Source organism: Quercus lobata, chromosome 4 (assembly GCF_001633185.2).
Source record: "Quercus lobata isolate SW786 chromosome 4, ValleyOak3.0 Primary Assembly, whole genome shotgun sequence".
In the NCBI taxonomy this organism is placed as follows: Eukaryota; Viridiplantae; Streptophyta; class Magnoliopsida; order Fagales; family Fagaceae; genus Quercus; species Quercus lobata.
This window is the reverse complement of record NC_044907.1, coordinates 68,839,880-68,911,968: the sequence shown is the minus strand read 5'-3', so window position 1 is coordinate 68,911,968 and position 72,089 is coordinate 68,839,880. Positions and strand designations below refer to the sequence as shown.

Genomic DNA, 72,089 nt, shown 5'->3' with positions numbered 1-72,089 from the left:
CTTGAAGACAACTTAAGTTTGGACAAAATGTGAGACTTTGAAGGAATGCGTAACTAAATTGGATGTAGAGTGGATCAAGCAAAACCATATTAAATGAAGCACAAATAACAAGTTGGAACGAAGGTCAGATGTTCGCAATGATTGTGGCTTGAATGTTGAGCATAGTGCATATCATTCTTGTGGAGCTACTAATCATAGACATGGTATGAAAAATTACGTTTGAAGACATCAGAGATGCATACCTGAAAGAAAGAAGAAAAAAAAGCTATGAATAGGAGATGAAATAGGAGTAACGCAGCTTAAAGATGATAAAGATACATGACTAAAAATTGGTTTTTAGAGGAGATCAATTAGTGTGGCTTGTGATACTCAATCAAGATGTTTGTGGATGTGTGACCAAAAGGAAATTTGAGCTTGAGGACTAGGTTTAGAAGAAAGACGCCTTTCTTCAAAACGCAGCTTCGTCTTTATATGTCTTCGGCGACGAAATAAGGATATATTGTGACGAAAAATTTTGTCACCATAGCCCACTTTTGTTGTAGTGGACGCATTCCTTGAATGTTGTTGAAATCACAAAAATCATTTTGTCATGAAATATAATATTTGAGAAATACATTTATGAAATTTTTAGGATGCTATCCGCAACAGGGATAAATCAAGACCGAGCCAATAAGTGTGGCTCACGACAAGGGTGAGAGAGGAAGAACCATCTACCATCTGCTCTCGGTGGTTTGACACTTGGCACACATTGGTGAATATTGGACTGTAATTGTGGTAGGCATACTAATGGAAGAGAGAATCTAGACATTATTCACCAAAAAAAGACAAAAGAAGACTATGATGAGCCCTACAAAATGGCTGGCAGCAATGGCAAGAAAAGAATCCCCAGATGTAACTATTAGAGATATGGATTAATAGAGACCACATAAACATAGATTTGATATCATATTATAAAAGATAAAATATACCTCTAACACCATGTTGATTAGAAAAAAGGTAAGTCACAGTTTTAATACGTTTGAAACAGAAGGAGGGATTTTGTCATAGAATTAGCGTGGTTCAACCTTAGAGCATATGTTTGCAGTAAATGAAAAATCCTTTATGGATAATTTTTTACTAATAAGCTCTAGATTTTACAACAAATTAATTGAAGTATATTTATAGTACATAGGCTAAATCTTAGAGAAACCCTAAACTAACTCAATTATATAATATTTGCACTACAAGTTGAATTTTAATCACTTCACTTGCATTCCAAGAACAATTATGATTATTTACCTTGCACTCTAAGTAGGATTAAATACAATGAACATATACTAAAGTTATATAATAACTTTCAACCTTGACTAGGATTGGACCTTGATATCTCAAACATATTTATTAAAAATTGTTCTCACATATGACCAAGCTCCAAGTGTCATCTTTTTGAGTTTTCTTAAATTAAAATACTTGTGTGACATTCACTTGAAATACTCTTTAGTTACCAAGTAGATCTCAAGTATAGTTTAGGTAGGTTTCCGCTAATTTTAGTTATTGAAACCCATGGTTTGAAAGTGAGAATATTTCTTTTTAAAAGTCTTAATGAATTAATTTTATATATTTGTTAAACAGGCTTAGGTATGATCTTAGGTCTCCATACTTTCATTGTTGTGAAATGTTGTGTGAAGAGAGAATATGTTCTTCATGGTAGTGTTTGTTATACACACCCTATTACGCACACCCACATTTTTGAATTAGTATCATGAGTTAAAAACATAATTTTAGTTTTGAAATTGTGTCTTTGGCTCACAATTTCAGTTCAAAAAATGAGTGTGTAACAGTTTTTACTATTTTCCTCACTTTCATCAAGCTCCTATATGTTAAATAGGCTTAGGTATGATCTTAGGTTTCCTCACTTCCATTGTCGTGAAATGTTGTGTGAAGAGAGAATGCATTCTTTACGTGTTTGTTATACACACACAATTACACATATTTATTGAATTGATATCATGAGTTAAAAACACCATTTTAGTTTTGAAATTGTCTTTAACTTAAGGTTTCAGTAATAAAAAAAAAAAAAAAAAAGATTGTGTAACAGTTTTTATTCATTGGTAAAATCAACTTAGTGGGAACATGAGTCATCTTTTTGTTAAATGGAATAGTGTAGGTGGAGCTATGAGCCTAATCAAAGAATCAACTTCGGTGGGAGCATGCATTTTAGAACCACAACACAAGCCCACAACCGTTAGTGTGTGGGTCAGTTTTTTCTTTTCTATATTTTTTGTAAGCATATTTAATTATAAAGAAGAAGTCATTCAAAAGCAATGAGTCAAAGTCTCAAACGAGGATTAAATTCCCCCAAACGATTGGCACAACCAAAAGCCCAAAAAGCAAAGTAAAACAAAGAATTCCCCCAAAAAGCGATCGATTCCTGAGTTCTAATGGAACCCACCTTTTAGATTCGTTATCTCGTGTGTAACGGGAATCAATACTTTTGCTTTTCCCTTATACTCGCAAAGATTTGTACGATATTTTTTACTAATTCTCAACTTTTTTTAAAGTCATTTATAAGCAGGAGATTTAAACTCTAACTGTTTGTATCATCTAATTGATTTTGGATTAAAGTTGATGGAAATGATAGAGTTTTAATTTGTGTCATTCGCTCCTGATGATTATTTTTTAACATTAAGCAAAAACAATTTGTTTATAAGTAGGCCGGTGATTGAACCCTAAATCTCTTATTTGAGAACAAAAGACTTTAATAATTGAGTTAACTAAAAATAATTATAGTTGTATTATTATCTAAACTTCAAAACTAACAATGTTCTATTAACTTTTAGTACTACCCAATTTCTATTGCATGCTTAAGATTCCATCAAATTTAAATAATATAAAAAAAAAAACTCAAAGATGTATTGATATCTAAACTTCAAAACTAACAATGTTCTATTAACTTTTAGTACTACCCAATTTCTATTGCATGCTTAAGATTCCATCAAATTTAATATAAAAGTAAATAAATAAAAAATTCAAAAGTGTGATTGAAACTTAAATTTCCATAAAATTTTATAGAAATCTTAACTGTAATGATTAAAGGTCTGTTTGGATACTGCTTATTACTGAAAATTGAAAACTGAAAATATCGTAGCAAAATAATTTTTAAATGTGTAAATAGTACCGTGGGACCTAATTTTAAAGAAAATTTTATTGAAAAAAGTATTTGTGGGTCCTATAAACAGTGCATGAAACCCATTGAGTTAGACGCAAAGGCAGCTAAAAGTCTATCCAAACTCATGCTAAATACTTATTATTAATAGTCTAGAGGGTACTGTTTAGTTTTGAATTTCAAAGGACTATTGCAATTGCTTCATAGATTTTTTTTTTTTTAAATTAAAAAAAAAAAAAAACAAACACACAAAAGAGAGAAACTCATATTTTTATTGGGAGATTATGGAAGAAGACATTTTCTTGGGACTATATATTTGAACTTGATAGTTTACTAGGCAGGTCATGTTAAATTCCATAATTTGTATAGTCTGCTTTGTTCTAGAGATTCCAGCTGGCTGCAGTTCACCATGAGGACAAATTTTTCTAATTCCCAAAAAATGCAAGCCAGTTTGGATGGATATGACTTATGATCACCTCATAAGGTGATTTGGCCCATGAGCGAGGGCATCCTTAATAGGACCCACACCATTTTGAAAGCATATGTGCAATTTGATAAATTTGGTAAGAAATTATTTTTGACCCATTGATTTTATGAATATTATTATTGTTGGTCATTCTTAATCTATGAGGTTTTCTACTAAAACTAAATTCAAACTAAATACATTGGAAGGAAAATTCATCTAATTCATGCAACCAAAAAATGTCACCAGATTATAGTGAAATTGTCACCTACAAACCTGTTAGTTCTTAGGTGTTTTTCTTGTATTATTTATGTTTTATATATCAATTGGCTATAAAAGCTTCTAGAATTTCATGATACAACAATAGAAAATATTAATGCCATAGTGATGCAATAATATCACAATTTAACCTTCAAATTTTAATTGAACTAAAAATAGCCAAAAATAGATAATTACCAAGTATACGCATCATATAGAAAACCAAAAATATAAATTGGCACATAATATAAAAAAATAAGCCTAAATAAATTACAATGCTACATAAGTAAAACCGCATACATAAAATCTAAACAAAGTATTTAAGATGAACGTAATATTTTGAAAACTAACATACCACTCCGACAGAAAAACAAAGATATTGTGAGAAAATTATGGAAGTTTACTTTTTAAGTCCAATGGAAATGGGGATTTATATTGGACAAATGTGGAGACAAATAATATTTGCTCAATTCATTGAATTTGTCTCTTGCAATTCTAAATTGAAGTTAGTGTTATGCAGAAAATTAAAAAGTTTTTTTGATTCCTACATTTCCTATGACTTTTTAGATCCATCCATATCAATTCAAAGCATGTAAAGTTATAAATATATACAAATTCTTTGAATTTTATTCTTTCATTTTCCATGACTTTTTAAATCCATTCGTATCAATTCAAAGCATGTAAAGTTATAAATGTATACAAATTCTTTGAATTTTATTATTACATTGAAATAAATGCATTTTCCATTACTTAATAATTTGACATAAATGCTAAATTTAGATGAGGTGAAAGTCTAAATGAGAAGGATTTCATATAATGTGCCATTTGGTAGAATCTCATACTTTCTCACATGAGGTTTCACATCAATATATATATATATATATATATTGATGTGGAGATAAATAATATATGTCCAATTCATTGAATTCGATTATTGCAATTATGCATTTAAGTTAGTCTTATATAGAAAGTTGAATTTTTTTTTTGATTCCTAGATTTCCCATGACTTTTTAGATCCATTCGTTTCAATTTAAAGCATGTAAAGTTATAAATATATACAAATTCTTTGAATTTTATTCCTACATTTTTCATGATTTTTTAAATCCACCAATATCAATTCATAGCATATAAAGTCATAAATGTATACCAATTCTTTGAATTTTATTAATACATTGAAATAAATGCATTTGTCATTATATAATAGTTTGACATAAATGCTAAATAATGATGAGGTGAAAGCCTAAATGAGAAGAATATCATAAAATGTGTCATTTGACAGAACCTCATACTTTTCCACATGAGGTCTCACATCAATATATATATATATATATATATTTGTTTAATTCATATTTGGAGACAAATAATATTTTTTCAATTCATTGAATTCGACTCTTGCAATTATGCATTTAAGTTAGTCTTACGTAGAAAATTGAAAAGTTTTTTTGATTCCTACATTTCCCGTAACTTTTTAGATCCATTCGTTTCAATTCAAAGCATGCAAAGTTATAAATGTATACAAATTTTTTGAATTTTATTCCTACATTTCTCGTGACTTTTGAAATTCATCAGTATCAATTCAAAGCATATAAAGTCATAAATGTAAACAAATTCTTTGAATTTTATTAATACATTGAAATAAATGCATTTGACATTATATAATAATTTGATATAAATGCTAAATATTGATGAGGTGAAAGCTTAAATGAGAAGAAGGTCATATAATGTGTCATTTAGCAGAACCTCATACTTTCCCATATAAGGTCTCTACTTTTATATGTATATTGATAAATTGATTACACACAGCTAATTACACAGTCGTATAAGCATGCGGGATTTCGGTTATAATTGAATGCGATTTTACAATTTTAGATAAAATCATATTTTCAAAAGACGATTACATGTGTATAGGTACACGCTGTGATTATCATTGCTCTTGTATGAAATGGTCCAAGAAACTCAATATATTGGATATCAAAAAAAAGAAACTCAATATATTGTCAATCCAGCTAGAGCTAACTCTAATATTTATAAATGTAGCTGTCTAAATTTTTAAGGATTTCCTCTGTGGAGGTAAGCCGGTTAAACCATTTACTCACCTTGTGTTTGCTTTGCTCTATTGCTTATGCTTCTCTCTTCGCCAATTTTATATGCTCTTTATTTTACAACATGCTAATTCTCAGGCTACTGTATAACCTTCACGAGCTCTCCCTGTAGAATAAAAAAACAGAACATCAAATCTTACCACAATAATGATCCCAATTCCACTAGCTTTCTTCTGGCAGAGAAAAAACAAGGCTGCATGCTAGTCTTTTCTGCCAAATTCTGATTCCTTACGTTTTGTTTGGCTTATTCGTCCATTTACTTACATATGTGTGATGTATCTTTGTCATGTCCATCCTATTCTTACTTTTATAAAGGTTAGAAGCTCCCTGTAGAGACTAGAGAAACCATATAAGCGAGATCCAATAAATTTCACTAATTCTTTTTTTACATCATATAGAGCTAGCACATTGTAATTAATTAATACAATATCACTTTCATATGAAATCACTTCTAATATCATTTTTATTGTATATTAATCATAATGAGTCCTCAAAAATTATTTTTTAAAAAAATTTAAAAATTAACGAGGGTCGTGTTCTTTTTCTCTTGGAAGTATATATGTTGTATAAATTTATTCAATGAAATATGATAATAACAGGTCTAGAAAAAACTTGCTTCGTATAGGGTATTTATCTTAAACGCTCGTAATTTTGGGCCTTTGTTTAAGCATGCGTCTAATAGAATGAAGTATATCTTTCTCATGCAGAGATATATATTCGTTTTTAAATTCTCAGTTGGGAGGCTAGTGCAAGTCCCATTAGGATAGCAAGCAATATATATGTGTGCATGTGCATCACTGCTCTGGAGGCACTAACTGATTAGACCAAACAGTGATGAAATATATATAGGAAAATTATGAGTCAAAATCCATATATCTGATTTTGAGGATTAGTGGCCATCCCATTGATAGAGGTGGTCCACTAGGCTCCAGTATTTCAACTGATGCTGATGAACATGCATTGGCCCAAATAAATTACTCCACAACTTATCTTCTGTGTGATTGGAGAGGGAACTTGTACTCTTTCTTTAGGAGTTCATTTTTCTGTTCCAGTACGTACTAGTTGGTTTGGTACTTTGGTCATGGCTGACATGATGCATTGACACGTTTCTTCAACATACATGTTATGGATAAGGAATTGGCATCACTATATTGAATTTTGCACATTCCATTTGTGAATAACCTTTTGTAGAAAATGAGTAACTATTCAGTAGGTCAAGAACAGTACCTCTTCCTCTCACATATTAAAGGATCCCAACGGGATTCACTGTTCATGTAAAAAAGCAAGCACGGAAAGAAAAGAAGAAAATAGGATATTGTAAGGTTTCTGTTAATTACATCATTTTACTCTGGTCAGAAGACATACAAATTAAGTGCAAAGTACCTTACAAGTTTTACCATATATACTTCAACTTCAAAAACTGATTTCTCTACTTATAAACACAACATGAGAAAATAATATAAAAATTTATCTATTATGTAGGGCTGTCCAATAGACCCGCCTATCCAACCAATCTGAGCCATCCAACCAACCAATCCGAGCCCTCCGACCGACCTGACCTGACTGCCACATAATCCAACGATTCTAACGGGTCTCTACCATCAAAAACTAATGCGGTAGATCGACATGCGGGTCTCTCTTTCCAAAATCCGACTCTACCGAATCCAATTATGAAAACCCTAAAATTTGATGAGTTCTACCAAGTCCAATGACTTTTCTAGTGAAATCCATCGGAGATCCACTAATTCATGCTACAAATCTAATCAAACCCAGCAAAGATTTCACTAGATCTGATGAGATCTCCGTTGGATATATTAAGATATTTGTCATTGCTCCGCCTCTCTCCATTGTTACCAGAACCATTTGGATTTGACCATCACCTAATGAGAATCTGATTTGTTCGATCCAGCCTCCCTTACTGGTTAACGGTGGTCTTCACAACCTGACCCATGGACATCCCTACTATTATGTTATTAACCTAGTATACTAGGTGGCACCAATCATAATTATTGTTACATTCTTTAAGAATTTTATAAAAATTTTCTTATTTGTATTATTTAACGGGATTGACTATAAATTGATTCTCTCCTGTCAGTTGGTCTGCCTTTTTAATGCTTTATTAGACAAACTTACTATTGTAAATGTCATTAGGGTCTGAAATTGATGGCTTGCGTTAAGATTTCAAAAGTTTCTGCCGTTGCCATTTGAGAATGTCTACCCCCATGTGGTTCTTGCCAACACTTTTAGTACCAGATACCAGCAGTTGTATAACTTGTGCTATGTGTGGTTTGGTAACAACACTACCAAAAACTTTTGGCTGGCCATGAATGAGTATTTTTGTTTGGACTTTGGAGTACAGTCAAAACTATCATGGTTTGGTCCTTCATTCTGTATGTTTTGCTGCACCTTTTCAAGGTTATTTTTGCTTTTCGCGTAATTGCGCGCGCATTTAAAAAAGATGCATGTATCATGGAATTGCTCCATTTGAAAGAGGGAAAATTTGATTGACATTTGACCATTCAAAGTTAATTATGCATGAAACATGATTAGTTTTATTGTTAGTCACGTTTCCAACAGCCTACTCTCATTGCGTTCTGTCGTGGACCATGTGATACTAATGGGTCGCAGACTTGTGGGCTGATGGTTAGATACCGTGATTTCAAGTTATAGTTTCAATTTTTTTTAAATGATGTATAAATTAGTTTGTATGCAACAATTATTATCCTAGATTTATAGGAACAAACTTTTGATATCTTTCTGTGACTAATACTTCAATTCATCAGGCCATAATGGTCAAAAAGTTGCCAAATAAATGGTCAAATATGATGTAGAGACTTGAGAGTTTTGTGCCGTCCATGGTGGAAAATTAAAAAAAAAGCTAGGACCATAAACTTTTCTATAATTTCTTTGCCACAATTGTGATGTTGTAGAGTGTGATTGGTGGAGAAAAATGGTTGATAATAAACTACGACTCATAATCTATCACATCAGAATTGTGACAAAGAAATTGTTGAATAATTTGTAATCCTAGATATACATTAGAAAATTTTAGAGCTGCATTTTACTCAAAAAGACTTTTATTGCAGTTATGTACTTCTTGTGGACTTTGCTGCTTGCTGGATTGTCGTAACAAAAATAGTAAAATACTATAAGACAGCTAAGCAATTGATTTTATTTTCACATTGTTTTTTATAATTTGATGATTCATTTAAGCTCTAGATCGCTATTGGAAATACCAACTAACCATTTGAGCTATAAAACTTTTGAAGTCATGATTTTAATCTTAACTGGAAGGATCATGGCTCTTCTTTGTTCGACCCCATAAATTATTTAGTAGGCCATGTATTATCCCATATTCTTATTCAAATACAAGTTTTATATAGGGCTAACTCAACCCCTAAGCAATTTAGTCTATTGCTTAGGGCTCCCTAATTGAAAAAGGAACCATAATTTAGTCGTAAGTATAATGCTATATATATATATATATATATTTTTTTTTTTTTAAAAAAAAAAAAATAATTTGATCATTGGGGTGGGGAAATTTGAATCCCAGAGGTCTTCGTTGGTTAGTTGAGGTAAAAGACTCTTGACAAGTATAATACAATTAGATTAAATGATCAAATTCATTATTTCCTAATACTTTAAGTTTTTTGGACAATCAATAATTTATCAAATACTATACTTGTATAACAATTTAAAATAAAACATATTTCATTCTGTCCAGCTAAAATTGAAGAAATCTAAATGCATTTCTCTCAATCTCACTTAAGAGTTATGATATTAGGCCTAAAATTTTATTGACTATCCAGAATTCACTTCTCCATCTCACACTTTTACTCTTCTTTCCCAATTCCCATGCACTCTTAGTAGGAATGACTAGCAGTGTATATGGTACACTATTATGGACCATATGGTTGTTGCTTGTTTAGCATTTTTGTGTTATAGGTTATATTTGTTTAACATATATAATTGTGTATGGTATATTGTCATGAATTATTCTTTTATTTTGTATATATTTGTGGTACTTTTAGTTTATTGTCAATCTGTCATGGATTTTTTTTTTTTCATGTATATATTTGTGTTAATTTTTTTGTTACAAATGTTATATATTTTTTGAAACTTACTGTCATATTGTCATGGTTATTAATAGTAAACTATTAATTAGCCATGACATCTTGAAAAATATACTAGTCCAAAACCAACCAAAACGTACCTTGTACCCTACACCGAACCACACGATATGACATACATGACCACAAAATTGAGGCACGGTGCGGTTATGGTTTTGGCCAAATCGTATTGTAAAGTGCGGTGCTAAAAATAATAAAAAATTGTATTGAACCACACCACGAACACCTTTAATAGGCACTATATTTGGTTTAGTTTTAGTGTTTTTTTTTTTTTTTTTTTTTTTTTTTTTTTAAAGTAAGTATTTGTTCTAGCTTTTTTTTCCCCTTCAAAATATTTGGTTTGTTATGGAAAACTTAAACAGATTGAAAGTGTAAGCACGATATTAGATTTGAAGAAACAATTAATTTAAAGAATAAGATGCTTAAATATATTTTTTTTCTTATTTATTTCTATATAAATTCTCTTTATATCCAAATGAGGGAAATTATATGGTTCTTTTATTTCATTTCTTATTTGTATTTTATAACTTTTTTTTTAGTATAAATTGTGAATCAATTAGAATCTAGGATTCTTCTTTTCATTTCTTATTTGTATTTTATAAAAAAAATTTCAATATAATTTGTGAATCAATTGGAATCTTTCTTGTTTTTATTTTTATTTTTATGCAGACTAATTGTATTCGGATACATAGGCCTTACATCATACAACATGAAATCTTTACCCACAATATGGATTATGAGGGTATTGGTGTCCAATTGTTAAGAATTTTAGGAGAAATCAATGAAAAACATGAAATTGAAGTAGGCAGAGGCACAAACCAATCATTTTTTTTAGGATGATATATGCCCCTAGTTTGCTAATGGGTTCTAGGAAAATTAACTCAGGGATACAACTAAGAATGGATTCTACAAGAAGTAATATTGAAGAATCCTATGAATTTCTCTTTAATGGTATGCAAAATTTATATGTGCTTTAAAAAGCATTAAAAAGTTTAAATAATTGAACGTGGATGACCATTTAGAAACAACCAAGAGTTGCCGGCACACTTACCACCGTGTACCTTTGGTGCGGTAGTCACTCCACAAGTATAAATGCTTGTAGGGTGTGGAGGGGGAGGGGGGGAAGGGCGGGGGTTTAAGTCTCTAGGAGAGAGCTTCATACACATATAAACTTAGATTAGGCTAGAGTATAAATTTTATCTTGTAAAAAAAAAAAAAAAAAAAAAAGAGTTGCCCGGCACACTTGAAATGTCACTTTTCGTGATACATGCCCTATAAAGCCCTCTTAAACATTACATTGATTGTTACTAGCCCTTAAGAACACATAAGGCTCCATTTTTTTGATTAGCACTGTGAAATCTATTAAGCTCTTTTGAATCAGCGAACGCTGACATGAGACTCTAATCCAAAAACCATAGGCTCAATTTGTTTATTCTTGTACTTTTGATTGTATTCCTCTCTCTTTTGATACATTTTTTATTGGTTGGTTATAAGCTCTAACGTCAAATTCGATTCTTTCTCCTCACAAATGAACACGCTCGATGTTCCAACCTTGAGATTTGGATAAATGAAACAAATCATATAAGAGATATTTGTCCAGTACCACACTTGCTTCTTTGGATTTATCTCCTATTTCAAACCCCCCCCCCCCCATCTTTTAAGAGGGATTCTCTTGCCAAAAATAGGAAGAAGAACTCAGTTCCTCATCTTTAGATCAAATTGGATTGATAGCTTTGTGCTAATCTACGAATGACCTTCCAATACAGTGGCTTTGCGCAAGCGAAAATGAAGCTCTCTCAGGCAAACAGCTAAAAAGATAATATTTGATGTTAGCCTTGAGTTTAGCCTACTATATATACCCATGTTGGGTTTATTGTAATACACAATTTGTACTTCACTCTTATAATAAGGATGTAGCCTTTAAAATTTTCCTTAGTATGCATAGGTCGTTAGATTGAATCATATAACCCTTGTATTCTAGTGTTATTCTATCTTATATTTCCGCTTCTGCATTTATTTTAGCATTTTTAACAAAGGTAAAAATATGATATAGATTAAAATGATTAAATATTCAATGATAAAATATTGATAAATCTTATTTTTGGTAGCCAACAATAATCCAATCTAATTTTTTTGTGTACCTAAAATGTATGTGAGCTAAAAATGGGTGCCTAATACTTGTTGGAAAACTCGTTTGTATCACATACAAAGCATATGTAGTGGAAAAATCAACAAGATATACTTCTATTTGCCAAGATCACATGAAACATTGAATCTTAGTTAGAGATTTTCAAAATACATACATTACAATAAATTTCAAAAGGAATCACAGAAAATACTTGATATTGAGAACACTTTAACCTCCACCTCAATGGCCAAAAGGATCTCAAGAGAGTGTGCTCTCTTACTTGTCAATAACCCTTAAAGAAGAACATTTCTTCTTATTTTTCTACAAACATACAATTGTCTGAATGAAAGAGAACTTTTCTGTTTTAGTTTTTATGTACCTTAATGGTAGTAATAACATTTTCTTTTTCTTTTTTAATTAACCATTACTGACTAATAGTAACTAATATTTTTATAATTGGATTAGCTTTGGGCTAGGCCAATTAAGCTTTAGTTATGTGACTTGAGATGAGACCAAAAGGATATTATGGTTCATGTTGGATGAAAAAGTTTTCTTGTAGACTTACTCGATGGGTATACCACTTTGTGCACACCTTAATTTTTGTTCCATTGCCACGGACCACCCTGTGCAATTAATGCATTGGTAGCTAGGATGCTCCTCCACACAAATGAGTATACCCTTTAATCCACAGCTTCCATGAATGATGTACAGGGGCTAGCATCTTGCTTTAAGTTATTTGCCTATTAGAGAGTCCTACTCTTAAATTTTGAATGATTAGATGTTTCGAAACCCTAATCCACCCTCTTTGTTGGGCAATGTGAGTTGGTCTTATCTTCCTTCCCACATTTGAGTGTCCCTACTAAAATTTATTGCATGGTATACTGAGCTCATCAAAAAGATTCTTGGGTAGTCTAAATTCAGTCATTGTATAAGTTGGGATTACTTGTATGATTGCCTTTATAAAAACTTCCCTCCTTGCACATGACAACTATTTTTCTTTCCAATCTTGCAATTTCTTCCATACTCTTGTTATTGAAGAAGCAAATTTTTCTTATTTTCCCTTTCCCAATAATGGTGGAAATACTAGGATAGTTCTCAAATTTATGTGCTTCATTTACATTTCGTGTGTGTTTGGTTGGGGTGATCTGTGGGAGTATGGAAAATAAAGAAGGGAAAATGTGAGAGATTTTGGGTGAAGGGGTTGTTTGGTGGGAAGTGGAAAGGGGAAGAAAAAAATGGTGGGACGTGGGTGTTTTCTTTCTAAACCCACCATTTCTTCCATGAATTGGGGAGATAATAAGGGAGGGAGGGGGATTTAGATAGAAATTTACCCATTTGTCCGTCTCATCCCTCAATGTTAGTTTTTTTTTTTGGTTATAAAATACTAATTTTTTTATACAATAAGGATATGAGAGTTTTATACCAAAAAAAAAATACAAAAAAAAGATATGAGTGTAAATTTATATAAATTATAATTTTTCCTCTATTCTTCTCAATAGTAATACTACAGACACAAATTATTTTGCAATATTTTCACAAATTACATATGTGGCAAATTCTTACTAGTTCTAATATAAGACTATCACTAATATCACATTTTTACTTATAATAACTATTTGGAAAATACTAAAACCACATCAGCAATTTGTAAAAATATTGTATAATAATTTGTGTTTGTAGCATTATTCTTTCTCTCATTCTTTTTCTAAACCATTTTTTTTTTTCATCTCTCCACTTTTTTATTTTTCAACAAAACATACATGAAAGAAAACTAACTTTTTATTATTATTATCCGCCTTTCCACCCCTAGCCTTCACCCTTAAGACCACTTTAATGTCCCTTTTAACCCTAGGGCTAGTGTTATTACTGAAGAAGATGGAGGACTTTTCAAGGTATATGTTTTGCGCTGAAGCTCCCTTATAGATTTGTATGATATTTCTGATAGCTTTGTACTCTTTATTTATGGCCTGACAGAGACTACCATTAGCGAGTAGCAAATGGATGACCATTGTGGCTTGTTATCAATGCTCTTGGACTCTGTAACAGTCACAATTATTGGGTAATTATTGGAAACTAAACAAGGACGTAAAAAAAAATTAGAAATTCCCTTTATAATAATGCAGTATAGATATTAGTATAGTTTAAGAATACACTCAATGATATATAATATCCTCATTCCTTCCAACCTTTGAAATTCTGTTCTTGGGATAACTTCCCTAATTCTGACATGATTTTAGACATCAACCTAACTTAACTGTGTACAAATTAATCTTTTTTTTTTTGATTATTTTTATTTATCTCGTAGACATTTTTGTCCAGGAAAATGACCCCAAACATTCTTTGTCATGTCAAGTTCTTAATTTCTTATTATATACCACCAAACATGATAATCATGAGCAGGTGTTCTCCATTTTTCTCTGCTTATCTTTGACTTCATTGTTAAGCAGACACATAAAGATAAATATGCTACAATCTATCTATGTGACGTATAAGATTATTTTATATTTTTTAAGTAATGTTCCTTCCATATAACTATGGTGAACTTTTTTTTTTTTTTTGGAGGGGGACCTATGGTGAACTTAGTTAACAAAACTTGATATTTAGTAGCAAGTATTATTGTTGAAGTAATGGATAATTACTCTCCAATTCCATAGGCAAGGACCCATTAAACTTCTCTTAGGAGTTGGGACATCAAAATTTGAAGAGAAATTAAATAAAAGTCCTAGTTACATTACATATTAAGTCCCAAGTTTTTAATTTCTCTAAGTGAGCTCCCAAACTAATTATACTATTTGAATTTGAAGCCTCTGTTCATCTTCATTGAGCCATAACAAAGCAGAAAAAAGAAAAAAGAAAAACTGTTGATAAATCACTATATTTCACCTTGCACATATATTTATTTTCAATTTCTCACTCAATGCAAACCCTTTTTTTTTACTCCAAGTGAAGTTTTCTCTCTCTAATTCTTTATATTTTAACTTATGATGTTCGCTTATAAAGATTGTGGTCATTATATTTCAACCTATGATGTCTGCTTCTGATAATTGTGGTTATTATCATCATACAAAGATACTAATTAATTTTTGATATAGGTAAAAATTAGATTCCAAAACTCTTATTCAACCATATGAGCACTATTTGTTGAGATGACCGGAAACACTAAAAATCTAAACCGTAATATAAAGTGTGAGGGGGTATATAGGTAATTTCAGCCATTTTTGTGATCTGTCACTGCTAACTTTCCAGTTTAGTTACTGAGTCTGAGGGGAGTGGTAGTTCTGCTTCCTAGTACTTTTTTAGATGTTCTGAAGGACATCAAAAAAACGAAAAAAGAAAAAAGAAAAAAGAAATAAAAGAGAGTGCTTTTTTAGATGAATCATGAATGGTTCCTAGTGCTTTTAGCGGTATTGATGAGTTTCCTTTTATCAATTTTCATATTTTTGGGTAAAACGGATTTCTTTCTTTTTTGGAGTGGCGTTACCACTTACACTCACTCACTTACCCAGTGGCTCACTTACCCACTGGACACTGCATGGCTGTAAGGCTTTTAAGATGAATATGAATATGTACTTTACACGGGGAATCCATTGTTCCCTCCTTTTCTCTCCCTACTTTCATTCTCTGCCTTAGCTATTCAGATTCTTGAGATTTCATTTACCCCCCCCCCCCCCCCCCCCACATTCTCTCTCTTCCTTCCTTGTGGCTTATATAAAAAAAGAAAGAAAATAAAGACTCATACTTCACAAAACCAATCTGCAAATATTGAATTTTGGGATTACAAATAGGTGAAACCCCTGGAGACCCTTTTCTTTTTTCTCTTTTTGGCTGCTAGTTTCATGGATTCTGTGGGTTTATTTTGTGTTTTTGGGTGTTTTCTGAAATGGGTTTTTTCATTCTATTCTTGTTCTGGTATTAAAGGAGTGACTTTTTTTTCTAATTTCAAGTTACTCAAAGTTTCAGAATTTTCTCTCTTACAATGTGTTTGTTGGTTTATCTGAGTGAAAATGTGTTCCTTCGAAGTTAGAATTTTGGACTGAATGAACAACAATAAGGCTGCTGGTGTGCTTTTAGTTTGTGAAAACGGGGTTTTTTTCAATTTGATACAGTGGTAGACCCCATTTGCTTGCCTCGTTCAATTCTGTGGATCCCATTACCTGAGTTATCTTTTCGTGCCTGCCTTACTGTTCTTCTGTTTTGTTTTTATTTTTTATTTGATGTGTCGTCTATTTACACAGCTGCCAATCCGTATTTTTATTTATTAATTTTACTTCGTTGATTAGTAAAATTCATACTGTAGTATAAATGCTTAGTGCTCTTGATTTAGACCCAATGTTCTTTCTTGGTGCCTCAATTGGGGAATATTCAGAGCTTCTGAGTAATGATGCTTATCCAAGACTTAATTTACATTGAACAAAATGTAGGACACGATTTTTCTGAGGAAAACATCTGGTGCTGGTAGATATTTTTGGTGTCGGAGGTTTGTTTCTAGAGTGATCGCATGCCTGGGAACAAGTACTTCAGTAGTCCAAACCATGTCGGTAGTCCAAACCATATTCCAGGTCGTGTAGAGCGGCTTTTGAGAGATAGAGAGCAAAGGAAAAACAACAGGACTTGTCATTCGAATGAATTAAATGATAATATCAGCAGGTTGAGTGAATCATTTGAGCATGAATTGCGGTTAAGAGAAGGCGAGAACGGGCATGCTCGCCAATACTTGGAAGGTCCTGAAAACAAAAGGTTGCATCAGGAGGGACGTGAAAGGCTAGATGGGAGGCCGTGTAGACAACGACTGTTGGTGGTGGCTAACAGGCTGCCAGTATCTGCAATTAGGAGAGGTGAAGACTCGTGGTCATTGGAGATAAGTGCTGGTGGTCTGGTCAGTGCACTTCTTGGTAAGCGGTGACTTTGGTCTTGTATAGGTTCAATTTAATATTTTTTTACTATTTATTGGTGTGTTGCATATACACTGAGTTCATCTTGAACCCACAACCTGACTTGGAAGTGCCAATTGAGCTATATAGCTTATTGGCTAGTTTTCCTTATTATGGTTTTATCATTTTTTTTTCTTCTTTTGTGTAAGAAGGCTGGTTTCCAAAGTGACAGCTTTATTTTTTATTTTTAGTTTGTTTTCCTAAGTTTGCCTTTTCACCCACAAAGAGGAAGCTAATGCATACTGACGATCTTTCTAAAGGTGTGAAGGAGTTTGAGGCACGATGGATTGGTTGGGCTGGTGTGAATGTGCCAGATGAGGTTGGACAGAAGGCGCTTACGAAGGCCTTGGCTGAAAAGGTACAAATTTCTGTATTTAGATTTCTCTTTTTAGTTTACCTTTTGTAAATTATGTATTGGTTCATATTTATTTCAATAAAGGATTACACATAAGGTTCTGGTTTGTGATAATTTAGTAATCCTGCTAATGCTTTGTTCTTTGTTACAGAGGTGTATTCCTGTATTCCTTGATGAAGAGATTGTTCACCAATATTATAATGGCTATTGCAACAACATTTTATGGCCTCTTTTTCATTACCTTGGCCTTCCACAAGAAGATCGCCTTGCCACTACCCGAAGCTTCCAGTCTCAATTTGCTGCATATAAGAAGGCAAATCAAATGTTTGCTGATGTGGTAAACAAGCACTATGAAGAGGGTGATGTTGTTTGGTGCCATGATTACCATCTCATGTTTCTCCCAAAATGCTTAAAGGAATATAACATCAAAATGAAAGTTGGTTGGTTTCTTCACACCCCATTTCCCTCTTCCGAAATTCATAGGACACTGCCATCTCGGTCAGAGCTCCTGCGTTCTGTTCTTGCTGCTGATTTAGTTGGGTAAGTTTTTGCGGTATTCTGCACCAATATTCAATAGCATGTATAACATTTGTGGTCAGTAAAGTTGTGCCACTGTAGATTTGGCTAATCTCTTAAAATTGTCAAACATAATATTCTTTAGATCTTATCTGCCATGGGAAAGCATATCTTGTATCCACTAATAAACGTTATGCATTTGCTATTATTTGAACTTGCTTTGTATTTCTTTCTTATGTGGCTGCTTGCACCTACATTTTTCTCTTTCTACTAAAGTCTTAGTATAAATAAAAAAATATTTGATGCTTGATTTATGTAGAATATTTCAACTGCAACTTTGGCTGCTCTACCTGATCTTATATATTCTTGTGAGTCCAATTGCAATTAATATGGGGAGGATGCAGCAAATCTAGAGCAGAATTGGGATTGCCTTATCATTGATTTTTATTCATTGGCTGCTTCATGCTCCCCATCCATTTGATTACAGATCAATTGTTCTTGCTCTGTTGAACCAATCTCTAAATTTTATAATGGCGGAGATTCTAAAAGCTCTGGTAGTGTAAAAAATTTGCCTATTAAAATGTTTCCTCCGCTAAATATGTTTATAAATGTTTTTCTTTTCAGCCTGAATATTTCTTAAGTTAGGGTAATGTCATTAGAAACTAACAGGACAAAATAGTTCAGTGACAAAAAACAGAAAGAAAAAGAAAAAAGAAAAACATAGCAATGGATTTTAAAATGGCATCACCTTATTATAATCTTTAGTATGAAGTACTGCTCATGTTTGGACGACTGTTTGGGTTTAAGATTACATTCATTGGCATCTTTTCTTTATTGGTACTTCACATGTTTTGTGATCTGATGTCTATATGAAAATTTATATGTTCCCTGTAATATTTATTTATTTTTTTTACTCTATTGTATCTTGATATTTTAACATGCATAGCCAAGATGAGTATTTTCTTTTTCCCAGTTTTCACACCTACGATTATGCGAGGCATTTTGTTAGTGCTTGTACTCGTATTCTTGGATTTGAGGGTACACCTGAGGGAGTTGAGGATCAAGGGAGGCTGACTCGAGTGGCTGCTGTATGTTCTTCTAAATCTTCCAGCTGCTTCCCGGCGCCCCCCCCCCCCCCCCTTCTCTTTCTCTCTTGCCTTAATAAGTAAAAACTATATTTGATTTATTAAAGCTACTTGCTTTTGTTGCTCAAATATTTTTCAAAGTGAGTATTTGCATGTTCTAACCTTGATATGCTTATTTTATTTCTTTGTGTTTCTTCAGTTTCCAATTGGGATAGATTCAGATAGGTTTATACGTGCACTTGAGGCCACTCAGGTCCAGGATAACATCAGAGAATTAGCAGAAAGATTTAAAGGCCGAAAGGTACATTTTATCTTTACTTTACATTGATGCTAAAAATAAATTACTTGGAAGTTAATTTGACCATTTGATATTTGAATATGCTCATATTATTATTATTATTATTAATTTTTTTTAAATGATAATAAAATTTTATTAGATAGAATCTGTAAGTGTACATGATTTATACAGAAAGGTATGTGTAAAGAGTACATGCAATATCCAGCCGATCTATGGAATCTAAAAGAGAAGGGAACTGGATGCATCCAATTACATCCACTCGCACAATGATCTCAAAAATAAAAACCTAAGCTGCATTGCAGACAGTTCAATATCCTATTGTTTCTCTCCCTCCAAATGGTACTCATGATACATAAAGGAATAGCGTTCCATATCGATGCATTGTTATGCCTCCCAAACAAACCTTTCCAATAGAAAAACACGTCGATAACCTTCACAGGCATTACCTACATACTCCAAATAGAGAGAAGGCGGAAGACATTAATTTCCTAGCAATAGGACAATGGAGTAAAATATGTTCAGTTGATTCTCCATTAGAATTACATATACATCAGAAATGCCTTTACCACTCATTAGGGCAGGGTGACTCAAGCTGGCATGAGTTCAAGCATTGAATAGGATAACAAATGTCTTTCCCACTCATTGATTTGGTGGTTATGGAGTCATTAGATTAAGGATACCATATGCTGGATTATGGTTGAGAATATTTCTTCCAAGTTCACCCTTTATGCATTGTCTAATATCACACAGTCGTATCTCTTCCCTCTATAGGAATATATCATAGAAGTTTTGCTTCTCTTAAAGTTGCTTGTGTGTTTGTGTGTTCATAGAAATGCATTGACAATCTTGTTGGACATGACTTACTTAGCTATCAGGTTATCAGTTGACTCTTTTAGGGCTGGTTTTGAATAACAATGTTAGAGAATTTAGGCCCCAATTGTGCCAAATTTCTAATTTTTAGAAAATTGATTAATTCATCCAATTATGCTCAGGTCTTTATTGGTATGATCATGCACCATATCATGTAAATAAATAAACATAAAATCACATGATATGGTTATGAAAGGAAAACCAATAGAACAATTGTCCCACAGTAAAAACTATTGTGAGGGCTTAACCTTCAAATCCCAGAGGCAATAACAGATCCACTATGTAAAATTGAAGTTTTACAAGTAGAATAACCCTATTCTAATTTGTTACCTCTTGTGATACTTGTTGACGTGACCACATGGAGCACTGAATCCACGAACTCTTCTATTAATGAACTTTGTTGCACGTAAATACTCCTCTCACAACATCAATTACCCGCTTGAATGTTTACTCCAGCAACTTTGTCGTAACCGGACTGCAACAACTTCTCTTTGATCATTGGATCTTTAGGAACTTGAACTTGGATCTCTAGTTGGTGCTTCAAGAGACCTTGGAAGAACTCCTATTTTTGTGTACACCACATGGCTCCCTAAAAGTCTTGAAAAATGTGCCCTAGGGTTGCTGTTATACCTTGGCTTGAAAACCTCAAAACCCTAGTTCTTGACGGCTACTAGAAACAAACCAGAAATCTGAATCTGCATGAATCTGAAGGGTCAAGATCCTTTCTCGATGGGTCAAGATGAATGGATCTTACTCGGTTTAGTTGGAATCAAGTAGGAATCGAGGTTGCAGAAACTTAAGTCTTCTTTGAGCTTGAATGTTTGACTTGTCTTGGACTTGAATTTGACTTCAAGCACAGTCAAGACTCATTAAGGTTCCTAAACTCAATTACATTTGATCATGGTTTGCCAACCTAGTTGCATGGACTCAACAAACAAGTTCTTGCTTATGATTGAAGTGTAAATGTTGGTTTTACCTGTGCTCTCTAGTGGGCTCAACACATGGGATTTTTAACATTTTAAATGGGAGGTAGAGTAAAGATAGAGATCGAACTTAGGATTTCTTACTTTGATACCATGCTAAATTACTGATTGTCTCAAAAGCTTAACCTATTAGGAAATGGTGAATTTAATCACTTAACTATAATTCTAACAACATAATTTAAATATAATTGGTGGTTCTCTATTCCATACCTTCATAAGAGCCATGTGTCAATTTCTTGATCAGATTCTTTTACTGATTAATATAATTTAGAAATTTTTTTGTGTTTGATATTGCTCCCATGAAGGAAATAAACTTTGATATTTCTTTATTGTTCATGTTGGAAGAATTTGTATCAAATACTTAGGGATGTAACACAAAAGATGTCATAGTTATTTTAAGGAGGGGAAAAAATTTTGGGTGGGGAGTAAGGGTGGCAATTCGTGTTTACATGTTTTTTTGTCGTATTGACGCATGAATATTCAATTATATAGGTCGAAACAAACACAACAAGTTTATTAATCATGTCAGGATTGCTCGACTCTAACCTGATTTATTAAACAAGTTGACATGATATGACTTGCATAACTTGTTTAATAAACGAGTTATATTAGGGTCCACATGACCCATTTGATAAATAGGTCATGTAGTCAAATTAACAGGTTACTTGACATGAATAACATGTTTGCAATTCTCATATTTTAGAGAATGTATAAATATATGATTGGATTTTAAACAAAGTCACAAAAATTAAAACATTGCAACAATAAATTTTGAAGGTTAAATTTGTAAAATTGTCCTTCAATTAAATGGGTCAAATGGGTTTCACGTGTCAGACTTGAATTGACCAATTTATTAAATGGGCCAATTCAAGCTGACTTGAATCTAACATGAACCTGTTAAACCTAAGACCTAACCTGCTAACTTTGTGTCATGTTTGTGGGTTTCAAATATTCCTTAATAGAAGGGAGGAATATAGAAATACCAGGATGATATGGATTCTACTTGTCAAGTGGTTGTTTGGAAATTGAGTTGCACCTCATCAGAGTCAAATTTAATAGTTTTACATCAAAGCCTCTATGTAATATATGATACACTTAAGTCATTAAAACAGAAAATAGCATAAAAAAAAGGAATGAAAAAAAAAAAAAATCAATTTTCCCTTTCTGTTTCATTTCTTCTCCTCATTTTTGCAAGTGATGTCCCATTATTTTCATAGTTGGAATACTTGTATTGTATGTGTAGGGTGGTAATTTTCTGTAGAATTGTTTGTTATCACCTTTTTCAAAGAAAAGATTGTTTACACGTTGGATTAATAATGCTTTTACCTTACATTCTATTATCTAATTTATATGATTGTTATGACACAGGTAATGTTAGGTGTTGATCGTCTTGATATGATCAAAGGGATTCCTCAAAAGATATTAGCCTTTGAAAAATTTCTTGAGGAAAACCCAGATTGGCGTGATAAAGTAGTGTTGCTGCAAATTGCTGTGCCAACGAGAACAGATGTTCCAGAGTGTATGCTTCTTCCATAACTTTCTTTTGTTTTGTTCCTATTGCTTCTTAAATACTGGTGGTTGAGTGCGATATATGCTACTTTGATTTATTTTCAAGATGGAAGTGGTGAACTTGCATTAGCTGCTATTTAGTTCAATAATAAAATCCCCATAAGTCATAAAGGAGGAGGGCAGTTTGAATGTCATATTTTGATAATGGCAGCCCTGCCATAGAAACAAGAAAAATTACAGACCATCACTTACACGTCAGTGCATTTTGTGATATGGAAAAATGATTTTGTTCTTTCCCATTTTGAGATGCATTATCATGGACCATGGTTGCGATAAAGTCCCTTCCAAATTGTTGCTCAACTAATATGGGAACCCAGTGGCAATAGAGATTTGTTTGAGTTCTTATTGAACTAAGATGGGATTACAAGTTGTTTGCTACATAGCCTAAGTTTTTCATAACTTTTATGAACCTTATAGCTAATGTATCACTCTTATCTATTGGTTAACCTTTGATCAATTCTTTACAAGTGACATACTCTAGTTTGTGCTTTACAATTGTTTAGAGGCCCTATATTTCAGATTTGGTCATGAGAGTCCATAATTTATGAAGTGAGGTTTTTATATTTTCCAGAATTCACAGAGGCCCCTATATTTATCTGACAGATGCAGTCTATTTGAGAATGCACATATATTGCAATAGTGTCAACTTCTCTTAGTTCATTTCATTTTTATGCACATTTTTTGAAAAATTCAAAGTTCCATAGATTACTTATAAATTAGTGGGAGCTAATCAACGCAGGTTTCTTCCTCCCAATTCTTATACTGTCACTGTGGAATTTATTTTAGATTTAAATAGGTAATGTTGGCGGGTTGAGCCTTTGGCAACGTGGTTAAAGAAAAAAGGCAGCCTCAAGTTACAAGGTCTTGTTATCACCTGAGGCTCTATGCACCAAAAAAGAAGAAGATCTTGTAGGCTCTTTCTGAGTTGTTTTGGATATACATCCTATGTACTTAAGTTGTAGTCTCTTTGGCATCTCCTGATAATCCTTTTAATTTTTTTTTAAAAGAAAGTTCTGGCCCCAAGAGAGGGGGGGTGGGGGGGTGGGGGAGGTGTGAGAAGGCTTTGAACTAGTTACCTTCGCTTCATGAGGCATGGCCCCCAGCCGTTATAAGAAAGTTTTAGTTATTACCAAAAAGAAAAGAATGAAACAAAAGAAGGTGCTCACCCAGTCAATTGCTGCACCAATTTCTAAAATAATTGACAATATTAGAACTCAAAAGTATATATTTCCAAAATAACATTGACCATCATCATAATTATCATCTCTAGTCTATAGATTTAAAAGTTTACCATGAAAGATTTTTTTTCATATCAAATTTACCTATATAAAAATACAAATACATGTGATATTGTGTTATCTCATTCAATCAGTATCATTTTTAATTGCTTTTATAACCAGGCATGATTGCTGCATTTTTTCCCTTTTTAATTATTTAAACATTTTTTTTCTTTTTGAAAATGTACCTAAGTCTATATATATAATATATCAGTGTATTCTGTTCTGCATTTTCACAGATCAAAAACTTACAAGCCAGGTTCATGAAATAGTTGGACGCATAAATGGCAGATTTGGAACGTTGTCAGCAGTTCCCATACATCACCTGGTCTGTCCCAAACTGAGTGATGAATCCATGATATTCAGTATGCATGCTTTTATGTATGCATTTATGTATATATGTATGTGTAGATCCTTTATTGAGCTCAGTTGATGATAAGTGAAGGTTGCTTATATAAGATGGTGTGGAGCTCCATATCCTTTTTGTGCAGTAAGCAATAAATATCTGTTGAAAATGATAGATGAACAGCTGTAATGAATATGTCGTAGGTGAAAGGGCAAGTGAGGGGAGTCTCTTGACCAAAGGAGAGATGAAAGAAGTTCTAAAATTTTTTATATTAGTAATGATAAATATATCCTTTATCCTCATAACATGAATAGGTTGTACGATGGTGGGGTATTATAAATTTGAATGTATTCAAAGTTAGGTGCTTCCCCCCCCTCTTTGGATAGTGCGTATTCTTTTGCTACTTCGGTTGTTTGTGTCATCATAGAGCAACAATATATTCTTCTAGTGGTACTAGAGTTTTACTTGAAAATATTCACTAATGTGGAGAACTAATTCAACAAAAGAAGGAGAAGAATATTTTTTGATTATGAGAGTTGAGTAGTAAATTTATGAAAGATTAGGGTTAGGGGAGAGAGAGAGAGAGAGAGAGAGAGAGCTGTCAGAGAATAGTTTTAGGTTTTAATCAATCAATTCTTCACCTTAGCACACATATTCATATTAAAATAATATGATAAGATTACAAGAAAACACTTAGGCTAAAAGTTGGATCATATAGATCAAACATGCATAGCTTGAAATACAAGAATTGAAAGGAGGCATGAGCTAACAGTTTTGTGAGAATGTCACTCAGTTGATCATCCAAACTAAAATAGGGAGCATATTGAAGTAGAAAACTGTAGGCAAGGACCAACGACAAGAGCTGTATGGTGTACTTTCATGTATATTATGATCTAACATATTCATTTAATTTTTAATTTTCATGAAGTTTGGCTCCAAACGTCTTTGGAGCTATCTTGCTCCAACCTATTATGTGGCGACTAAAGAGACCATCCATGTGTAGAGCCACATGACTTTTTTTGAAATAATACACATGAATAGTCTTATAAATCTCCACATAGTAAGTTGGAAAAGATAAATGCAAACATGTTTGAAGCTAAACTTTGTCTTTAGGATTATTCTATACTGCTGTTACATAAAGGCAATGTAATACCTTCTTATACGGTATTTTCTTTGTCTACAGGATCGTTCTTTGGACTTTCATGCATTATGTGCTCTGTATGCTATTACAGGTACTATTTTATGCAGTGCTATTTTTCTCTGATTCTTTTCTTGACGTGTGTCTTTCTTGATATTGAACATTTCAACATGGACCACAATAGGTTATCATTTTTGCAATTCACTCCATCTGTCTCTCGATATTGATGGATCTTTTTGGGTTCTCTCTAAATATATCATATTTCCAGAAGTGGAACTTCAGTCTCCTATATTATCCTCACTTTTTTGTAACCAAAAAAAAAAAAAAAAAAAAACCACAATTCTTATAAAAAGTTGTGCAACCTCAAAAATTAATTAAAGGAAATTTTAGGAGGATCGCTATATTTTTACCTTTTCAATGACGGCTGTTCCTATCACAGGCAGATAGTGGGAATGGTGAGCAGCTATTGCTTAATTGTTCATCTTCCCTTTGCTACTAGATAATCGTTCCTAATGAATTACTAGTTCTCCCAAAAGCTTAAGTTTTTAGAAAATGATGAATTCAATAATTTAATTATTATTCTAACACTCCTCAATTGTGGGCACAAACTCCCCTTCAATAAGTGGAGCCCAACATGTGGGATTCTTTGACTTTTTAAAATGGGAGGTAGAGTGGAGACATGGTTCGAACTTGGAACCACATGCTCTGATATTATGATAAATTACCGATTCTTTTAAAAGTTTAAGTTATTAGGAAATGATGAATTTAATGAATTAATTTTTGTTATTCTAACAGTGTCATTTCAAAATTAACATTGAGAGGCAAAGGGAGTACTTTCTAAATAGTTTTAGTTCATTGATTGAACTAAATTCTTATAAAAAAAATTGTCTGATATGGTTCACATTTATACATTTTCAAAAATTTCCTGATTCTAGAGATGCAAGCAATATTTCACTTATATACATTCTTAGTAATTTCCCATTCTAGAGATGCAAGCAATATTTTAGGAATATGTTGCACATACGGTTGGCTTTGGCACCACAGTATTGATCGTCTGTTTTATGAATTAAAGGGGATAATATATTTCTGAATAGTAAGTATCCTTGAAAAATTAATGTAAAGAACATAAGGATTTGTGAGTTTTGTGTCTAGAAGCTCTCTCAATGTAAAAGAATTGATGTCAAAATAAAAAATTGGACTTGGCATGTGTATAAGCACCAATGCACTTAGCTAATAAACATTGGTGCATAACCTGTTTACTAGATCATGCTAGAGAAATTTCTTTAACCTGTAGCTAGCAGCAGCTCATTTTTACAGGCACAAAATTAGTTCCAGACGGCTATAGAACTACCCCCTGCCCCTTTTTTTTTTTTGGGGGGGGGGGGTGTGTGGTGGGGGTCATATGTCTAATCAGGAAAATGATGCTCAGCTGTGGCTTTTCTGCCTATTGCTTCACTTTTGAGGGAGGAGTTAATGTTAGGTTCAGATAATTCTGGGTATAAATATGCCAATGTATCTTGGACAGTGCAAGGGCATGGAATTGGCTTCTTTTGGAAAGCTTTACACTAATCTAACGTAGTTTTCTAGGCTACAACGAAGGTGGGCTTAAAAGATGCCCAATGTGTTATTCACTTACTCTGTCTTGTTGGCCAATGTTCCAGGTAACAAGCAGGCTCTAACTGGAACGAATTCTTGAAATATTTATAAACGCTTTTGGAAATTTGAATTTATAATGCTAGTTTCATGTGAGTATCATCGCATATTCTGAATTGTCACTAGGAGATTAAAGTTTGTAGCTAATTACCTGAATTATGTCGATGTAAATTTTCAATTGAAGATTTTTCTTTCCCTCTTCTTTCCTTGTGCAGATGTAGCACTAGTCACATCTCTAAGGGATGGAATGAACCTTGTCAGCTATGAGTTTGTGGCATGCCAAGATACAAAGAAAGGGGTTCTTATTCTTAGTGAAGTAATTACTAAATACTTGCATGTTTGGTTATGCTTGATCATTACTTTTCACTCTTTCTTTTCCCTATGTTTTTTCTCTTTGGCTTATGTTTTTTTTTTTGCATCAGGTAGTGTTTTTGAATATAATCTTTATTACCTATCAAAATTTTTTTTTTTTTTTTTTTTCAGATTATTCATTGGTGTTAAAACTTTTTTTTAGTGGAGGTTGAGATCAGATAAAAAGAAGAGTATTGAAAAATCTTTTAACTCAAATACCCTTGAGACAATGAATTTTGGTCATTGGCTCTCCTAGTAGCTGCTCTACCTTATTTCACAGATTTTGTGAACCAAATTGATCAAATTCTAAGGAATAGTGTACTCCCCCTCCCTCTAAAGCCTTCAAAGTTCAAGCTATCTTTTTTTGCTGAGTTTAGTTCTTGTAACATGCTGTTTATTATTGTATGTGTTTGTTTGATGGACTACATCTGTCCCTCCCTCTCCCCCCCTTTTTGTTTTAACTGTTATTATTAAGGTTATATGGCTGGGATCTTGTACCTTGAATGTAAGATTGTAAATGAACCGATTTGTATATAAACAACTTGTTTATGTTGGTTTATTTAATAAATGAGTTAGAGCCAAGCCCCTATTTATGCTTGATTATTAAATGAGCCAAGGTTAAACATAATAATGTATTTGTGCACAAGCTACGGAATATGAAGCTTTATTTGAGTATATATAATATTATATTTTTTCATGTATACCTTTATTTACCTAGAGAGAGCATTTGGTAGGGTCCAAGGTCCCTATAAAGGTTGTGGTATTGTGGTGGGTTTTGGAAAAGGATTTACCTTAAAATATATGAAGTTGCTTAAGGATATGTATTACAAAGCTATAACTAGTGTGAGAACAAGTGGAGGTATCACAATTGAGTTTCTTATCACTAAAGGTTTGCATTAAGTCCACATCTCTTTGCACTAGTAATGGAGAAGCTCATTAAATTGATTAAAGAGGAAGTTCTTTGGTTTATACTTTTTGTAAATTATTTATCCTTAGTGGTTAATGCTAGGTTAGAAATTTGGTGAGATGCTCTAGAATCTAAAGGCTTTTGAGTAAGTAAGACTAGTATGGGCTACATGTAATGTGAGTTTAGTAAAAGTAGAAAGAGTTTGAGTTTAAGGGATGGTAAGACTTAGTGGTCTAGAGATACTAAAGAGCAAGAGTTCCCAACATCTTGGATCAATTAGTCATAAAATTGGAGAGATTGAAGAAGATGTGAATTGTAGGATTAGAGAATGATGGATGAAGTGAAAAAGCGTATTAGTATTTTTTTTTTTTTTGATAAGTAACAAAAATTTTATTAAAAAATGAAAAACAGCCAACCCGAGTACATTGGGAATGTACTATGGGGGCATAAATCAATAACCAAGATTACAAGGATCAAGTAAAACAGGAAGGGAAGAACAAGAAAAATGACAAAAGACCACATTCCAATCGAGGAGAGTGTAGAAAAAAGGACATAACATAGAGCGTTCACATCCCTCAAAACTTCTAGCATTCCTTTCGTGTCAAATACACCATAACAAGCAATGAGGCATAATTCTCCACAACTCTATATTTCTATGTCGTCCAAACTTACCTTGCCAAGAGTCAAACAACTCAATAACCTTCTGAGGCATAACCCAATGAATTCCAAACAAACAAAACACCAACGACCACAACTCACAAGCAATGGGGCAATGAAGAAGAAGATGATCCACTAACTCTCCACAATTCTTACACATATAACACCAATCAAGAACTAGCACACGTCGTTTGCGAAGGTTATCTGTTGTTAAAATCTTACCTAAGGAAGCAGACCATGAAAAGAAAGCTACCCTTGGAGTAACCTTCGATTTCCAAATCATCTTCCAAGGGAAGGATAAGATGGTAGGATGGTAGAAGGAAAGATAGAATCCTCTAACCTCAAAACCTCTACTCCTTGCTGGCTTCTAACACACCCGATCCGGACCCAAACCCCGTACCGTCAAAGAGTAGACCATATCCATAAACAGATCAAAGGATTCTTGTTCCCAATCTTGTGGAGGACGACGAAATTTGGCATCCCAATGAATCCTCCCACCAGACCAACACATAACCTCCGCTACCGAAGAATCCTTTGTTCTACTAATACAATAAAGTTCCGGAAAAGCCTCTTGGAGAGTACGATCTCCACACCACACATGCTTCCAAAACTTCACTCTAGTACCATCCCCCACATCATATAGAAGTAGTTTAGAAAAACTCATCGAACCACTCCTAATATGTCTCCACAAACTAACACCATAAGCACTGGTCACCTTTTTCGTGCACCAACCACCCCAATCATTCCCATATTTCACCTCAATAACCCTCCTCTATAGAGCATCGGTCTCCATGCCATACCTCCATAACCATTTTCCTAACAAAGTAGAATTAAAACTCCTCAATCGTCTAATACCCAACCCTCCAACCTACAGCGGCTTACAAACCTGAGCCCAATTGACTAAATGTAATTTAGAGTCACCATTATTGCCACTCCACAGAAAATCTTGTTGTAACTTCTCCATACGATTTGCCACCTTCCCAGGTAAAGGCAGAAGGGAAAGGAAGTATGTAAGTAAGGAGGAAAGAGTACTTTTAATAAGAGTTACCTTACCCCCCTTAGATAGATACAACCTCTTCCACCCTGCTAATCTCCTTTCCATCTTCTCCAAAATAGGATTCCAAATTGATAACTCCTTATATTTAGCTCCTAACGGTAGCCCCAAATATCTCAATGGAAGAGAGGATTGCCTACACCCCAACATCCCTACCAGAACATCCATATTGTGCACCACTCCTATAGGAACCAACTCAGATTTTCCCAAGTTAATCCTTACACTTGAGACCTCCTCAAATCTAGCCAGAATTGCTCTCAAACTAGCTATTTGCATAGGATCAGTATCACAAAAAATAAGAGTGTTATCAGCAAATAAAAGATGAGACACCATCACCGAGTTATCAGCCATATTACCTACAGAGAAGCCTGAGAACTGACTAGTAGTAGCAGCCACATCCAATATACGACTCAAACCCTCCATAACAATATCAAATAGCAACGGAGACAAGGGGTCCCCTTGCTGAATCCCCTTAGAACTACCAAAGAAATCAGAAGGACTACCATTGATCAGAATGGAGAATTTAACAGTAGAGATGCAACACATTATCCATTTTCTCCATTTCTCTGAAAACCCACAGCGCTGAAGCATATACACTGAAGCAATTAAAAAAGAGTCCAAAATCTGTCAACCTTTCACAATGCATTCTGAGAATTTGAAATAAGCCCTTGTGCCACCCTTCTAAGACGATTGGCCAACACCTTAGAAATAATCTTATAAATCCCACCAACTAAGCTAATAGGCCGAAAATCCTTGATCTCCACAACATCCACCTTTTTGGGAATAAGAGCAAGGAAAGAAGCATTAAGACTCTTCTCAAATACAACCTGAGTATGAAAATTTTGAAACATTGCCATAATTTCAATCTTCAAAATACACCAGCAAGACTGAAAGAACGCCATAGAAAAGCCATCCGGGCCAAGAGCCTTATCACCCTTAAAATCACTAATCACGCCAAACACCTCTTCCTCATCAAATGGCCTATCTAGCCAAAGTGCATCTTCCTCCTTGATACAAGAGAACTCCACATCATCTAATAAAGGTTTATGAGCCATAGTTTCAGCATATAGCTGTCTATAAATATGAGAAATACAACTTACTATAGCCTCCGGATCTAAAGACAATTCTCCATCTACCATAAGCCTATCAATGGAATTAAATTTTCTGTGAGAATTAGCTATACGATGAAAGAATCTGGTATTCCTGTCTCCTTCTCTAATACAAAGGACTCTAGACTTCTGCCTCCAACAGATTTCCTCCATCAAAGTAACTTTTTCTAATTCATCTCGAACTCTCTCCAACTCCAGCCTTTCCTCCTCCAATAAAGCTTGACTATCCTCAATCTTCTCTAAATCACTAAGCTCTTGCCACAATTTTCTCACCCGATCTTCAACATTTCCAAAAACCTCCACATTCCATTTCTTCAAATCATTTTTCAAGAGCTTCAATTTATTGGCCAAAACAAAACTTGGAGCTCCTAGGACATAAAAGATTCCCACCAAGATCGCACCCTCTCCACAAAACCCTCATCTTTAAGCCACATATTCTCAAATCTAAACGGCCTCCTACCTCTCTAAAAGGAACCCCCCTCAAGAACAATCGGGAAGTGATCGGATAACAGCCTAGGCAAGCTTTGTTGAGAGACAGATGGAAACTTATCCTCCCAATTTGCAGAAAACAAAAATCTATCCAGCCTAGCCTTCGAAGCAACTTCACGAGTATTAGACCAAGTGAAAGGTCCCCTTTGAAGCGGAATATCAAGAAGGCCTTGCTCAGAAATAAAATTGGAAAACTCCCGCATAGCAGCAGTAAAAGAGGTAGAACCAGAACGCTCAGAAGGAAACCTTACCACATTAAAGTCACCACCCACACACAATGGAACATTCCACCAACTGTTCAAACCAAATAATTCCTCTCATAAGAACCTTCTGTCTCTCACAGAATTAGGACCATAAACGCCAGTAAACGCCCAGACAAACTGATCTGACACACTTGTAAATCTACAAGAAACCGAAAATCGCCCCATAGCTTCCTCCACTTTATTCACAACCCGTGTATCCCACATCAGTATTACCCCTCTAGAGGCTCCACAAGAGCCTAGATAAGACCAATCAACATGTTGAATTAGTATTATTGTGTGATTGTAGAATACCTACTAAGTTAAAGGGAAAATTTTATAAATTTGCTATAAGATTAGCTATGCTCTATGTTATTGAATGTTGAGATTTTAAGAAACAACATACTCATAACATGAGTAGCTGAAATGGGAATGTTAAGATGGGTAAGTGGAAATATATGGAAAGATAGGATTTGAAATGAGGAAATTTGCTTTAAGATAGGAGTGGGACCCATCGATGAAAAGATGAGGAGAGTCGTTTTAGATGGTTTGGTCATATTCAGAGGAGATCAACTTATGCATTGATAAGGATTGAGTTGATTTAAGTTGAGGGAATGAAGAAGGGTAGAAGAAGGTCAAAATTAACATTAGTAGAAGTAATAAAAAGGACATGTCAAATTAAAGAGGTAATAGAGAGTATAAATTTGGATAAAATATAATGGAGAAAAGGAATAAATGTGATTGACCCTAACTAATTTGCTAAGGATCTATACTTGACCCTTTGAGACAAGGGCTTTGTTGTTGTTGTTGTTGTTGTTATGCATTACTTTATAAAAATATGCATGTATAGCCTTGACATTGGATTATGTAAGTTTGGAATTTAGAATTTAGTCATAACATATCAAATTATTATAATTTATTATATAAATAGTTCATATCGTAGTAATAGTTTATATATATATATATATATATATCAATAATTCAAGGTTGGTGATTCTTATTTTTATTAGTTCATAAATTGAAAATCATTATTAACTCAAAAAGTATATATTCAAATATCAAGCTTGGCTTGTAGTCAAAATAAAATAAAATGAACCAATCATGATCATATAATGCTCAACTCAGCTTGGTTCATTTATAGCTGCCTGATGTGAATGTATGTCTTACAAAAGAAAACCATTTTGATACATATTTAACCAGAAGAAAAAAAAAAAAAAAAAAATCAAAATTCAGTTTATTTTATGTTTCTCTAATGTTATTGTTGGCTAGGAACTTCAAGTTGGCAAATGGTATGCAATTGGTTAGACTTATCGAAAACCAAGCCATATAATTTCCTTTGTTATTTCATTAACATTGTGATTGTGCTTAACTGAAGATATAAAAAAATTACATCTTGTGCAAGAAGACTTTAATATGATTTTGACTCTGCTGTTTGATGGTCATATCTCACTTCAAATCCTTGAATTCAAGTATGAATCTTTTGTGAAGAAGCATATGAGATTTTAGAAATCAGAGTGTTTAAAATCTTAATCTTCTTTGCTGCAACAGAAACAGAACATCACAGTTTAGATTATGAAACACATTTTTTTGTAAGACATTAGATTTCAAATCACATATTTTCAAATGCATGTAAGTCTAAATATATGCTAAGCCTAATCTAAATTTTAATACTTTTTCTGCATTTTGTAGTTTGCTGGTGCTGCACAATCTCTGGGTGCTGGGGCAATACTAGTGAACCCCTGGAACATTACAGAAGTTGCAGCTTCTATTGCCCAAGCTTTGAATATGCCAGCTGATGAAAGAGAGAAGCGACATAAACATAACTTTGCGCATGTGACCAGCCACACTGCTCAAGAATGGGCTGAAACTTTTGTGAGGTATACCTGCATTACTGTTGTAACATTCTTGTGATGTGACACTGACAGTTTCTAAGTATTTGTTTGCTGTGATGACTTAATTATTTGTTTGAAATAATATGCTATTTATTGCAACACAACCCTGACAAACTTTGATTTTACTTCCAATTTTCCAATAAAAATGTTAAAAGTTACATTTGGTCAATGATCTCTAGCTTGATTGGCTCCTCCTCCCCTTATAAGTTCTAGGTGGAGGGTGTGGTTGTAAGTTCAAGCCCCATTGGGTGCATGTGTAATTTATCAATAAGAAAAAAGTTTCATCTGATGCTACCATCTGGAGTATGTATTTTTTCATTTGGGGTAGAGAGAATTACTTAGAGAAAAAGTCCGGTAAAATGATAGTTGCATTTCATCTAGATTTCAGAAATGATTCAAAACAGAAAAACATAAATTATGGTTTGCTCTTAATCCAGACCAGAATTTTAGCACTTATTTTAAACATGGTCATGCACAATACTTCAAGTGTGCTATGATGGCATTAATATGCACTTGTGTTTATCAACAACATCAACAATAAGTCCCAAATTTTTAGGGTCGACTATTGATCCTACAACAGATTAGTCAGCCACATATATTTTTTTCCTCCATTCTATTCTATATATTAATGTTAAATGTATCCTAACTAGTAATTAATTAAAAATACGTAATTCGGGGAATGTATTAATTACATTGCTTGTGTTTTCCTAGTAGTTGTGTGTTATTAGAAGTGGCATGAAACAATTCTTGGAGATGGAATTAATTCTAGGAATAAAATCTGTGAATAGAATGAATATGTGGCCATGCTTTCAGTTTGTTGAATTAAATTTGAGTTTGGTGTCATTACTTCACAGTGAACTAAACGATACTGTGGTAGAGGCAAAACTAAGGACACGACAAGTTCCACCTTTTCTACCAAACAAGGATGCAATCAATCGTTATTTACAATCTAATAATCGATTGCTTATATTGGTATGTACTTTCTGATTTAGATACTTTGTGTAATTGAAATGTACTGTAGTTAAGAAATGACATTGCACTATATCATATGGCAGTTCTCATTAATTACTATATAACTGCACTGTATTTAGGTGTACGGATGTCAATTATGGAAAGTCAGTTGAACATCCATTGTTAGTTATTGAAAAAACTCAATTTGCGATGATTAAACATAATCCCTTAATGCTACTTTGAGGATCTTTAGATTCATATAGTTTAAGATGGTTGCCCAGTTTTTGCTCCTTGTAGTCAGCATGTTTCTTATGAATGATTTTGCTTTGGAAAAAGTGTCAGTGAATCAATGAAAGTGTAAATTTTCTTTTACTTTTTTAACTTCTGTCATCTACCTATTGCTTCCTGCTCTTATGTTTACAATGCCCTTGACCCCATGATAGAGGTTCTTGATTAATGTTTGCATTGTCCTACTTACTATTGTTTTAAACACTACACCTATATTTGGTTAATAAAAAGTTAATGCAGAATGATAAGGTCAACATTTTGAATCTGCATTACATGATACATCAAGTTTATATCAAACCATTCTCTTTCTTCCAATTGATTATCATTGAGAAATTTTATATTTTTCTATTCATGAATGTTTGTAATCAATCTGAAAGCCTTTTTATTTTTATTTATTTATTTTCCTCCTGTATCTCAGAAATGAGGAAAATGTAGCTGTTCAATTCTTTTTTGGATTAAATACTATTTTGGTCCCTAAACATTATGAAAAGTTTGTTTTTCATCCCTAAATTTTAAATAGTTCATTTTTTGTCCCTAAACTATTGAAAAGTTCGTCTCATCCCTAAACTATTGGAATTTTTTTTATTTGTCCTTAAACTTTAAAAAAGATCTTTTTTCATCCCTAAACTATTAAAAAAGTTCTTTTTTCATCCCTATTTTTGTCCCTAAACTATTGAAAAAACTATTTACAAAGTTTAGGGATGAAAAACAAATTTTTGGTAAAGTTTAGAGACCAAAATAATATTTTACTCATTTTATATATATATATATATATATACATATTTGAGTGTGTGTAATTTCATTTCCTCATCTTGCTAATGGTTTGAACTTAGGGATTCAATGCAACATTAACTGAACCAGTGGACACTCCTGGGAGGAGAGGTGATCAAATTAAAGAAATGGATCTTAAAGTGCATCCAGGTCTAAAAGAACCCTTGAAGGTGCTTTGCAGTGATCCAAATACAACAATTGTTGTACTCAGTGGGACTGACAGAAGTGTCTTAGATGAGGTAATTTATATATCTTTGCTTTAATTTCTTTTCCGGCCTTACTGTATCCAGTTCTTGACATACTTCTTTCACAGAACTTTGGAGAGTATGACATGTGGTTGGCAGCAGAGCATGGGATGTTTCTACGCCTTACAAAGGGGGAATGGATGACAACAATGCCAGAGCATTTGAATATGGAATGGGTTGACAGTGTCATGGTAAGTGCTGAAACTGTATTTCTGTTTAATTTTGTTCAAACTCAAAACTTATGATGCTTATGTCATGTTTTCAGCATGTATTGGAATACTTCACGGAAAGAACTCCCCGATCACATTTTGAACGTCGTGCAACTTCACTTGTATGGAATTACAAATATGCAGGTACCCTTTTTTTGGTTTGCACCTTTCTCTTTCTAAATCTTTTGAAGACTTATATTTTTCTGCTCTCCCTTTATATTTGTATTCTCATCTTTTAATAATGGTAGATGTTGAGTTTGGAAGACTTCAAGCAAGGGATATGCTGCAGCATCTCTGGACAGGCCCAATTTCAAATGCATCTGTTGATGTTGTTCAAGGTGGCCGATCTGTTGAGGTGCGAGCAGTGGGTGTCACAAAGGTGATTGCATGATTGAATAGTTAAAATTTCTAATATTATGTGATTATTTTTAGTTTATGGGTATTTAGCATTTTTGTTGCTATCTAATGATATTCTATACAATCAGGGTGCAGCAATTGACCGCATTCTTGGAGAGATAGTTCACAGTAAATCCATGACAACACCAATAGACTATGTCCTGTGTATCGGACATTTTCTGACAAAGGTATCATTCGTTTGTCTCTTAATGAATGCATCTGGAGTTTATTTTGTTCTGGAAGCTTCATGTTTGATATGAGTAATGTTATTTAGCTGCTATCCAAACTTCTTTTCCAGGAAATAGGATTTGGTAATTTCCTTGATATGACTATTATTTGATAGAATTAATTTTTCTATCTTTATAATTTTTAGCTTGGATCCTATTTTGCACTTATGAAGTAATAAGTGCTGGATCCTATTTAATATTTCATTTGAGAGATTGAAACTTCAGAAAGACAGCTGAAAACTGTGAATTCCAAGAAAATTTAGAAAGGGTTTGAAGACATCAGATATGTGCTTTAACCTAGACATCTTTGCAAATGTCCTTCACAGTTTAATGAGCCTGTCAAGTGTCTGAGTTTGATTTCTTTCAGCTTGTTACATAAACTTATACAAATCAACTGCTATGTGTAAGCACAGTCCAATTTGAAGTCGATGCATTAAATAATTTTTTAACAGTAAAATAAAATAAAATTGATCATTGTCAAAGTTAAAGTTGTTTCACTCTTTATTTCAAGTGGACTAGTCAATTTTGAATATTTAGCATATGTATTTATGGTGATGATTGAGTGAGAGAAAAACCTGAAACTTTGATGGCTGTGAGAAGTTTACTGGGGACTTGAAACTACACTTTTTGAGAACGTTGTTTGAGTGGTCAATGGTGTCAGGGAAGTTTTCTTGTTCAACTTTTCTGAGTTTCTTGGTTTTAGTTCTTTTAAAGCCTGGGTACGAACTACATCTTGTTTACTACCTGTGTACTTGATGATTTTTTATTCGAATAAAATTTGTTGTGTAAAAAAAAAAAAAAAAAAAAAAAAAATCTGCAGAGGAAAACTGGAGTCATACAAAAATTTGAATCCTTACTACTAAACATGTGAAACGTGATTATTTATACATATTACTTCATAGATGTTTAGCATATTTACAAATCATACAACAACAAAAATAACAAATCCTTAGTCCCAAAACCCTACTAAAGGTTATTCACCCATGTTATGTTAGACTTGGATGCTGGCTATAGGTATTAATTCTAGGTGTTAGATTAATCTAATAAATGTATTTTAATCAGGATAAGGCCTGACTGAATGAAGCTTTTAGTTATCCACAACGAATCTCTTAAAGAAGTTAAGGTAATTAGTGGTGAATTTGTGACACCTTTCTCTCATCTTCTGTCTGATCATCCATTTGATGTGTGTATGGTAGCATGCATATTGAACATCAATCCCTTGTTAGGTGTCTCATTGGTACTTCACCACATTTTAGGGTATATTTGGAATGGAGGGAGATTAGGTTTGAAGAGAGGGGAAGGGTGGCCAGAATATTATATTAAACATCCTTCTCCTGGCCTTGCATCCAATCATAGGCTTGAAGCTTTTGTAATACACCTTTTACAATAATCAGCTTTACAGAACTGGTGTGAACCAAATGTTGTGACTTGAGACAACTTCTGTGGGCTTCTTGTTCACTGCTCAAGCTTTTTTATTTTTTATTTTTTTATTTATTTTTTATTTATTCCAAAAAAGGATGCACTGAACTCCCAATCAACTTTAGCTCAAATGGCACTTTCTCCTCCCTTTAATAACTATGTAACTTCCTAATTAAAAATAGAAAAGGATGCACTAAACTCAACTATCAGGCAGTCCTAACTCATCTTTATCATTCTTTTTAATTCAGCTGGTAAAACCTCTTATCTTTGCAGTCTGGTTTCATTTGGATTTTGCTACCCTCAAACCTATGCTACATCGTAATTTAGTCCAGTGTACATGTTTTTGGTGGGACCTATCAAATGATGAATGGTTCCTATATACTTCAAGCCTACTATAAGATTTACCTTATGAGATATAGGCTGATTTAGCCTTAACAACTTAGGATGAATGGGGAAAAATCACCACTTAGTTTTCCATATTTTGCGTTGCCTCATTTTTAATCATATAATTAATAAGCATAGGAAATGAACAATAGTGGACTCAAGCTTCCACTTAATTTTTTTTGGTTAAAGTATGCTTGCTTTTGAGTGGAAAATGGAGAACATGAACTGACATCTGTATTTTCTATCTTAAAATCCTGATTAAACATCTTTCGTTGCTACAGGATGAAGATGTGTACACCTTTTTTGAGCCAGAGCTTCCTTCTGATGCCATTGCTATTGCAAGAACCAAGGCAAATGATGGACTCAAGCAACCTGGTGAGAGAAGATCTTCTTTGAAGCTTCCAGCCAACAGAAGTGGGTCAAAATCATCTTCATCTCAAAGACAGACTCAACGACCTTTGCTGAATCCTGACAAGAGAATTACCAATCATACCTGCGGGAGTGGGCGGCGGCCATCACCAGAAAAGGTTTCATGGAATGTGCTTGATCTAAAGGGAGAGAACTATTTCTCTTGTGCTGTGGGACGAACTCGTACAAATGCTCGGTATACACTTGGATCATCAGATGATGTTGTCTCCTTTCTGAAAGAACTGGCTGATGCATCTTAATTTGTAAGGTTCATTAAGTTGAGCAATGCTATGCTTTCCTATCTTGTAGTGCATCCGCTTCAAAATTCAACGCCCAACTTACTTAGGCAATGAGAAGGTTCATTGACGATAATAGTTTTATTTAGTTGTGATATTCTTTCCTCCAAGAAATCTAACCCCTTCGTTCCAAAGGACTTAGTTTGTTTATAACTCCCACTAAAAAAAATTAATATAAGTACATATTTTAAAAATCTAACTGTTAGATTGTATGTTCTTTATGTGCTTAACATGCATGTCGAATTTTGTGCAAATCAGATGTTAATTATTATTCGATTTATAAAATTATTTTGTGTTGAATACTACTTTAGGTTATGTGATTTGGTAGTATTAATTTGTTGTCTTTTTTCTTTTCTTTGATTGATAGAAGTTATCTTATGACATTATATAATATATAATTATATAATATTATTTTGGGATAATTATAGATTACCCACTTGTAGTTTAGCCCAAATTTAACTTACCCACTCGTGGTTTCATTTTTGACACTTTACCACTTGTGTTTGCCTTCATTACTACTCCGTAACTCACCTCCCTTTCAGACGTTAATCTAACACATAACTCATTAAAAACAAAGCCCAAAACAAATCAAACAGAACAAAAACTTTTAATAATATTGTCTGCTTCTGTTAGGGGTGTCTACAGGTCGGCCCCGGTCGGGTTTGTGCCCAACCTGGAATCAACCCGATAGACTTGGGTGGGAGAAATCCGAACCCGCAACCGACTCGTGTGGAGCTTCCAATCGGTCGGATTGGGTCTTGTTGGTTTCGGGTGCATATCAGTCGGTTTCAAGTTCGCTACAGGGGGTCGAAATCTAGTTGGATCTATTGAGATCTGGCCAATATTCCTCCATATCCTTCGAGATTTGGTCGAGATCTCGCTATATTTGTCGAGAACTAGACGAGATCTCATTATATCAGCGGAGTTTTGAGTTTAGACTTACCGGTTTTTCGCCGGAACACGAGATTTGCGATTGGAAGAGAGATAGGCATTGGGCGGGTCGGGTTCTTCGGTTTCTCAAGCAGTTAAATTGAGATTTGAACGGATCGTATCGAGTCTTCACGCTAGCGACTTGCAGCCGACCGAACCACCACTCAGATCGGGCGGTTATCGATTCGGAGATTGTCAGGCCGGTTGGATTCTTTGGGCTGGGCGGGTGCTAGACAGCCCTAGTTTCTGTGTTGTGGTTTGTGTGGATGAGCTCCTCGATCTTGTCATTGTTCTGGAGCTTTGCGGCCATTGCTTCTCTCGGTGATAACTCTCTTTTCGGCTAACTCCTGACAATTGGCGTGTCAACGTGTGAGGTATGCATTTCCTCTTGTGTAATACTTTCCTTGGCTTCAAGAATGAACTTACCAAAGCCCTCTCCTCAGATGAATCAACAACAGAGATTGATGATTCCGTTCATTCACATATGTATCTTCATAAGAGTTTGCCTTCTTTGTTGTCATCGAAGGAGATTTGGGTCTTTATGTGAGAAATCAAGGTTCAAGGACAGAACTGAGAGGAGTTCTAACACGAGATTTGTGATCTGCAACATGGATCGGAGAAGGGATCTTCAGATGAGCTGACTCTTTGTTAAGCAAGTAATTTATTTGGCTATTTGGCATGTGCAGATTGCTTAATCTCATTATCTTTAGATAAATATTGAAGCTGGTTTTATTGTTGATTTTTTTTTTCCTTTTATTTTACTTATTTTTTGTGGATCTAATTTGTTTGGTTGGTGAGAAAGTGTGGGAAAGTTACACACAATTATTATCTTTAGATGAATATTGAAGTTGGTTTCATTGTTGATTTTTTTTTTTTCATCTATTTTATTTATTTTTTGTGGATCTAACTTGTTTGGTTGGTGAGAAAGTGTGGGAAAGTTAAATATAATTTTTGCCAATTTTTTTGTTGTAATTTGCATATGTTCAGATGGGAGTGTGTTTTGAGAGTGAAGAGTGTTTGATTTATTTTGGTTTTTGTTTTTGATGAATTATGTGTTAGAGTACCGTCTGAAAAGGAGGTGGGTTACAGAATAGTAACGGAGGGAAGCATAGATGGGTAAAGTGTCAAAAATGAAACCACAGGTGAATAAGTTAAATTCGGGCTAAACCACAGGTGGGTAATCTGTAATTATCCCTATTATTTTATTACGTAGGTAGCATGATTTGGATAATTTGCTCTTTATAACTATACCCTTTCTTTTGAGTATTGTTTTACTCATTTTCTTTTATATAAATTTACAATTTTTCTCACACCCTCTCTCAAAAAAGGTGATTATTCTCTTTCTCTCTCTCTCTCTTATTTATTCTTTCTTGCAACTCTATTTTAGATTGATGTCTAAAATGAATTTTTGTATTTTTTCTGTCTCTACTTTGAGTCGATATATTTTGGTAGTGTGTTTTTTGAGTTTCCCATCACATGTACTCTCTTTCCTTCTTAGATTTTTGATTTTAGATAGTTCTTAGATATTTTGGAAGTGAGAATTTGAGTTTATATTAAAATACAATTTACATGACTATATTTGAACATGTCCATCAATTATTTGAATAATATCAATTGTAAATTTCTGATAGGGTTTGATTATCATGATAAATGATAATCTCTTTTAGATAATGTGAAATTTGAATCATTAATTTGAAACTTAAAATAATTTAGTTGTACCAAAAAATAATAAAACTTAACACAATATTTTTTTAAAAAAAAAAAAATTTAGAAGAATATAGACCGCTTCAAAAAATGATAATATCTCTCATACACACCCAATTTAAAAAAAGAAAAGAAAAAAGAAAAGAAAAGAAAAGAAACATAAAATCTAAAATAATAGAATGATATAATTGTAGAGATAAAAGAGATGAAAAATACTTTTAGAAATAGTTCAATTCTTAAGGATAATTAATTATCTTCAATAAATTTTAAAGAATAAAATATGCTTTTTACCACATATGAACTAAGGTAGATAATGGGGAGATAAGAATGTAAAAGGGAGGGAGAACAGTTAGGAAAAGTGTAACAATAAGTTGAAAAATTAATAATGAGAAGAGTTAAAAATAAGAGAGAGATAATATTTTGATTGTTAAATAATGGAGATTTTAAATTACCTTAAATGAGTAATCATTAAAAAATTATAGAAAAAATTAGAAAGAAAAAATATAATAACATGGTTGCTAATTTGTTTAAATTAGAGTTTAGTAATAATAAATGTCACAATTAACTAATGAAAAATGAGAGAAGATAAAAATTAATTGAAAAATACATTGAATAAGAATATTATATGATTATACAAAAAATTCATATAATGTTAAAAATTATTAAAATACTATGTGAATAATGATAACAAAGGTTAACAATTGTTAACAAATTAGTCAATCATATAATCTTCTCATTTTAAAATATTTCACATTAGAAAATTTTTGTAGGAATAATTTACTGACGAATACAATCAATACTAGATTTAATTTTTGTATAAAAAATAAAAGGAGTTACAATCGTCATAAGCCACCGCTTGGATTGTAGGTTCGAAAAAACTAGGTCTGAGAAAGTTTGTTCAAAACTAAAATAAAAAATTAAAATTTTATATACTTTTTAATGAAACCAAAAAAAAAAAAAAAAAAAGTTATAAATAGGTTTCATTAAAAAATGAATTTTTCTCTAACTTTCTGTGGGGGGTAAAAGACCATTAGGCCCATGTCGATGTCTATATTGGGCCAAAGGCCGAGCCCAAGGGAAAAATCCCTCCTCGGTCGCGGGGAGGAAAAACCCTTCCTGGGCATGGGGAGAGCCCTCCTCGGCACAGTGTAGCCGAGGATGGAGGAGGTAACCTGCCACCGGTAGTGACACTCCCTATCATCTCACGGAGCGGGAAAAGTACTAAAGCAAAAAAGGACAACGAGGGTGTTTTAAGGAAAGGCTTCCATTATTGCATTCAAGGCCTTGTGCCTGACACGGCCATACTTCTCTTTCTTTGTAACCACTCCCAACAACTGGAAGAAAGGGCTGATGGGACAAGCACCTACTCTAGGGACCCCATTCAGGAGGAAGAAAACTACTATAAAATGGGAGTAAAGAGAAGCAGAAGGGGCGGAGCGAAGACCCCCCAACACACAAGAGGGACCAGAAAGGGCTCCCGGAACTGTACCAAGGACCAATTCTCCCAGATGAACTCAGTCCATCTCCCCATATCGAGTAAAACATCGTGATAACTGTTGTCCACACACCAAAACCTAGCTCTTTGGCCCACTTTCTACAAATTCATTATACCAGGCTCGCTGGTCTAAAGTCCCACGCATATTGGGCTAGATCAGAAAAATCGGACACTACAATTGGTGCCGTTTGTGGGAAGAGCTTGTGCGTTGGCGAATATGACGGTTAGTCACGGTCAAGCTCCTATCAACAAGAATCCTTCGAGAGGATCATTTTGGCAGTGGTGTGAATTGCGCGAAAGCCCCTCATCATTTCTAGGAACACATCGCCATTATCATGGCTCAGCCTTCGTTTTGGGACACGCTTCGAAGTGTTCACTACGAGGGGAGAACCGCTGGGTAGCGCAGTTTAAGGGGCTTCGGATGCCGAATATGCACCCTCGTGCACTTGTCAAGGGGCTAACTCTTGAGATACAACAAAGAAGCCGAGGGCTAAACCGGAACCTTTTGAAGTGCTAGACAGAACCAAGGTCTTGCATGGTCCTCGGACTCAAACCTGTAGGAAAACTAGACACTCTAACGGCCAAGTGCTAGACAGAACCAAGGTCTTGCATGGTCCTCGGACTCAAACCTCTGGGGAAACTAGACACTCAAACGGCCAAGTGCTAGACAGAACCAAGGTCTTGCATGGTCCTCGGACTCAAACCTATGGGGAAACTAGACACTCCAACGGCCAAGTGCTAGACAGAATCAAGGTCTTGCATGGTCCTCGGACTCAAACCTATGGGGAAACTAAACACTCTAACGGCCAAGTGCTAGACAGAACCAAGGTCTTGCATGGTCCTCAGACTCAAACCTGTGGGGAAACTAGACACTCTAATGGCCAAGTGCTAGATAGAACCAAGGTCTTGCATGGTCCTCGGACTCAAATCTGTGGGGAAACTAGACACTCTAACGGCCAAGTGCTAGACAGAACCAGGGTCTTGCATGGTCCTCGGACTCAAACCTATGGGGAAACTAGACACTCTAACGGCCAAGTGCTAGACAGAACCAGGGTCTTGCATGGTCCTCGGACTCAAACCTGTAGGGAAACTAGACACTCTAACGGCCAAGTGCTAGATAGAACCAAGGTCTTGCATGTTTCTCGGACTCAAACCTCTGGGGAAACTAGACACTCAAACAGCCAAGTGCTAGACAGAACCAAGGTCTTGCATGGTCCTCGGACTCAAACCTATGGGGAAACTAGACACTCCAACGGCCAAGTGCTAGACAAAACCAAGGTCTTACATGGTCCTCGGACTTAAACCTATGGGGAAACTAGACACTCCAACGGCTAAGTGCTAGACAGAACCAAGGTCTTGCATGGTCCTCGGACTCAAACCTATGGGGAAACTAGACACTCCAAGAGCGCCCAAGTGCTAGACAGAACCAAGGTCTTGCATGGTTCTCGGACTCAAACCTATGGGGAAACTAGACACTCCAAGAGTGCCCAAGTGCTAGATAGAACTAAGGTCTTGCATGATCCTCAGACTCAAACCTTTAGGAAAACTAGACACTCAAAGAGCGGCCAAGTGCTAGACAGAACCAAGGTCTTGCATGGTCCTCGAACTCAAACCTATGGGGAAACTATACACTCCAAGAGCTCAAGTGCTAGACAAAACCAAGGTCTTGCATGGTTCTCGGACTCAAACCTATGGGGAAACTAGACACTCCAAGAGCGGCCAAGTGCTAGACAGAATCAAGGTCTTGCATGGTTCTCGGACTCAAACCTATGGGGAAACTAGACACTTTAAGAGCGCCCAAGTGCTAGACAGAACCAAGGTCTTGCATGGTTCTCGGACTCAAACCTATGGGGAAACTAGACACTCCAAGAGCCCAAGTGCTAGACAGAATCAAGGTCTTGCATGGTCCTCGGACTCAAACCTTTAGGGAAACTAGACACTCGAAGAGCGGCCAAGTGCTAGATAGAACCAAGGTCTTGCATGGTCCTTGGACTCAAACTTATGGGGAAACTAGACACTCCAAGAGTGGCCAAGTGCTAGACAGAACCAAGGTCTTGTATGGTCCTCGAACTCAAACCTATGGGGAAACTAGGCACTCCAAGAGCCCAAGTGCTAGACAGAACCAAGATCTTGCATGGTCCTCGGACTCAAACTTATGGGGAAACTAGACACTCCAAGAGTGGCCAAGTGCTAGACAGAACCAAGGTCTTGCATGGTCCTCGGACTCAAACCTATGGAGAAACTAGACACTCCAAGAGTGCCCAAGTGCTAAACAGAACCAAAGTCTTGCATGGTCCTCGGACTCAAACCTATAGGGAAATTAGACACTCCAAAAGCCCAAGTGCTAGACAGAACCAAGGTCTTGCATGATTCTCGGACTCAAACCTACGGGAAACTAGCAACTTCAAGAAAGACCTAAGTCCTAGGCAGAATGGAGGTCTCGTATGGTCCTCAACCCCCCGGCCTTATGGGAACTAACACACAATGGTGCCTTTCTGAATGTTCAGACTAGGTATAGTCATGCCTCGGTCCTTAGACCAGACACCGAAAACAAGTTAAAACTACGAATATCATCGGAAGCGCGGAAAAAAACCCTAGTACCCAGCGGCCCCCTCGGACAGCCTATTTCAGATTACATGTCCTCAGGAAGTTACCCTGCCCGCAATACAGAACGTGCGGCTGTTATCCCAATTAGTCCTATATAGTTAACCTGTTTAAAGTCGACATTGTTATGCCCGTGGGTTTCGATAAGCTTAAAGTAGTAACTCTTTACCGACAAGAGCATCGGTTCTAAGTACGGTTCGAAAGAGAAGACACCAGCACATTCATTCACAAAATAATTATTGCAGAAAAGAGAGGATACATAAAATGCGATAAAATCATCTTTTATTAGATAAAGAGATAGTACAATGTACATAAAAGGGCTTAGACAAGCCTATGTCATAAGCTAACTAAAAAAAAAGGGGGAATACACGGGGAACGATAGATCCTTCAATTTTGCTCTAGCAGCGAATAAGCAAACCTGGGTGGCACCGGCGATGGAAGAGAAGAAGAAGTAGAGGCACTTGGTCCACAACCTTGCTTTAGCAGCGACTAGGCAAGTCTGGATGGCACCAGTGATGGAAGAGAGGAAGAAGCAGGGATGCCAAATCCCCATACTTGGTCTAGCAGCAATCGAGCGAGCATCATTCTAGCAGCAATCGAGCGAGCATGGGTGGTACCGGCGATGGGAAGTCCAAGCCCTTACGTGCATAACACACGGCACCGGATGGAAGTCCCAGTGCTGTCGCACCAAAAATCTGATGCGACCTCCACCTACTTCGGATTTTGGCTGAAGGAAGAAGATGCTCCTTTCTTGCCTTATTAAGGAGAAGAAATGTCTTGAGCCTTTGTCTCTTTTGTCCTGACCGGGCCATTCTGAATCTTGAAGATACCCAAGGCTTCTGAAGAGGGTGTGGTTCCTTCACCCTCACCCTAGCCTTGACCATTCCACCTCCTAAAGCTCAGTCACACTGGTAATGGGGACTTTGGGAACAGTTGGAGAGTTAGGAATCTGAAAAGCTCAAAGGGTCTACAAATAAAGGGAATGACCTCCCATCGTGCTTCTTATATAGGAGGCAAACCTGGTGGCAATCAAATTACCCAAATCTCCAAAAAGGAATTACGGGCGAAATAAATCTTGTTCAATTTCCAAAGTGATCTTCAACCGTTGAATTTATGTTACCTCATGAAGGGACCCTCATTAAAGCATGCCTCGAATATCGAAGCGACAGGGATGCGGCTTGGATAGATTAAAATAATGTCTCACGGCCGGAAACGCGTCTTAGGCAAACGAAGAGGCTCTGGCCTTTAGTGGAGGGCCTGATGTGGCAAGCTGAGACGGAGGCCCGATGTCACCAAAACCCTCATCTCTGCTCGAGGGCCTGGACAACAGGATTTTGAGGGGCTATTGTGGGGGGTAAAAGACCATTAAGCCCATGTCGATGTCTATATTAGGCCAAAGGCCCAGCCCAAGGGAAAAATCCCTCCTCCGTCACGGGGAGGAAAAGCCCTTCTTCGACCATGGGGAGAGCCCTCCTCGGCACAGTGTAGCCGAGGATGGAAGAGGTAACCTGCCACCGATAGTGACACTCCCTATCATCCCACGGAGCGGGAAAAGTACTAAAGTAGAAAAGGACAACGAGAGTGTTTTAAGGAAAGGCTGTCATTATTGCATTCAGGGCCTTGTGCCTAACACGGCCATACTTCTCTATCCTTGCAACCACTCCCAACAACTGGAAGAAAGGGTTGATGGGACAAGTACCTACCCTAGGGACCCCATTCAGGAGGAAGAAAACTACTATAAAATGGGAGTAAAGAGAAGCAGAAGGGGCGGGGCGAAGACCCCCCAACACACAAGAGGGACTAGAAAGGGCTCCCGGAACTGTACCGAGTACCAATTCTCCCAGATGAACTCAGTCCATCTCCCCCTATCGAGTAAAACACCGTGATAATTGTTGTCCATACACTAAAGCCTAGCTCTTTGGCCCACTCTCTACAAATTCATTGTACCGGGCTCGCTGGTCTAAAGTCCCACGCATATTGGGCCAGATCAGAAAAATCGGACCCTACACTTTCCTTTTAAATTTCTGAGAAAAATTTTATTATTTTTTGATAATAATTTTTTCTCAAAAAAGATAAGTAAGATGAATTAAAAATTATTGGTTTTCTTTTTATGCATTGTAACATTTCATGAGGACACTTTATGAAGACAATTTTTTTTTTGAGATAAACTAATTTATTTATTTGAATTTAAGCTTTTCCAAAAATTGTGAAAATTTCTTCAAAAGGTAATTTATGTTATAGTTAATTTTTTGATTGTGTAGTTGTATGATGGATTTGTGTTTTAATTTATAAGTTGTTTTGGGTAGTAAATGTAGTGTAGTGTGTAATTTATGGAGTAGTCAATTGGTTTTTCATTTTTTTTAGTTAATAAAAACCTTACATATACCTTTTTTTTTTTTTTTTTTTTTTTTTTTTTTTTTTTTTTTAAACATTAGTTAAAATTTCAAAAAAAAAAAAAAAAAAAAAAAAAAAAAAAAAAAAAAAGAAAAGAGAAAAAAGAGAGACCACCATAAAAAAATTAGCACGTGCAATGCGTGGTTTTGCGACTAGTTGATGTTAATAGTTTTATTTAATTGTGATATTCTTTGCTCCAAGAAATCTAACCATTTTGTTCCAAAGGACTTAGTTTTGTTACAACTCCCACAAAAAAATCAATATGACTACATATTTTAAAAATCTAACTGTTGAATTACGTATTCTTTATGATCTTAACATGTATGTCGAATTTCGTGTCGATTGGATATTATTTACTATTCGATCCTTAAATTATTTTTTAGTTATAATTTTAGACTACTAAAACTTGAATTTAATATTTGATTGATGACATAGTTATTGATATTTGATTATTTAGAAATTTTGTAAACATTGATATTATAAAAAGAAAATGTAATCAAATGGTGGATTTATTAAAATACACATCCAATAAAACGATATTTAGTGGGGTAGCTATTTGGCTAAAAAAGGTTCATTTTAAAAAAAAATTATAAGAGCACTCATAATAAAGATGCTAAAATAACTTTTGAGTTATTTTAGCATCTCAACCACACAAAAAAGCCCTCCAATAAAGCTGCTATAGCTAAATTATTTAGTTGTATTTTACCTTCATGCTATAGTGAGCTGTTATCAATAATAGGTCATTGTAGCATGAAGGTAAACATAAATTTTTTTAATATTTTTATATTCCCTCATTTCTCATAAAAATCTATAACTGCTCCTCTCTCTCCTTTCTCACTTCTCTCTCTCTCTCTCTCTCTCTCTCTCTCTCGTCAGTTGTTTTGTGGGTCAATTGGTTCGTGGGTATCGGCATGGGTTAGAGTGGTTTGAGGGTTGATTTGTGGGTCTGATTGGTTTGTGGGTCCGTGGGTATCAACTTGGTTTGTGGGTATCGGTGTGGTTGGGTCGTGGGTATCAACGTGGTTATGTCGTGGTTGTGCTGTGGTTCGTGGGTATCAGTGTGGGTCGATTTGTTTGATTTCTATTAAGTTTTGCTGTGGTTTGATTTCTGATTTGGTCCGATTGTTTTGTTTTTGTTGCTGTGGTTGGTGGTTGCAGGTTGAGAACTGGAAGAGGAAGGTTGTTGGGAGCTGGATTTTTTTTTTCCTTTTGCTGTGATTTGTGGTTGTGGTTGGTGGGGCGATGGTGGAGGTGGTTGTTGTTTTGTTGGTTTTTGTGGCGGTTATTTATTAATATTTTAATGAGTTATTTATATTATTTTAAATGAGTTGCTAACAATATGGAGTTTTTGAAATTGAGTGAATTGTAAAGTGGGTTGTTAAAATAGATAAAGTTGTTTTTTAAGTTACTTAAAGCTATGATTTTTAACTTATTGTGAATGCTCTAAAATGTGTGAATTTAACTTTTTGAAAACATTTGAAGTATAGTAACGATGACCAAATCAATGCTTGTGGAGTGTGTGGGGGAGAGAGGGGCAAGGACTGAGGTTCAAGTTTTCAGGAGAGAGTTTCACGCATATATATACTTAGATTAGACTAGAGTAGAAATTCTATCTTGTATATATATATATATATATATATATTTTTTTTTTTCACAAGATTGAAATGTAAAAAAAAAAAAAAAAAATTATTTAGCACTAGTTATTTTGTTTGACTTTCACAACCCTTGAGAAAAATAGTGACAATTTTCGTCCTAAAGCCCCAAGTGGAGGGATTCAGCTCAAACATTTCGGCCCCTTAAAGCAATTTCAGTTGTGGATAATCCCTTTTTCGTTAGTGCTTTATTTTTTATTTTTTGAAAGTATTAGTTAGTGCTTTATTTGTTTTTTTTTGCTGAATAGTTAGTGCTTTATTTGAAGCAAAGTAATAAATAACAGCAAATTTAGCTAGTTCCTTAATCATTCTGTCAGGAAAAGAATATGGTTGGACTTTTATGCAAATCCCAACACTCCAGCAGCAAGTTAAATATTTAAATGACATTTTATTAAATAGTTTTTTTTTGGCCGATTTCTAAATGGGATTCGGTTATGATGGATTATTATGGGTCTGGCTATCCTTCTTTTTTATTTATTTATTTATTTATTTTTAAATTTTAAATTTTAATTTTTTCGTTATTTGTTTTTACGGATGGTGGTTTGTTTTTACAGACGGTATTTGTGAAAAATTAGATCAGGTTTGATATGTGTTTCAGATGAGGTTAGTTTGGTTTGAGTTGGGGATTTTGGGTTCGTGATTTGGTGAGCAGGGTTGTCCGTAAAAAATGACTTGTTCTTCTCTCACGAGTTTTGATATGGACGCTTCGGGCGATGAAGTTGGAGAAAGAAAGACCATATGGAGAGACAAGGATGTTGGGTTTTTTGAGCCTTTGGATTGTTTTTTTTGCCAAGTGTCACTTATCTAAAATAGGAGAGAATAAAAGGGTTTTAATGACAAAACAATTTTTTGAATAACAATATCATATCATATATTATAGTGACAAGTACAGCTGGTACAGTTGGTATTTAAATAGATACGAAACGTTGGAGTTTTGGGACCGGTGCATGTACTGGTACGGTACATACCGACCGGTACGGTATGGTATCCTCTTTCTTATCTCAAATATATTGCAACTATTAAACTAGTTCTATTCTAGACAAAATTTTATTCTATATAAATCTATATTTTCAAAATCAGCTAAGTTTAACATACAATTTCGATTAAAATTTTATTATTACTAATTTTTAAAATTTTAAAATAAAATAAAATAAATTATTTTATTCATCCATAATTTTTAGTTTTGATAAAAGAAATGATCCTACATGAAGGGTTTCTCTCATATGTTGTAAGTTATAACCAAATTGTAGTATTACGTATAACTATAAAACTTTATACAATGCCAGTTCTTATTAGAGTATTAGCATTAATTGTGCTAAAATACTCAAGATGTTATTTTAGCAGGCCCCAAAGTACAATTTTAGCACACCAAAGAGCAAATAACCCTCCGTCCAGTGTGTTTCTTGAGCAAAAATTTGCTAATTCTTTTTAGCATTGCAATAGTGATGCTAACACTTATTTTTGTATTCATTTTTTTCTCTATCCTTTTAGACCTCTCTCTCTCTCTCTCTCCAACCCGAACCACACTCCTTTCTCTTACTCTTACACCATCTCTCTCCTCTCTCAAGTCGTTGCACATTGGTCTAGGTCGTTTAAGGTTGTGGCAGTGATGATGGTGGACCGATGATGACATCAATGATCGTTGTGGATCGTGGGGGTTCTAGTAATTGTGGAAATGGTTTTGGTTTGCTGTGGGTTTCAAATGGTAAGTTTGTAGTAGTGGAGGGATTGTGCGTTTGCAGTGGTGGATTGTGGGGTTGGTTTTGTAGTTTATTTGGTGGGTATTATTATTGTTAAACGGTAGGAATTATTTTAAGTTATTTTAATGTGTGATATGCTAAATTAAGAGATGAATTGTATGGTGAATTAATTGTAAAACTGTGTGTTAAAGAAACGAAAGTAGTATTTTGGTTAACTAAACAAAGCATATTTTAGCACATTGGATGCTAATGCATATGTATATTCTTCAATTTTGAAATAATAATAATAATATTATTATTATTATTATTATTATTTTCATGTAACTTGTTCGAGGAAAATTGTATTTATGATTGAAAATGTGGGTGTAACCCAGCTTAGAAAAGTTGCTTCTTGACATCTTGTTGTATGATAGGCTTGGATTGAATTGGATTAAATCACATCAATGGAACTATGAATAATAATAAGATATAAAAAGCTGTAATAAATTCAAACAGTTTTATATAATTCAAAATAGTTGATTTATAAGTGGGTTCCCGTGATATGCATTATTGCGTCGGACTCCCACTACAAAATTAGAAAGGAACTTAATCGTAGGCATGATTTCACTATCGAGATTTCAAAAAGTTTTAACTGATGAATTCGAAAATCTTAGTTGTATGCATTTATTGATTGTAACGTGGCTTCACCCGGACTTATATCATGCCAATAAGGAAATGAATGAAAATGAATTAAAATTGACTAATTCGAGGGAAAAAAAGAAAAAAAAAGTTGAAAGAGACCGAGAGGTGAGAAAATTGCGTCTAATTTCTTTAATGATGAAATGATATTGATTACAAGCACTAATACAAATTACTTTCAAGACTGGCCAAAATAACAAAATAGCAACTTCTTTATACGAGTTACTTGCAAGACTTGTTGGCTAAAACAACCAACAAAAAACTTGTAACTTGTATCTAATAAATCGGCTTCACTTCTTGAATACTTCTTGCAATCTTACAACCAACTAACTAACGAACCAATCTTGTAACTAACAAGCTAAATGATTCTTGATTCTTTACAAGAATTACACCCATACTACTACACATCTTGGCTCTCCTGCCTCCGCAAAATTGATGTACTGTCAAAGAGTATCATCAACAACAGAAACTACTCGGCATGAATGGCGAGGGGGGAGGTCACGAATTCTTATCTTGTAGATTGTCATCAAATCTACACTATAAGCATACAAACTCTCTGGGAGATATTGCAACTCGATCAAAATGTTGCGATTTGGCAGTACAAATAGAGGTCGACTAGGTCCTATCAAACGTTCAAAAGGCATCACGGTGTATTCTTTAATCCAAGACTCCTTTACACCATAAATCTTCATTGACCATATGTCAGCCCTTTTGTGGTCATTATAATCAACCATACACAGACACCCTCCTAGCACTACAACGCGCCAATCTTTCCTATCCAGTCTAGATTTACAATTATCTGGAGTTGGAATCTGTTGAAAATTTTCGGACTCCAAATCGAATGAAACTATAATTGTTGAACCATTTTGCTTATCTTGGCCTAACCAGTGTAGTGCTCCATTAAATGAAGCTGCATAGGGTTGCATCCGAAGCAAGAACGGGTTCTTTCTGTTGATCATCCACATGGGTTTGCCAAGAGTGAACACCTCAATTCGTTGTTCCAAACCCGTAGGCTGTTCTTGTTCCACTATTCTGACCACCTTATACTCATTGGTACCGGGATGGAAACCAAACCCAAAAGCCAACCTGCTTTCATTAGTCATGGCGGGCCGTGAAGGAAACCTGTCAAAACTTGCTGCGTGAATATAGTACACGAAAAAGTTGTGTTCCGAGACTTGATCCTTTACTTCAACATAGGAAAAGAACAAGATCCCACGGCAGTACAGAACAGTAGTAAACTTCTTGCTGTATTCCAAGGGCAAGTTGATATATTTGAGGTCACCTTTCAAGCCTTTATTATTCCAGGGTTCGTTCATACAAATATTACAATGATAAAGTTGGTCATGACGGTCAGAAGGGAAATCACTTGAGCAAAGAAGAATGAGGGGACAGGTGTAGGATTGATTAAAAGCTGGTTGAGAATAATCCATAGTATTTGTTTTTGATGAACTGTGTTATATTCTATAGGGAGATCAAGAAGCAGAAAGAGATTGTGAGGAATTGAATTCTCCAAGGAAAGAGAGGAAAAGAAGAAAAAGAAGAAGAAGAAAGGGATTATGAAGAATTTGCGGGGTTGGTTTTCTTTGTTTACAACGTGTCTCATATATATATAACATTCCCGTATGAGATAAGAATGCAAATATATATTTGGATGATATCTGAATTATAATAACAATAATAATTATTACGCAAGAATATGGGCTGATTGACTGAGGGAAGTCGGTGAAGATAAATTGAACACTTGTTTGGCCCTAACAATGCATGCGGGGTATAGCATAAGATGAACTAGTCTGTTATGCATGCAGGGTGTAAAGATAAAGTTTGGTTATAAATTTAGTTGTAACTAACTACTATAAATTTATTTAATATCTTTTTATTGGATGTAAATTTTGATAAATCCATTGTTGGGGGTAGGGGGGCCATGACTTTCTAAATTTTTCATTAGAGGTTAGGATAAATTCAAAATTTAAAATTTAGTTCTATCACAAAAGGAAAAAAAAAAAAAAAAAATAGACCTTAAATTTTTTATAATTGATCCCTAAAATTTTTGAACCAATTAATCCATAAAAACTCCTTAAAAAAAATTAAATTCTTATATATACAACAACCCAAAAGAGAATACAAGAACACAAGGGCCCTAATGACCCAAAAAAAATGTCTTCATTTACAAATCCCTAATACCCAGTATAAAAGGAAAAAAGAAAAGGAAAAGTAAAAATCTAGATGTCTCTTATGGTTGCTAAGCACACCGGTCCCAATTGCGCTGCCAGTTGCCACCTTGCTTCATGCCTTGAGCAGTAGCAGCCATAGCCACGAACATGGTCCTTGACAGGATTGTCACGACCCCAATCCATGGTACATGAATTTAGATGCACGACTAACTTGTTGATTTTATATAACTCAATAAACATAATTAATTTCAAATTTAAATAAACTCCAAATAAGCAATGCTCTTAATAAACCTCTTACAATATCTAAAATCCACAATTTAAAAATAATCTCCAAATACTATAAAATCTTAAGTGAAATAAAAATAACTAAAAATCCTATAAGACTTTAAGCATTATTGAAGTCGCCTAAAAACTCTCACGCTCTACCTTGCACCTTAAGAAGCGTTCCAAAGGTTCTGCTTTCCAACAAAACTTTAATCTAAAAATTATGATGATGAGGTGAGCCACATATCTAGTAAGCAATTATACACAATACACAACAGAATAGAGTTAAGCAAAGCACGAGTATTTTGATTTCACAAATTCACTCAATGATATCAAATATAGTTTTCCAAACATATAATGAACCATTTAATACATATGTAATCAAATCTTAAAATCATTCGAAAACACATACAAATAATTGATCAGAGCACAGTGTCACATATACACTTATCATATATTCTCGCATGCAATCTTATGAGTGGATACCAACATCTAACCCTTGTTAGTGAGGGATCAACACTTATTCTCTCACATACAACCCTGTGAGCGGGCTTACACATATATTTGATCAACTTCAAAAACATTTAATGAGTCCATATCACGAAAGCAAGGTTTATACAAGGTAGAACAATTTACTTAATAGTAACAATCATTAGGAGCAAAATAACAGTGATAATTAGTGAGATAAGATAGAGGATCGCATAGTTGAGTAGAGCAACGAAAATTAGGACTAATAGGAGGTTCAAGAGATGCTGGTGCAACGGGATCCATGACTGTGATACTACACCTCTAGGATCTCACGTGAATGGGGTAAAGTCATGTTAATTGCCTTCCAAGAAATAGTGGAGAGGAACCTACTGTTGTTATTCTCCCTTCTAGGTCAAGGGTTTTAGAATGAAGTTGCCACTTATTTAATTAAAAAAATATCAAAAATAAATCGAAAAGTACATTGTTTTATTAATTAATTAAGAAAGATACATCTCTTGAAAATAAATAAATATTACATTGCTTTCGTCCTAGATACAATATAAAACAAAATACAACACTTGGTGTACGTTTTTAGACCCTTAAAATACAATCAAATTAACATAGTTAATTAACCAAATGATTACTTAGTTAAATTATTCAAATCTAAGTTAACACAAATATGTCATATCATTGTAAAGTACGGAAAATAAATAACACAACGATATGATAACTCAGGAAAACCAAACTGGTAAAAAACTTGGGGATGATTTAACTTAACTATCCTCAAGGTAAAACAATCCATTATGAGAGAATTGAAATTTACACAATAGCGACTTAGGCCACTAACATCCTATTGCTACCTCGAGTAGGAAACTTACTACCACGACCACATGACAGCTCCAAGTCCACGGACTACTTTTTTCTTGGATTCACAGCAAACATAAGCACTCCGCTTGTGTATCTTTAAGCTCTTTATGCAGCAATCGAACTGATCATCAAGTTCATGACATAATCTTGATTCTTGATAACCCTAAGTATATGTGAAGGCGAAAACCTCTAGATCTCACAAGAGAGTCACATACACAGCATAAATAACAACATAAATAACAACTATAAAACATGGCTAGGGTTTTTCCTTTTATACTTAAGGCAAAACATAAAACCCTACACGTCAAACGGGCTTGGGTTGAGTTGAAAAATTCTGTAGAGAAACAATTTTCACGAGCTTCGATCGATTGAGTCTAATTCTCGATCGATCGAGCCAGGTAGATTTACACAGTAAATCCTGCAGTACACTCATTTCCAACTTTACACATAAACATACTTTGAGCAAGCCTAAAACAAGACTAAACGTTTTGATCATGGTTTGCCAACATTACAAAATGAAGTTCTAATACATTTAAACCTAAAGTCTTAGAACCCAACAAACTCCCCCTTTGGCAATCCGTGATAAAACACAAACTAGACAAAGTGCTCAAAGTTACAAAAACAGCTCATTACAAAAACATTGCCCAACAAAAACAAATTCAACCGAACTACTATCTATCAATTGCAAGTGTAGACAGCAGCACGACTGAATCAACCTATGTATTCTTGTAACACTTAAGAGCATTAGCATTGGGAAATGCTAATGCTATATCTAAGAGAAATTTAGCATTTTACACCTAAAAAACTATTGCATCAGGAAATTGTAAACAGCAGTATTGCAAATTTTTTTGCAATACTGCTACAGTACAATTCTAAACATAGAATTGTACTGTTCACAGAATTGTAAAAAATTAATAATATTATAATCCTCCTATTTCAACCGAAATTTCTCTCTCATCCCTCTCATTTTTTCTCCTCTCTTCTCACTCTTCCTTCTCTTTCTACATCTGCTCTCTCCCTCCATCTGCTCTCTCCTCTCCGAAGCATCATTGCCAAAATTTCTCACCCATCTCTGAAATTTCTCACCCATCTCACACGGCCACTCCTTCATCTCTCATCGTACGGCCTGCCTCTCTTTCGTTGCACCGGTGCTGGGTTTTGGATTTTTGAGGTTGGAGGTTGGATTAGCGTGGATCGGCGAGCTGGGTTTGGATCATTGGGCTTGGATCGGTTGATCAGTGGGTTTGAAATGGTGGATCCGTTGATCGGTGGGTGGATCGTTTGGGTGGATCATTGGTAGCTCCCATGGTGGCTCCGATGACGATTTTTGGGTATTTCGACGGCCTGGGTGTGGGTTTGTTGATCGGTGGTTTGGGTTTGCTGATCGGTGGCTTGGGTGGTGGCCGTTGATGGTTTGATCAGTGGCTTGGGTGGTGGGTTTGTTGATCGGCGGCCTGGTTTGATGGTTTGATCAGTGGCTTGGGTGGTGGGTTTGTTGATCGGCGGCCTGGTTTGTGTGGCTTTGTTGATGGTTTGTGTTTGTGTGTGTGTGGCTTTGTTGTGGTTGGGTTGTGGCTGAAGTGGCTGGTTATTCTGGGTTTCCGATGAGTTTTTTTTTTTTTTTCCTTCTGTTGTGACGCTGGGTTTTTTTTTTTTATTTTTTTTTATTTTTTATTTTTTATTATTATTTATTAGTATGGGTTTTTGTTCCGGTGGGATTTTGGTGAGCAGTGGGCAGTGGACAGTGGTGGCTTGGGTTTTTCTGGGTTTTTGTTCCGATGGGTCTGTGTGTGGCTTTGTGTGTTGAGCTGGTGCTAAAGGTTGAAGGAGAAAGAGAGGAAAAAAAAAACTGTTGGAAAGCCTAGGAAAACAAAAGATTCAGTTAGAAAAAAATAGTAAAGAAAGATTAAAAAATAATATTTTAATAAAAATAGAAGTTTGGGATGTGGAAGTATTGTAAAATTGGATGGTATAAATGATAAAGTGGTTTTTAGAATTGTAAAATAGAATAGCATTGCAATTTCCCAATCCTAATGCTCTAACAAACACATAAACGCATGTGTGGAAAATACAAGTAAAATAAAATAAATTCTTGATTTCACATAAGCATAAATTACAAGACATATATCATGAATAACCTCATAAATATAAATCAATAATCAATGTAGCACAATGTGAAACAAGAAATAGATATAAATACATCATAGTATCTCTCCCTATCATAGACAACTCAACTAAACAAAATACATCAAGAGCCAAAAAAATTTAAATACAAGATGAAGCACCTAGATACAATCTAAAAGCTCTAAAGCTCCAAAACAACAAAAATCTCCCCCTATCAACAAAATCTCCTATCCAAATGTACTCCTCCTTTTCGTGATGAATTGCCAAAGGGCAATCACTCATCATCAAAAGGAGGTGGTGGAGGTGACTGTCTCAAACTCGCCAAATCTGCCTGCAAAGTCTGAAGCTCGGTGAGAACATCTACCATAAGCTAATCATGAGCCACCTGAATAGTCATGACAGTGTCTAGAGTACGATGAATGCTAGAAACATCCGAAGCAGGCAGTGGAGGAGCAGCAGCAGCAGGATCAATAAACTCATCAGCAGCTAGATCACTTGAAGATGGAGGAGGAGGAGGAGGAGGTGCACCAGAGGAAGAATTAACTCGAGGATGTTTGGAGCTAGCTCGCATTTGAGCAGCCCTCTGCCTAAGGAAGGTGGCACCTATAGGAGCTATGATATGAATAGGCTCAGACGTCGAAAACTGCTTTAACCCTAAATGTAATAACATCTTGTGAATAAAAACAAGAAAGAAAAGAGCACGAGCAGAAGAACTACTCCTATGAACCTCAATCAAATAACGAATGAAAAGATGAGGAATACTCATAGAAGCATCTGTGACAAGAGCATACAAAAATGCACATCTCTCTAAAGGAATAGTATGCAAATGAGAAATGGGCCAAATCGAATGGAAAGAAATCCGAAAAAAGAGATAATGAATCTCAGTCAACTTGTGAGAGGTGATCCGAGGATTAGAACCCCACTGGATAGAAGATCCAATAAGATATGACATGATGTCATCCACGGGAGAAGACTCATTGTAAGGATAAATAGGATGCTGGACCATAGGCACCCCAAGAGTAAAGACCATTACCGTAGGAGTAATGGTGTACTCTTCACCCCATATCCAACTTCTCACCAGAGTGTTGGAATCATAGGAGTGGACAGAGAGGTTCGAGTAGAACTCTCTAATCAAGGTAGCCGGAGAAGGATGATTAACATCCAACAAAGGCAACCAGCCCCTACGCTCAAATTTTCTCCTACTTTTTGGGTCAAGCTCAGCTAAAACTACTTTCAGCTCAGCCCACACATTCCTAAGAATGTTCAGCTTCTCATACATCTCTTGGTTTTTCTCACTCAGAAATCGCTCACTATCAAAGGATGGAGTAGAAGAAGAAGAGGATGTCCTATGAGCTCTAGTCTTCCTAACCATGATGCTTAAGAGTAGAAAGGACAAACAGAAAAGAGACAAAAGACAAAAAATAAGAAAAACCAAAGGCAGACTGCAAGTTAGAACATAAATAATATAGAAAATAACAATCTATATGATACATGAACAATATCAACCCATGATGCATGCTCTAATGTAGTGAGAATAAGTTCAATTTCACTGTAAAATCACAAAATTGGCTTGAGTATAGAGTTTATATCCAAAAACCCCAAAATTTAAAAACCCACTTTCACAAATTTCAACAAACTGACCAATTGATCATTACACAAGATAGAGAACAAATCATAATGATCAAATTAATCAATCTAACAAGCCAATTTCATCAAATTATGCTCAATTGAACAAAATCCCCAATTCGGGTAGTTTCAAGCCCTAGAAAAATTCAATTTTTCCCAAATCACTAAATTGATCAAATTAAACTACAAGGATCTATTTAATAACATCCCACAACAAAAACCCAATGATCAATTTTGAAAGAAAAGGTTGAAATCAACAAAAACCCCAAATTTTCATAGGTTCAAATATTTCCCAAAATGCATTAAAAATGCATGAAACATGAAAATAAATGAAAAAGGAAAGACAAAAAGGTCTTACCGGCCTTAGAAGTCAAAAACCCTTGAAGAAATTGGAGGGAAAACGACAAAAAAATGTGCTTTGAGCCTTGACCGATCGAAGAGAGAGAGAGAAAGAACTTTTGAAAAAGTTTGAATAGTGATAGAACACGTGAAAAAATTATGATTTTAAAAACTCTTTGAACGAGTTTCGATTGATCGAAAAACAGGTTCGATCGATCTAAATATTACATTTGATTGATCTAGAACCAACCGAGCCAAACAGATTCAAAACAAAATTTTAATCGCAATTTCGATCGGTCGAAATTCTGGAAAAAACAAATTTTTGAAAAATAGAGCAATTTTATGTAGAAACTCATCAAAGTATAATATTTTATGAATAGAATGCATGAGTTTGAGATGAAATTCTTTTTAAAAACACTTGTATTAAACCCAGATCTCTAAAAAAAAAAAAATTTTCAATTAATTTTCCTTAAATTCTCAAACTTCAAACACATTTTGCATTATAATCAAGGAATTTTCAATCTTGGATGGCCAAAACAAGATCACACACAATAACATGTACAAAGTTTAGCAAAGAGTAACTTGAGTAGTGTGTGCAACTAGCAGAAGCTTGAGATACATGTGAGATCAAGTAAAATTTCTACAAAATTTATCACATAAATTTGAAAGAGACTATCACATCATATAACTCCCATATCTACTAGAAAACAAGCTTGCAATCATGTAAGTTTCTTGATTTGTCTCATATTGTACACACCAATTTTATTTGATCAGAAACTTATCAAAATAGCTAGGATAATGTACACACCAATTTTAATTGATTAATTTAATTATAGTCCAATAATGTACACACGAATTTTAGCATTTAAACCGAGGCTACATCTTATGTTCTTTTTGTACATGTGCTACACTTTCTCGAGCACAAAATCTTATGATATGCACTAAGGTGTTAATGATTGGCTAGTAAACAGTGGTGAAATGGTTATTTATGTTTTTCTCATTAAGTTCAAGTCTAACAATCAAAGGCATGTGACATCAAGATCAAGATCAAGTGATCAAAAACTGTAAACATCTTCTCACACTACATGCACTACAAAGCTCAAACTAGAAAAGTGCAATAAATAAGCTCATTCAAGCTAAACAAGGTACATAAATAAGTTATGTAAAGATAAAGTGGCCAACCTTGATTTCAAATTCAAGAAAAATAATGCAAAATACATTTTACTTCCCTTTTCCTCCTTTAAAAAAAAAAAAAAAAGAAAGAAAAAAGAAAATACATGAATGTTATGCAATGCAAATACTAGGAAAACAAAGGAAAAACAAAGACAACAAAGAAGAATGATCACAAAGAGTAGAGTGATGAAGCATAAGGACCAAGAAACCCAAAGATGGTCAGGAACAGAATCACACCAATTACTTGGCGAAGTGTCTCAAACTTACTTCTATCAAGAGGTTTGGTGAAGATGTCAGCAGTTTGGTGTTCAACAAGGATATACTCAAGAGTCACAATCTTTCTTTCAACCAGATCCCTAATAAAGTGATATCTAATCTTTATGTGTTTAGTCTTAGAGTGTTGAACAGGGTTCTTAGAGATATCAATAGCACTAGAATTATCACAACAAACAACCATAATGTCTTGTGTTATCCCATAATCACTCAAAAGCTTTTTCATCCAAAGAAAATGTGAACAATAACTTTCAGTAGCAATATATTCTGCTTCTGCAGTAGACAGAGAGACAAAATTTTTCTTTTTACTCACCCAAGCAACAAGATTGGCTCCTACATAAAAACACCCACCGGTGGTGCTTTTTCTATTATCGGTATTGTCGGCCCAATCTGAATCAGAAAAAACCAGCAAAAGACAAATTTGACTCTTTGCTATAGAACAATCCATAATCACAAGTTCCACTAACGTATTTTATGATTATTTTAACAGCATTCAAATGTGAAACCTTAGGATTAGATTGAAATTTAGAGCATACACCAACACTGAAAGCAATATCAGGACGACTTGGAGTTAAATACAACAGACAACCAATCATGCTTCTGTATAATGTAACATCAACAGACTCTCCCGATGGATCATTGGTTAACTTTGCATTAGTAGCCATTGGTATTCTAGCATGTGCAACTTTGTCAAGTCCAAATCTCTTGACTAGATTTCTAGCATACTTAGCTTGGTTGATGTAGATTCCAGAATTCGTTTACTTCACCTGCAATCCCAAGAAATAAGTCAGTTCTCCAACCATACTCATTTCAAACGTCGCCTTCATTTCATCTGCAAAAGATTGAGTAAGAGAATCATTAGTAGCACCAAAAACAATATTATCAACATAAATTTGAGCTATTATGAAATAATCTTTATCCTTTCGTATGAAGAGAGTAGTATCTACAAATCCTCTTTTGAATCCATGCTCAATGAGATAAGCAGTTAACCTACCATACCACGCCCTAGGAGCTTGTTTCAAACCATAGAGGGCTCTCTTCAACTTGTAGACATCATCCGGTCTATGAGGATCAACAAAACCCTTTGGTTGTTCAACATATACCTTTTCTTGCAATATTCCATTCAAGAAATCACTCTTGACATCCATTTGATACAACTTGAAATTTAGATGACTTGTTATGGCCAAAAGTATCCTAACGGATTCCAGTCTTGCTATCGGTGCAAAAGTCTCATCAAAATCAATCCCTTCCACTTGTGTGTAACCTTGTGCAATAAGTCTTGATTTATTTCTAATAATTGTACCATGTTCATTTGACCTGTTCTTAAAAATCCACTTAGTTCCAATCACATTACTCCCTTTGGTCTAGGAATTAATTCCCACACATCATTTCGAACAAATTGATGAAGTTGTTCATGCATGGAATTAACCCAATCAGCATCTTGAAGTGCTTCATCTACCTCTTTTGGTTCAAATTGGGATAGATAGCATGAGTGAGTAATTACATTCAAGGCTTTGGATCTCAATTTCATGTTATCATTTAGACTCCCCAATATATTTGTGATAGGGTGATTTAACTTTACTTTAGAAGATGGACCTTTGACCAGAGATGTGGAGGTACCTTTTTGTTCTGATGAAGAATTGGGCTCATTTTGTTCTTGTTGAGTTTTATGAACCGGTGTGGATGGTTTTGAATTTGATGGTACTAAAACAGTATCATTCAACAACAGTAGCTATTCATCACTATGCTTTTCAACATAATCATCAGGAATATAATTCTCAACCTCCATAGTCTTTTCTTGAAGAGTATTTTCTGAATGAGGTTCTGAACATAGTTCATCATTGATCACCATATTTGAAGACTCTATGATGACTGTTCTAGTTCTCAGATTGTATACTCTGTATGCTCTACTAGTGGATGAGTATCCCAGAAAGTAGTCCTTGTTGCTCTTTGTATCAAACTTTTCTAAGTTTTCTCTATCACATAGAATGTAACAGTCACTACCAAATATCCGGAAGTATTTGACAATAGGCTTCTTTCCTCTCTAGAGTTCAAAGGGAGTTTTCTTGGAATCAAGTCTGAAATACACCTGATGAGTGTATGGCAAGCAGTGTTAATAGCTTCTCCCTAGAAGGACTTGGGCAACTTTTTGTTGTGTAGCATGACACGAGCCATCTCTTGAACAACCCTATTCTTCCGTTCCACTATTCCATTTTGTTGTGGTGTCTTGGGTGAAGAGAACTCTTGATGTGTGCCTTGATCATTGTAGAAGGTAGCCAGCTTTGTGTTTTCAAATTCTCAACTTGCAATTTCTTGCACAAGTGTATCATTTTTTCAGGAGCCTCAGCTTTATCTCTCAAAAGCACAACCTAAGTATATCTAGTAAAATTTTCCATAACAACTAGAATATACGTCTTTCCACTTAAACTCTGAACTCTGGCAGGACCCATGAGATCAATGTGCAACAACTTAAGAGGTCTGAAATTTTGAATTTCAGTTACAGACGGATGCTTGGACTTCACTTGTTTACTTATTTGACATGGTCCACAGATGCACTTTTCTATCTTCTCAAACTTAGGCAAACCAATAACTGCATCACACTTGGAAATCTTCTCTAATTGCTTGTGACTTGCATGTCCCAACCATTGATGCCATAGGTCTACTTGATTGATCTTTGTACTAAAACACTTGTTGCTTATACTTCGTGTTAATTATACCATAACAGTTGTTAGTTGTCCTAGCACCAATACACATACAGTCACCTTCTCCATCAAGTATCTCACATTCATACTTGGTGAAGAAAACATTTAGTCCATTGTCACAAATCTGACCGATGCTGAGTAAGTTAGCCTTCAACCCATCAACATACCAGACATCTTCAAAAACTGGCAACGCTGGAATGTCCACAGTTCCAATGCCTCTGATTACAGATTTGCTTCCATCTCCAAATGTGATTGTCCCAATCTTTCCTTCAAAGAGTGTCTTGAACAAAGCTTTATTTCCTGTCATATGCATGGAACAACTACTATCCAAATACAAAAGACAAGAATCACGTGCCTTTAAGGCGGTTAAAGCAGTATAACACACATAATTATCATCACATGTAATTATACCAAGATACTCAAAGAAAGACTTGACAAAAGCAACAAAAGATACAAACCAAAAGTAGACAAGATGGAACATTAGCAATAAGAACTTCCAAGAATCCATGACAACAAGGGTCAAGGATCAACTCTTATACCATTTCTTACTTGGAAAAACTAACATGTCAATGAAATTCCATATTCATGGAAACTCAACTGACATTTAACCTGTACTCTGCTAAAAGGTAGAATATCATGGATCTACTATATTCTACAATGAATCAAAAATAGGGGTTCGGATAATGGTTTGATTAATCTCATGTATCATAAGGGTTTGAATAATGGTTAAATTATTATTTTTCATATATTTATCATTCATTTTAATTTGAGGTTTACACTTTTTCACACAAAAATTGCACATTTGGAACTATTAATATGGTTAGAAATGTCATAAGGATAGCTCTAAAAATGAATACCAAAATAGGATTGGAATCATAATTTTGTGTGTGGATTTGTTCATTTTTTAGATCTAGCCTTATGACTTTTCTGACCATATTAGTAGTTCTAAATGTGTAATTTTTGTGAGAAAAAGTGTAAACCTCAAATTGAAATATGTGAAAAATATATGATACTAAACCAAAAAAAATAAATAAAACAAATAAAGAGTCTTATCGCATGCGCGAAACGCTACTCATGTTTGGATGACTGTTTGGGTTTAAGATTACATTCATTGGCATCTTTTCTTATTGGTACTTTACATGTTTTGTGATCTGATGTCTATGTGAAAATTTATATGTTCCTTGTCATTTTTCTTTGTTTTTACTCTATTTGTATCTTGATATTTTAATATGCATAGCCAAGATGAGATTTTTCTTTTTCCCAGTTTTCACACCTACGATTATGCGAGGCATTTTGTTAGTACTTGTACTCGTATTCTTGGACTTGACGGTACACCTGAGGGAGTTGGGGATCAAGGGAGGCTGAACCCTCTTTGCCTTAATAACTATGTTTGATTTGTTAAAGCTAATTGCTTTTGTTGCTCAAATATTTTTCAAAGTGAGTATTTACATGTTCTAACCTTGATATGCTTATTTTATTTCTCTGTGTTTCTTCAGTTTCCAATTGGGATAGATTCAGATAGGTTTATACGTGCACTTGAGGCCACTCCGGTCCAGGATAACATCAGAGGATTAGCAGAAAGATATAAAGACCGAAAGGTACATTTTTTCTCTACTTTACATTGATGCTAAACATAAATTATTTGTTAGTTAATTTGACTACTTTGATATTTGAATATGCTTGTATTATTATTAAAAAAAAAAAAAATTGTATTAGATGATGCTATGTGTATCTAGTACTGTGTTTGCTGCCCATGGATAATATGATGATATATGCTGCCCGGATGAGATGCTATGGATGCTTAGATGAATGGTGTCACATATACTATGCCTAGATGTATGTTAGGCTGTCATGAGATGCATGAGATGATGATGTGGTGAGATGGATGATGAATATGGGATGCATGGTACATTATGCCATGTCTAGATGAATGTTAGGTTATGAATGTGATGTATGTTATGCCATGATAGATGTATTCTAGGATTGTGTGCTAGATGCATGTTTAGGATAGACTTAGTGTGTGTGTGTGTGTGGGACGCATATTAGAAGATTATTTGATAGAATTAGGATGTGGAACACAATGAGTGGAGGCCGACTCACAGGTCGGGTGTGGTTGGGTGCCTAACACCTTTCCATCCCTATATCTAAACTCTAAACACGTGCTCTGGTTAGATCATTCCTTCATAGTGTTGTGAAATTTTAAAGTACTCGCAAGTGTACGAACCATACCAAAGTATAGTTTGACAAGAATGAGGTTGAACGTAGAGGGACTTGAATGAATGTAGGAAAATTAATCAAATCTTAACCAAATTAATCTTAATCTAGTTTAATAAAAATTGGTTGTTTGAAATTAAATATACTAAGCAAATAATTCAAAAAAGCAAAGATATAATATAAAGCAGTAAAGAGATGTAAACAATCTAGAGATAGGAATTAAGGTTTTGGAATCCGCCTTGTAAGTCATATCAACATATATTTATGATAATTAATTTTTTCCAACTACTGCATGATAATCTAGAAATCAATCTTGTTATCATGAAAAATATTCTCATTAAAATCCTCGTCTTAAAAATCATAAGCATGTTCTTCTTTGCTTTTTAAGTATAAAATCAAATTATCAATTGTATCTGTTGACATACAAATCACAAGAGATATCCAATTTTGTAATCAAGAAATAATAAACCAAGCATTCAATTAATTAAGATAAATCCTAAATCATGAGAAAAACATGATTGAACTCATATCTAGAATCCCATTTTAGTCAATTGATATGAAGCAAGAACAATTTAAATCATTAAAGATCAACTATTGTGAGAAAAATCAAATCACATAAACAATATTGATAATCCTTAACAATATTTCATCCTCAACCTTAATTATAAATTTAGCTACTCATAGTAATTGAAAGAAAACACAAAAATAAAATACTAAGCATTAAACTAGACAAATTATTAAAACTAACTGTCATGGACGAAAACCAAAAAGGTAGCCGCGACCTATATGTTCAGCCCCCAGCCGTCCTCTAAATTTTTCCCTAAAGAGCCTTTAAATAGGTCAAGGAATCCTATTATAAGTTGAATTCCCATCTGGAGAAAATCTTAGTTTTTTAGGCTTCACTTAACCAATGATTTTGGCCCATTTAACGTTAGAGTTAAGACTTTTGGTAAACTGTAAAGTTGTAGCCCTTTAAGTTAACTTTCCATCCCAACTTGAATCATCGTGATTGGACATCTGAGCCGAAAGTTATGTCAAACAAATTAACTGATGCGCAAGCTCGAATCCTAATCCAAATTGGACTTGGATTCAGTGCAAATTTCCTTTGACTCATTGCTCCAATTGGATTTAAATTTAATTGGGTTGGCCTTCTTTAACTTCATCATGGACCTTGTAAAAGTAAAGTCCACTAGCTTTCTTCTTTGCACAAATCAATTTATTTAATTCCATTTTCTTACAAAAGACAAATTCACGCAATAAAATTCAATTAAGCACAAAATTGATTATTCAGCATTATTCCAAAACCAAATATAAAATGCATAAATTAACTCAAAATAAGTATGATAATGCTTTCTAATAGTGATATAAATATGCAAAATTATGCTATTATCAATGCACATCACATGGAAGGGCACCATATTCATGATTCCTTAACCTAATCTAGGTTTTGACTTCATTTTCCACCCTCTACCCGGTCTACTTGGCCAATGCATAATCTAGGTGGCGCTTACATCCACATTACCACTTGTAATTAAAAGTACTTCATGATATTCTTAAAAACACTACAAGTAAGACTCAAATACAAGTAAAATGCGTTTCGTCAAAGGATGTGCCAATTACATATAAATGTGATCCTAACATGAGATTTAATATTTCTAACCTGAAATGTGAGATATAATTTATGTATTTAATGAGAATTATAACTCTTGCGAAATTTGTCCAACAAATAACAAAAATTCATGAATACTTGACGTTTTGGTACAATATATATTTATGAAATTATTGGAGAATTTCATGTGGTTAGCCATCTATTTCTTGGTTAGTCTTTATAGGGAGGCCCAAAGTTTGACTTAATAATAATGTACTAATTCTCCCAAATGTTCACATTGTTTGAAAGTGGTGAATTTAATCATTTAACCATTATTCGAACCCCTAGTACATACTTGGTCTACATGATCCACTATGTCAATATTTCTGAGTCATTACAGAATATAGAAGATCCCTGATTGTTCCCATTATAATAATAAATAAAAAAAGATCCATGATTATTCCAACTTTTAGCAGAGTATGGGTTAAATGTTGGTCAAGTTTCCCTGAACATGGATTTTGAATGAAAATCTATATATTTCACAAAAATTAAAAGTTTAAGAAAAACGGCCAAGCCAAGTTCATGTCAGAGTGACTACCAGTTCATCTAGCACCTAGGTGGCATCATTCGTATAAATAATTTGCAATAAAACTTAAAAAAAAAAAATCAGGAAATAAAATATAGTTAGAGTTTCGAAATTGGTTACATAAAAAAAGACTTCGGAAAAAACGAAGATTTCCCTTTTATTAACAGGATTTTCCCTCATACATCATTTGTCACTTATATATTTGCAGTCTTTCCCAATCATGCTCCTTCAGAGCCATTTTCATTTCTAAATTATATAAGTATAGTCCATCCTCTTTTGCTATCCAAATGCAATTGTATCCACCGCAATCTTGAGTTAATTCAAAAGCTGTTGAAAATACATCGAAAACAGCATGGAACTTAATTTTTTTGGAGTTAGTGTACCAAAAATTGCAGAAAAAGAGCGTTGTTCCAAAAAAGTTTATGTGAAAAGAGAATTTCCAATTTTCACCAGGCTGAAGCTTTCTAAGGCCAAGATCATTATCTTTAGATTTACAATGATAGAAAAGCACACTATTGCCAAGGTTGTTAACAATTCGTACATAGTGCTTATCCAATCTGGGTGTTGATAATGCACTGCTTATGCCAAAGGCTAATACAATGACAAGAAAAAAAGAAGATAGTTGGGAAATTGTTCTTTGATTCATTTTTTCCAATGTTTCCAAAAGGTTTTTGGTTGCTTTTGAAATATACATTACTTTTGTTTTTATAGCTATACATGTAAACATACACAACCACTATGAGTTTTTTCCTGCAAACCAATGAATTATAGACACATGTATTTCTTTCTTTGAAAAATGTATATTACAACTAATTGGTTTGCCGATTAAAGAGTAATAAATTCTTAGTAAATGCTTAATTATGACTTTTAAAAATGCATTTATTATGTGGTTTTTTTTTTTTTAATTTATTTTTTTAGAAACAAACAAATATACACACAAGGAAGAGAGAAAGAGGTTCTAATATAATGGCACACCATAACTCTACTAAAAAGTTATGGTAGGTGGTTGTGTATGTTTATAAACCACTGAATCAATGACCTTTAAAGAATAATAAACCAATAAATTATAGTTCATAATTAAGCATTTATTATTCTTCAACCTTCAATAAATGAGCTGTGATACATATTTTTTGGAAAAAAAAAAAAGAATCGCATGTCCAAGGTTCATTGCTTTGCCGGAATAAATTCAACATGGTTGTGTATGTTATTATTATTATTATTTTTGAATATTTGGACATTATTTGACTTTAATTTTGAGTATATAAATATTATTTACACTGGCGGCTCCAAGTTAGAGTCAAGGTGGTCACAGGACCATCCTAGCTTGGAAAAAAAAAAGTCATTATTATATATAAAATTTAAAAATTTTATGATTTTTTTACCTTAAAAAAAAAGTGTGACCACCCTAATTTTTTTTAGGTCCAATAAAAATAAATTTTGGACAAAGTTTAGCAACAAACTTGGTTGTAGATTAAGGTTACAACTCCACTTAGTATTTTTTTATTAGATATGAATTTTAACAATTTCATAATTAGATTACATTTTTTTTTCTTATATTCTCTATGCTTACAAAATTTAAGAAGATTAAAGTTAAATAGCTTATGTCATCAATCAAATGTTTAATTTTCGAGTTTTTGTAATCTAAAATTATACGTAAAAAATTATTTTATGGACCAAATAGTAAATAACATCCGATTGACATGAAACTTGACATGTCTTTTAAGAACATAAAAAACATACAATTCAACTGTTAGATTTCAAAATATATAGTTATGTTAATTTGTTTAGTGAACGTTATAGTCTTAGGCTACAACTAAATTTGTAGTCAAACTTTGGTCCTTTTAACAATATATTGGGCCTTTACAAACAAAAAGAAAAATCCAAGAAAAATTTTATTTCACTAAAATTTTGAAAGAGATATAGCTTGTAGTATTGATAATAAGATACAACTATATATTTTTTTTATTAAATATTATATTGTAAGTACTTAGAAAATAAAGGTCCAAGCTCACTAAGAACAGTGGTACCTTGTCCTTTGAACCAAGCCCAAACAATAGAATTTTTTTGAAGAGAGTGAGAAAATACATCAAGTGCAATTCTAAGCTAAGTTCAAGTTTAAGGCCGAAGAGCCCAGAGTAATAGTTAAGTGAGAATTAAGTAGTAATTGAGAATGATGTTCTCCTCGGGCTTGTTTGAGGAATAGTCTCTTATATATATTTGGTTTAGGTTTTACACCAGATAATACACTGTTCACTTTCTTATTTTTCTATTTCTTAGAGAAAATGTTCATCCTCTTTTTCTGGGAGATTCCCTTCCTTTTATATCCCCATTCCTTGCATCCTAGCCCTCCACTTGTATGCCTCCAGGCATTCCTAAGGATACTTGTCCCATCAAAACTCTGTTGAAGGTGGTGGAAGGGTCTGCTAACTGTGAAGTTATTGTTCAGGGGTCATTTCCCACATTAATGCAGCTGATAAGGTTGGTGTAGGGCATTTAATATGGAGGGGGGAAGTATACCCTTCAGGAAACTTCCTCCCACCATCCTTGCCTCCATCACTATCCCTTCTTTTTTCCCTAGAACACCACAGGGCACCCTAAGGATACTTGTCCCATCAAAACTCTGCTGAAGGTGGTGGAAGGGGCTGCTAACTGTGAAGTTACTATACATGGGTCATTTCCACATTAATGCAGCTGATAAAGTTGGTGTAGGGCATTTAATACGAAGGGAGAAAGTATACCCTTCTGGAAACTTCCTCCCACCATCCTTGCCTCCATCACTATCCCTTCTTTTTTCCCTAGAACACCACAGGGCACCAATTGTCTTGATTCTATTCCCATCCTCTGGTGGGCAAAATCCTCAGAGCATATTTATCTCTTCAAGCTTGGACTATGCAAATTATTCCTTGATCTAATCCTCCTCAGTCTTCGGACCCCCCTACATGTATAATTTATGTTTCTTAATGACCACCTTGGAAACAATTCCTGGAGCTACCACTGA

At 34.4% G+C, this 72,089-nt stretch overlaps 2 protein-coding genes across 3 annotated transcripts; one reads left to right on the top strand and one right to left on the bottom strand.

Moving 5' to 3' along the window:
* Positions 1-15,594: 15,594 nt before the first annotated feature.
* On the top strand, positions 15,595-39,738 carry LOC115986411 (alpha,alpha-trehalose-phosphate synthase [UDP-forming] 1-like). Of its 2 annotated transcripts, none has more exons than XM_031109403.1 (18): positions 15,595-15,764; positions 16,648-17,118; positions 17,418-17,515; positions 17,664-18,052; positions 19,002-19,116; positions 19,313-19,414; positions 22,633-22,783; positions 24,350-24,438; positions 25,640-25,688; positions 27,463-27,563; positions 33,743-33,930; positions 34,800-34,917; positions 36,018-36,194; positions 36,269-36,391; positions 36,466-36,553; positions 36,658-36,788; positions 36,895-36,993; positions 39,117-39,738. In XM_031109403.1, exons 2-18 carry the CDS (start codon positions 16,725-16,727, stop codon positions 39,501-39,503), a joined length of 2,799 nt encoding a protein of 932 aa, XP_030965263.1. In that variant the 5' UTR covers positions 15,595-15,764; positions 16,648-16,724; the 3' UTR covers positions 39,504-39,738. The 2 variants fall into 2 exon arrangements, with proteins under 2 accessions (XP_030965263.1, XP_030965262.1); XM_031109402.1 differs by lacking the exon at positions 15,595-15,764 and adding an exon at positions 15,797-16,011.
* A 13,401-nt stretch (positions 39,739-53,139) lies between these two features.
* On the bottom strand, positions 53,140-54,126 carry LOC115985687 (F-box protein At3g07870-like). Its single transcript, XM_031108603.1, has one exon. The coding sequence runs from the start codon at positions 54,124-54,126 to the stop codon at positions 53,140-53,142; it is 987 nt and encodes a 328-aa protein (XP_030964463.1).
* Between the last annotated feature and the right edge of the window lie 17,963 nt (positions 54,127-72,089).

Excerpts from the sequence above, each read along its gene's own strand:
- LOC115986411 (XM_031109403.1), top strand. The coding sequence starts at position 16,725 with ATGCCTGGGAACAAGTACTTCAGTAGTCCAAACCATGTCGGTAGTCCA. Across the intron at positions 25,689-27,462 it reads TGCTCTGTATGCTATTACAG|ATGTAGCACTAGTCACATCT; the intron begins GTACTATTTTAT and ends TTCCTTGTGCAG. Across the intron at positions 33,931-34,799 it reads TGGGCTGAAACTTTTGTGAG|TGAACTAAACGATACTGTGG; the intron begins GTATACCTGCAT and ends ATTACTTCACAG.
- LOC115985687 (XM_031108603.1), bottom strand. The coding sequence starts at position 54,126 with ATGGATTATTCTCAACCAGCTTTTAATCAATCCTACACCTGTCCCCTC.